This window comes from Mesoplodon mirus (genome assembly GCF_964341445.2).
Source record: "Mesoplodon mirus genome assembly, chromosome: 5".
Taxonomy (NCBI): Eukaryota; Metazoa; Chordata; class Mammalia; order Artiodactyla; family Ziphiidae; genus Mesoplodon; species Mesoplodon mirus.
Window position 1 is genome coordinate 1,046,304 of NC_138980.1, and position 55,593 is coordinate 1,101,896.

Consider the following 55,593-nt stretch of genomic DNA (forward strand, 5'->3'; position numbering starts at 1 on the left):
GGTTCTCTTTGTCTTAGGCCCAAGTGACAAAATTGAGTTACCACAATCGACTAACCCTTTTCCAGCCACCCTTTCCAATGTTAACACGCACTGGCTTGCCCTGCACAATCAGCCAAAACTGTATCTCCAAATGCTGTTTCTCTACATTTTCCCCGCAAACCCTGGATGGGTTTTTACAAAAGGCCAGAAGCCCTGCTAAATGTGGACCGTGGACTCAACCATTCCGGCCAGAGGCGCGTGGCCCCGGCACCTGGCCGCTCCTCCTAGATGAGGCTGCATCGCAGGGGGCTGCAGCGAGAAGGGCGAAAGGGAAGCGGACACGGCCGGACTAAGCCGGCCTGTGGCCCGACGACTGGGCGGGTGGGCGGGGCCGGGTGGGGAGAGCGAAGGGCCCGGTTGTCCCGGCGGCCGCCAGGGGGCGCCGCCCGCTCGCCTCGCCCCGCCCCGCCCCGGCCGCTCGGCTCCGCACGGTGACTACGGCGGCGCTTCCGCCTGGCCGGCCACGGCCCGGTGTGAACGGCGCCACGATGTGGCTGGGCCCGGAGGAGGTGCTGGTGGCCAACGCGCTGTGGGTGACGGAGCGGGCCAACCCCTTCTTCGTGCTGCAGCGGCGCCGGGGCCACGGCAAGGGCGGCGGCCTCACGGGTGAGAGGCGCGCGGCGACCGGGCCTGTGGGCGCCGCCGCGGGGCGGGCGAGGAGGGGGCGCCGGGCGGCGGGGCCCAGGACTAGCGGCCCAGGACAGGCCCAGCCTCGGCGCGTCACTGCGGACGCGCACGTCAGCGCGTGCGGCGGGGGCCTGGGGGCGCGAGGCCGGCACTGAGTGGGGGGTGGGAGGTAGGAACGCGAACCGCGGGTGGGAGGCAGGGACGGGGTGGGGTGGTGCGAGGTGAGGACGGGGCCAGGGACTCGAGGAAGACAGATGCGCTCGCGTTAGGAGGCGGGTGGGGAGACTTCGGTCAACCAGGGCAGCCAAGAGAAGGGTGGAGGCGGCCTCTGCCCGGACTCGCTGCCCGGGAGCTTCCCGGTGCTTAGCGGAGGCGTGTGCAGCTTCCTGGAAGGGGATTTCACAGCTGAAAGTCCGCGAGATCTTCCCGTCCTCTGCTTCTGCTTCAGTTTCTGCAAGTGCCTCCGAGGAGGGGTCAAGTGACACAAGCATTCGTTTTCTTTTGCCTCCTTCATTCCCAACTCACCAAAGAATTGCCTTTTCAGCAAGATCAGAGTTCTCCCAGCTGCTGCTGGCCTCAGCCCCCATCCCTCCAGCTTCTCCTCACCCACCTTTCCTGCTTCTTGGTGCGTTGGAGCTGCAGACCGCGGCTTAGCCGAATCACCAGTATATGTGTTCCGGCGAACCAGCCAAGGTGCCTCATTGCCCGTCTGGGTACTACACGGGACTAGACCAGACAGACACCTCCTGGAGTGTGTGGCATTTGGGATCTAGGGGATGCCTACTGGGCATTCCCTCTACCGGTGTTGTCCAAGGTCCCTCATGCTCCAGGACCTACCCCAGGCACTCCCAAGCAGACCTGGGTCAGTCTTAGGGCCAGACCAGTGCCTGCGCTCCTCGGGTGGCCCATTGTTGCCATTTAGGACCTCAGGCCCAATGTTGACCGGTCTTCCAGTTATCAAGAGAATTTTCTGTGGAATGTCCTAATTTTAAACATTAGCAGCTAATGCAGTCCTACCAGATGCAGATAGAAGCTTCCCATAGGAGACCTCTTCCGTCAGTCTTCCCTGGGCCACACCTCCGGATGTGGAAGAGACTGTACCATTCCCAAGAAACCTGTTCCCTTCGGTGCCTTGAGCTCCTTCCCAGAGGCCTCTAGAATCACAGGAGCCAGTGCTGGACCTGCCTCCTGGACTAGGCTGTTCAGTGGAGGTTAGACAGCAGCCCCTCTGGAGAGACTGACCAGTGGTCAACCTTGAAGCCCATGTAGAAAAGCAGTGCTTGGGCGACCAGTATCTTTGGTTGTAGCATACCATCGTGTCAGATTTCAGTGCTTGTTCTGTGCTGTTTCTCCACAGATCATCTCAGCAGGTGGGTGGGTCCCTCTGTGCTCTGCTTTCATGTACAGAGAAGGCCCTTTCTACCACACTCATCTCTCCATGTCCCCCAAGGCAGAGCTCCCCAGGTCCCCCCTGGTGACCACACCTTGAACTCTCTGCTCCAGCTAGGTTTGGTGAGTCCTGGCATGGCCTCTGGCATGGCCTTCCCTGTGCCATCGTGGACATCATGGCTTCCTGACCGCTGTCTCCCTGGGGGAGAAACAGTTAGTGATGTGGTTTTATTCAAGCTGTCTTTTAAAAACAGATACCAACCTAGATTCTTCATTGAAGAGTGTGATGAGATGGCCTGCCCATTAAAAAGTTTTCAAGTCTTGCAATATGAATATGCCAACAGTGTAGGAATTAAAATAAAATTTCTGAGACCAGAAGAGAAACCTCAACACAAACAGTAAAAAGCAGTTTATTCCAAACACTGATAAGACTTGAATATACCGCTTTAACTGCAATTTAGAGAGGCATTTTAGAACATTTCAGTATAACAAGTGAGAGATTACAGACTCCTGACTTGGATGTATGTGAAGAGTACCTTCTTTTATAACTGATTATTTTATTTATTAGAGACTGGAGGGGGGAAAAATCGAGCAATAAAATCAATAGAAATTATTCTGATATCAACAGGAAAATGGTAACAAAATATTTTCAGATCATACCAAAAGTAGCTCTTCATGAAAAGGAAAAAATAAGTTTCAAATAGCAACAATGGACAGGCTTTTATGTAGCTGGATAATTCAATTAATGAAGAAGAATGAATCGAACAGTGGTAAAAGTTAGACATTTCCTCTAATTTATTGGGGAAATAGTGACATTGACAAATGTCGATGACATTTTGATGAGAAGGAAAACTTGAAATGCCCTAAAATGTTTCAGTTCAGAGATGGAAAAAAAAACCAAAACTGGATCGGTGTTTTCCTAAGTTGGACAATTCTAAAAATTTGCATGTTCTTTTTTTTTTTTGCCTGTCACTGCTGTGGCCTCTCCCGTTGCGGAGCACAGGCTCAGGACGCGCAGGCTCAGCGGCCACGGCTCACGGGCCCAGCCGCTCCGCGGCATGTGGGATCTTCCCGGGCCGGGGCACGAACCCGTGTCCCCTGCATCGGCAGGCGGACTCTCAACCACTGCGCCACCAGGGAAGCCCTGCATGTTCTTTTTGTTCATGACTTTTGAGGCTGCATTATCTTCCTGTTGTTGATGTGGAAAATGATGTTACAAAATCATTGTCTTATGAAGAAGGCATCAGAGTACACAGCCAAAAAGGTCGCACATGTCAGAGAAACATGTCTTAAGAGATGTGTCTGGCAGTTAATACGACATACTGTATTATTTTTCTGGATTTTGTGATATTTGTAGTATTGTTTTGTTTTTAATTGTCATTGTTGTACTTTCTCATTCTGAAGAAATACTTGTTTTCAAACCTGATATTGTATTTTTCTTGAAGAGGGCCTCTCAGATCATCTGAGCTTTGGGCCCCATAAAACCTGAATCTGCCCCTGCCTGCAAGTGTTTCTGAATCAGGAGGACAAGCAGAAGCTTCCAGGAAGAAGTGGGAGGGGATTTTTTGATAGGGATCAGACACCGGCTGAAGGCCTTTGAGGAAAAAGAAGTAATTTAACGGACCAGGGTAATGTAAGGTGTTTCACCCTCTGGGCTGGGGCTTTGGGGGCAGTGCTACCCTCATGGCTGCCTCCAGCCAGGCCCAGCTCTCAGCCCAGCCCTCCCTCACCCTCCCCTCTCTCTGCCCTGTTGCCAGGTCTTCTCGTGGGCACCCTGGATGTGGTGCTGGACTCCAGCGCCCGGGTGGCCCCTTACCGCATCCTGCACCAGACCCAGGACTCGCAGGTCTACTGGACAGTGGCGTGCGGTAGGTGCCCTGAATCACAAGGGGTGCTGGGCAGGGCCTGCCCCAGAGAGGGAGGGGACGCAGCCTGCATTCCTGCATTGGACACGGCCCACTGAGAACCTGATGCTGCCCCTTGTTCAGACAGCACAGCCCAGGCCAGCATCCAGCTTAGGAAAGCAGCTCACCTGTACACCGATGCAGGGCAAGCGGACATGGGCCCCATGAAGCCCTGGGTGCCTCTCTGAGGGCTTGGCCTTGGGCAGTGTCCCTGTTCTCCTGCTAACCTTTTCTCAAGGTGGAGACAGCTGATCATTATTCATGGACTACGTATTTTTTTAATTCACCTACTCACTAAAAGTTATCTGTAAACCCCAAAATCAATACTTGTGGTACTTCTGGGGTCATTTGTGGACATCTGTGGAAATGTGTGTCTGCAGAGCAATGAAAAATTGGAGTCACCAGACACACAGGTTCCCAGCTGAGGTGGAACAAGGCATCCTTATGCCTTGTTGTTTCAGCTCTCATACCATAAACATGTCTCCTTTTAGAAGTCTAAGCACCACGCTTTTCTCATTTTGTGTTATCTGTTGGTGATTTTGCTGTTTAAAATGGCCCCAGGTATAATGCTGAAGTGCTGTGTGGTGGTTTTAAGCGCGGGAAGCTGTGATGTGCCTTATGGAGAAAATACAAGTTAGATGAGCTTCCTTCAGGCATGAGTTGCAGTGCTTCTGGCTTTGAGTTCAATGCTGGGGTATTAAAAATATATGTTAAATGAGGTGTCTTTAAGTAGAAAGACATATAAGACAAAGTAGTGTATTGATCGGTTGGTGAAAACGTTGTGACCAGAGGCTCACATGAACTTAGCCCTGTAGCTCCCCTGGGAGCAGTACTGGCAAACTCAGTGTCCCAGGAGACCTTGTGGAACGTAACCACTGTGAATGCCGAGAATGGCCGGCAGTTGTCCTCCTCGGGGGACACACCCACCCTCCCAAGAGTCCAGGAGGAAGTCCCCTTTCAGCTGGACCAGCCTGGCTGAGGTCCCTGGGATAAAACAGCAGTCATAGCTGGCACTCAGACAGCACTTCCTGCTTGCCAGACATGTGACCCTCCCAGCAACTCCAGAAGGTGGAACTTTGATGTTCCCCATTTTGAAGATGAGGAAACTGTGGCCCAGAGGGGTCACACAGAACCACAGATCAGACCCAGAGCACCGGTTCGTGTCCACTGTGCTGAATATCTCTCTCTGCTAGAAGACACAGTGTCACTGTCCCCCAGGATAATGGTTTTCCTTGGAGACCTGAGAAGAGGTGATGGGACTGTTTACAGCTGGACTCCAGCTTGGGGGGTTGGGGAGAGAGGTCAAGGGGTGAAGGCACCAGGGTGCCCAGAGTGGGGCACTTGCAGGAGAGAGGCTTCCTGTGTGGTAGGGCCCAGGGCAGTTGGTATGTGCCTGGGCTAAGATGAGACGCTTCACCCTAAAGTGAGCCCTTGAGATGTTCACCTTTGTCTCAAGGTGTTCCTTCTCAGGAAGCAGGTGGAGAGGGGCAGTGGTAGTGAGAGCAGCCTCTCTGTGGGGAGAGAGGAGTGTGGCTACTCTGGGGGGCCTTGTGGGAACCCCACTGGTAGCATCAGGGCCTGCTGCTGGGGAGGGACCCAGCTGCGCTGTGGAGCCCCTGCCCTGGTCAGGCCCCTGTACGCATCTGCTCATGCCCCCCTGTTTCTACCCACCACCTCTCTTCAGCTCTCCAAAAGCAGACACCTACTGACCCCTGCCACTGGATCTCCACTCCTGAGACTGCCATTCAAGGACTTTCCAGGGTCTGCCTGCCTCCATGTCTGTCTTCCTCCCCCCACCAGCTCACACCTGGCCTTCGGCCAGACAAGACACTTGCAGGACCTGAAGTTCCTAACCGTACCTGTCCTGGCTGGTGTACCTACAGATCGCCCCACGTCCACTTTACCTCCTCCTGCTCTGTTGAGTACCTACGCAGATGTCACATCCTATGGAAAACCTTCCCAGATTCCCCAGACTCATGTACCTACCCTTCTCCCTCCTCTAGACTTGCCACGTCTCCACCGGCACTTTTGCACTGAAGGCTCACTGGCTATCCCACTAGGCCAGCAATTCCTTGAGGGTGTGGGCAGGTTCTGCAGCTGGGCAGCCTGGATTAGCGTTATGGTGTGGTCACTTCCCAGCTAGGTGACCTTGGGCAACATACTCAACCTCTCTGTGCCTCAGCTTCATCCTATAAAATGAAAATAACTGTACCTGTCTCCAAGGTGCTCTAAGAATCAAATAAGATAATCCATAAAAAGTTCTGGAAAACAGAAATAGCACTTAATAATTTAATTAGCTGTTATATTTTTTATTCCCAGTACCTAGCATAGAGATGGCATAGTTTCAGTGTTTACTTAGTGCTAAATGAAGATTGAGTTGCTTTTAACTAATAATTCTTTTAAGTGAATATATGTAAGTATTTATAATTAAAGTGCAGACAAGATCCACACAGGCATTGTGGACAAAATTCCTCTGTTTTAGGCTGCAAGGAACATGTGTGTAAGAGGGTTGCATCACATGCAAATTCAACTTCCAGATTCAAATGTGGGTTCCTAGCAAAAAGAGCAAGAAAGAAGGAACTCCCTTCACCTAACAACTAGACCTTGGCCTCTGTGCACTAGGGAAAGGAGGCCATAATAGATATACAAAGAAAAATGAAAAAAAAATTTATGGATGATTTAGCCACTTCCAGAGGTAATTTCTATTTATGGTTATCTATTGTTATGATTATCACTGTGAGTTGTATGAGTCTGAGTTTAATCATTTTCACATGGGCATCCTCCCACAGACCATGGGAGAGGGTCTTTCTGTGGAATTGCTTGTTAGGGTGGTGAGCCTCTTGGGTAAATGTAAAGAAACAAATCAACCCTAACCAAGTCAGGCTGGACTGTGACATGTGACAGCAATGAGCAGATGCCTGGGCCAGAGGAGATGGCAGGGACCAACTCAGCCTGGCCAGGGCGGGGTCAGAGCTGAGTCTTCAGCTGATGGAAAAGTTGTAGCCAGGTAGTGAAGGATCGGGTGACCAGGGATCGGGCACCCAGCAAGAAAGGTCTGTGGTCCCCAGTCACATTGGACTCATGTCTTTGCTAACGCTCCCTCCATGCCAAGTGTGTGGGCCTTCCGTGGTCACAGAAGCAACTGGGCCTTCTGGGTGCTTACAGTCCACAGACCGTCCCACCCTAGGATGCTGAAAAGGAAGCAGAGCCTTCACTCCTTTTCTTATTCTTGTGTTAATTCATTCAGAGAAGAGTTCTTAAGTGCAAAAACCCCATGCCAGACACATGAAAAGCCCCAAAAAGTGGGGTGCCAGAGGCGCAGGGGAAGCCAGGCCTGGCAGGGACTTCCCTCATCCCTTCAGTTCTCCTCCTGGGGTCCCTTTTCCCAATTCCCTGATGGAGGCAGAGAAAACAGCTGCCTCACTCTTTGGGAGTGGCAATGGGCTGCCTCTCTGAGTTCTCCCATTTCCACTGGGCCTACAGTACCCACAAGGACCCCTCCCTGAGGAGGACAGGGACCCCCTCCTAGGTGGGGCAGACCCTGGGGGCCAGCCAGACACTGAAAGGGTCAGACAAGTGTTCCTGAAAGAGATGGGATCCAGGTTGGGATGTGAACTGGGATGAGGAGGAGGAGGCAAAGACCTGGGTGGGGCATCTGGCTTCAGAGAGAGGGATGGGCACCTATGGCCCAGCAGGAGACCAGCCAGCCAGAGGCCTGGAGTCCTACAGGAAGCTCCAGCTGCCATCTGTGGATGCCTAAATTCTCAGGAGAGCCACAGTCACCTATACCAAGTCTGACTGTGTCTGGCTAATCACCTGTACATGGAAGACCACATTAAGTCCTTTTATCTCGAAGAAAAGTAAGTAAGCAAACCTGCAAATGTATACACTATTTCTGGTAGGACACAGAGGAAACTAGCAGTCACTCTTACTCTGGACATTAGAGGGAAATTGAGGCTTTATTTTCCTCATGACTCTGTAATTCTATTGGAATTTTTTTATTTTGTGTTTTTATCGGGACCATTTATGACTTTTGTCATATACATGAAGAAGGAAAGAGTCAGCAGCTCAGAGACTGTGGTCACTCTGGTATATAGCAAACTAGGTCAGCCACTTTAATCTCTCTTGATTTTATGTTTAAGGCCTGGTGATTTTATGCTTTTCCTTTTCTTTATGCCACCAAACCTCTCCTAGGTTCTTCCCGCAAAGAGATCACAAAACACTGGGAATGGCTGGAAAATAACTTACTCCAGACGCTGTCCATCTTTGACAATGAGGAAGATATCACCACCTTCGTCAAGGGCAAGATACACGTAAGATTCACTTTCCACTACTGGTTCTCACTCCCTTCTCTGGGCTACCAGTGTTCACCTTTGTCATCTTCTATAACTTTCAGACAACACCGTGTAGTTCTTTCCCCCATTAAACAGAGATGGAAACGAAGGCTCTGATCTTCTTCTTTTAGTGTTGAAAGGGGCAGTTGAACTCATTGTATGCAGGCCCCATCTACTGGCCAGCCACGGAGTTTAAGCTTAGCTGGGAGTTTCCATTCTCTGCAAAGGGCCTCAGAGCAAATATGCAGATACACAACTCTGATAGCCAGTTCCGTGGCCAAAAGAGGAAGAAGTTGGAAATGACAGGATAATTTTAAGTGTATTTCTATTATAAAACTAACATTACTTCAGAATGCACAGACACTTTGACCCAGCAATTCCATTCCTTGGAATTTACCCTACAGTGTATTCATATGTCCAGCATGACGTATATAGCAGGATGTTCCCTGCAACACTGTTAGCAAAAAGGCTGGAAACAGTGCTTCCCAGTCCCATGGTAAGAGAGGAAGCAGCTGTTCTTCCCTCTGCAAATCGAGAGGGCTCATGCTTGCTAACATAGCATTTATTGAGTATTTGCTTTATGAGTACTGCGCTGAGCACTTTATATTCAGAGGAATTGGTCAGTCATGTGGTATTCTTAGTGGAATATTTTACAGCTAGCAAAATAATTATGAAGATTGTAGCAATGTGTGAAAACTTATCACAGTGATGTTTAGATTGTTTCCTCTTTAGGGAATAATTGCATAATGAGCATTTATCTGAGTGAGTGTGTGTGTGTGTGTGTGTCTTTTTCTTTCTGATGAATTATCACCTTGGGTTAGATTCCTCAGAGATCTGTTACCAGGTCAAAGTTTCATGATGCAAACTTACTCTGGGCGAGCCCTTGTGACTTCATTATGCCAGAACCTACTAGACCTGGGCAGATGGCACCCAGAGTTCTCAGCAGTTCTCTGTGTACCTTGGGGTTCAGGGTGGGACCTGTGTTGCCTTTCTAGTTCCAGGAAAATAGACAAAGAGAGCAGAGGCAAGTCTTCACTCTCCTAATGAGCCAGCTGGGCAGTAATAATAATAACAGCAACATTATGGAATGTTTCCCTCATGCCAGGCCCAAACAAACTAACCAACAAAACAGAATAAAGTTCTAGATGAGTCAAAGGGAAAAACGGAAATTAGAAAATATTGAGGGAATCCCCAGGCCATCCAGTGGTTAGGACTTGGCACTTCCACTGCTAGGGCCCAGGTTCAATCCCTGGTCGGGGAACTAAGATCCTGTAAGATGGGAGGCCACAAAAAAAAAAAAAAAAACTGAGAACTGGACAATTATGGAAATACTACTGTTTATCAGAATTTGTGAGATGTAACAAAAGCAGCACATAGGAGGAAATTTAAAGCCTTACATTTTATGTTTTATAATGTGAGGAAGAGAAGAAAGGGTGGACATTAATGAGCCAGGTGTCCAATTCAGTAATTTAGAATGCCAGAGAAACCAGGAAATTAGAAAGAAAGAAATATAGTTATCACAAAAAAATTACTATTCGCTGAAGGCTCAGGTTATAGTTAGCATTTTTTTAGCAATAAAATATTTTTTAATTAAGATAGGCACCTTGTTGTTTTAGACATAATGCTATTGCGTATTTAATATACTACAGTATAGTGTAGACTTCTATATGCACTGGGAAACCAAAAAATTTGTGTGACTTGCTTTAATGCGACATTTGCTTTATTGCTATGGTTCAGAACCAAACCTGCAATATCTTCAGGGTATGCCTGTAACAAAGGGAAGAAGTTAATTCCTTAGAAAATAAAGGAATGATACAGAAGAGCAACAGGTCCAAAAACAGATGTAAAATATAAACAAACCTGTGGCAAAAGTGATCCAGGACAAAACAGAGAAACCTCAAATAAGTAATGTTGGGAATGAAATATGAGAGCATCTATTTAAAAAGCAAGGTTAGGGGCTTCCCTGGTGGCACAGTGGTTAAGAATCCGCCTGTCAGTGCAGGGGACATGGGTTCAAGCCCTGGTCCAGAATGATCCCACGTGCTGCGGAGCAGCTAAGCCCGTGTGCCACAACTACTGAGCCTGTGCTCTAGAGCATGTGAGCCACAACTACTGAGCCCGCGTGCCACGATACTGAAGCCCGTGCACCTAGAGCCTGCACTCTGCAACAAGAGAAGCCACTGCAATGAGAAGCCTATGCACCGCAACAAAGAGAGTAGCCCCCGCTCGCCACGACTAGAGAAAGCCATGCAGCAACGAAGACCCAATGCAGCCAAAAATAAATAAAATAAATAAAGTTTTAAAATAAAAATAAAAATAAATAAAAGCAGGGTTAAGAAAAAAGAGAGTAAGGGGACTTCCCTAGTGGTCCAGTGGTTAAGACCTCCCCTTCCAATGAAGGAGGTGTGGGTTCAATCCCTGGTCCAGGAGCTAAGATCCCACATGCCTCGTGGCCACAAAACCAAAACATAGAACAGAAGCAATATTGTAACAAATTCAATAAAGACTTTAAAAATGGTCCACAATCAAAAAAATCTTAAAAAAGAAACATAATGCCATAAACAGCTTTAAGCCCATAAATTGTAAGAAGTGAGACAAGATGGACACTCTTAAAATAGTATGTTTTAGTTTCCAGTTGCTATTGTAACAAGTTATCATAAACTTAGTGGTTTAAAACAACACAAGTTCCTTTTCTTACAGTTCTGGAGGTCAGAAGTCTGAAATGAATCTCACAGGCTAAAATCAAGGAATTGGCAGGGCTGACTCCTGGAGGCTCTAAGGGGAGAATCTGTTTCCTTGCCTTTTCCAGCTTTCAGGAGCTTCATATTCCATGATTCTTGGCCCTTACCTTTCTCTTGAATGCCAGCAGCATGGCCTCTTCAGTCAACCAGTCAGTCTCTCAACGCTTCTGGGGATTGGGATGTAAACATCTTCGGGGGGGGCTATTATTTGGTCTACCACATAATATAACTTAAACTGAGACTCACAAAGAAATAGGAAACTTGAATATGCCTAAACTATTAAAGAAATTGAATCAGTAATTTAAAATCTGCCCAGTGATTTTTACAGTCCAGTTGTATCAGCCAACAAACAGAATCCCAGTCCTGTGAGCCAGGCCGTTCATTCCCATTGGTGAGGACCGTTACTCCTGAGTAGAGGCCAGCAGACAATGCAGAGAAAAATGCAAAGCAGAGTGTCAGCCCCTCTGTTCCCTGCTTGGGGGTCTCCCAGGTGGGGAGAGGGGACTGCCAACTGAGACCCAGGAAGGTGGCCTGAGGGACAGGGTGCCGTGATGGCCCACAGGCTGTCTGGGGCCCACCTTTCCACTGGTGGGGCCCCTTCCCCAACCTCCCAGTAGGTGCATTTGAGAGCAGCAGAAGACAAGGACAGGGCCTTAGTAACAAGAAGGGTGCTTTGCCAGAGCCTCCTTCCCAGACACAGAGCTAGTTCCTGCAGTAGTGTTCTGGGGAAGCACCAGAGGCAGCTTGAGAGAGAGCAGAGGTCGGAGTTGCAGCTTCAGTGGTACTGGCTGTAGTGAGATGGAGGTACACCTTACCTTTGGATCCTCACCCTACCTCCTGGCTGTTCTCCCTGCTCACGGATACAGGAATTCAAGGCTGCCAGGAGGCTCAGCAGAAGCAGCAATCTGGGCCACAACACTTGCCTTGAATTACGTTAGCTTAGCAAGTCATCACGCCCCTGGGAAATCTGCATGTGCATTTGGAGCCAAATGCGCTAAGAACCTGTTTTACCCCAGGAGGTTTGGGGTTGGCTTTGTGGCCCAGGGTGATGTCTCTGGGCACCCTGAGCCCAGTGAAGATGCTGGCGGGATACAGCATAGATATGCCCTGAGTTGGTTGGCCCTGTGGCTGGTCTCTGGACCCTGAGCTGGGTAGGTCCTGAGCTGGGTGGGGCCTATAGCTGGTCTGTGGGCCTTGAGCAGGGGCAAGAGGCAGGAGCCCCCTGGAATGTGGGGGCGGGGGAGTATCAAGTGCAGAACATCCTCCAAGACATGGTCACAAGAAATGCACGTCACAGAACAGTGCCACAGCAAGATCCCATTTGGGCAAAGAAAGGGGGGAAAGAGCAGATTGCATGTATTTGCTTAAAGGTGCATCAGTGCCAGCCTGTCCGGGAGGAAACCACCAGAGTGGCTACAGCAGCAGAGGAGACGGAGACTCCCTTCTCACTGAACACGCTTTTCTACTACTTGCATTTTTTTACCATGTTTATGTATTATATTTTTCAGACATTTACATTAAAATAACTAAAATGTAAATTTAAAAATTCCCTTCTCTGATCCGGTAGAGAGAATAGCTCAGGGAGTTAGGGGAACTTGCCCAGCATCTGTCTGTCCAGAGCAGACGACAGGCCTACGTGCTTGTGGCCCTTGGGCCAGCGTCCAAGAGTCCTGGGTCCCACCACTTGAGTTCCCTGTGGGAACCAGTCCTCTTGTCCTCCTACAGGGCATCATCGCAGAAGAGAACAAGAACCTGCAGCCCCAGGGAGATGAGGACCCTGGGAAATTCAAGGAGGCTGAGCTGAAAATGCGGAAGCAGTTTGGGATGCCCGAGGGAGAGAAGCTGGTCAACTACTACTCCTGCAGCTACTGGAAGGGCCGCGTGCCCCGGCAGGGCTGGCTCTACCTGACCGTCAACCACCTGTGCTTCTACTCTTTCCTGCTGGGCAAGGAGGGTGAGTGCAGGCAGCAGGAGTGCCCCCTGTGTCCCCCCTAGCCCCAGTCCCCCAGCTGGCCCCGTCATCCTCAGGGCATCCTCCTCTGCCCTCACCCTCGACCTCGCCTCTAGAAAGTGTACCGCCTCCCCAGACTGTCGAAGTTGCTGAGGGCTGTCCCTCCTCGGCCCCCGGATATTCTGTCCCCACACACCCACCAGAGGGTCTCCCCAGAACCTAGTGGCCCACGACCAGAACTCCAGACTTGAACCAGGCATCACCGGGCTCTTGGGGGCTCCTGTCATGTATACATCAACTAGCACAGTTCTTCACATAGTGACCTGCACAGGGCCTCCCCTCTTTCAAGTAGACTGCCAGGGCACCCATCCCTGAGCGGCTCCAGGTTATATGGTGCCTCGGACGTGTGCCCCTGCAGCCACCTGCTGCAGGTCCCTGCCCACAGGAAGCCCTGGCCTCAGGACAAAAGGCCGGCTCCCAGCCAGTGCACTCTGCTGCCATGTCGCCCCTAGAAAGAGCCCCCAGGGCTTTAGCTGCTCTCAGTGTGGCCTTTCCTGGGCCCAGCAAGGCCGGCTCCCAGCCATGCACACACACCTGTCACAACCCCCCCTGCCTTTCTCCCACCTTTGCGTCTCCTCCTCAGGCAGGAGCCGGTGTCCTCTCTGTGTTGGTCACACCATGTGACTTGTTCCCACATCAGTGCCCTCCCACTAGGTGGGGCTTCTCAAGTCCAGGGTCTCAGCTAGCTCACCTCTGTTTGTTCATTCATCTCATCCTTTAGCCATTTGGTGGGCAAACCCAGGAGATTCTCGGGGCTGGGCACTGGGTTGGCCCAGGACGGCCCAGTCCCTCCTCGTGGAGCTGGTGTCCCAGCATAGCTAGGCTCAGGCATGGGTCTGAGGGGTGGGGAACGGGCAGGCAGTAAATGCTGCCCGCTCCCCCACATGGGTTCCAGGCCCAGGCAGGAGTCAGGAGCCTGCCTGCCCAGCCGTCCAGCTGGTTTGGCCTGATGGTGTGCCTGTCCCCTCTGGTGTCCAGTGAGCCTGGTGGTGCAGTGGGTGGACGTCACACGGCTGGAGAAGAACGCCACGCTGCTCTTCCCTGAGAGCATCCGCGTGGACACCCGGGACCAGGAGCTGTTCTTCTCCATGTTCCTCAACATCAGCGAGACCTTCAAGCTCATGGAGCAGCTGGCCAACCTTGCCATGCGGCAGCTACTGGACAGCGAGGGCTTCCTGGAAGACAAAGCACTGCCCAGACCCCCCCGGCCACACAGGAACATCTCGGCTCTGAAGCGGTGCGTTGTGCCTCCCCCACCCCCAGCAGGGACCTGCCCTCCTCACCCTTCACAGGCTCCCTGCGTGGAAAGGGGGCCAGGTGAAGGGGTGGTTTTCGATAGTGGGGAGGGCACCAGGAGGTTCCCGGAGGCGGCGTCCTGAAAATCCTACCGCTGACGCTGACGTGCAGGGAGTTCTTCACGTATGACTTCTCGAAGCCCCGGGGCGGGGAGGCTCTCGCAGGCTCCTTGGTCTCAGACAGGAAGCTGAGGCACAGGGCGGTAGAGCAGCGTGCCCCGGGCCCCAGGGCCTTGGCTCTAGGTGAGCAGTGGAGCCCAGGACAGGCGCCCCACCACGTCAGCCAGGGCGTCCCCAGAGGCCTCTTCAGAAAGGCTGCAGAACCCCAGCTCAGGGTGCACCGCTTCCATCCCGCCATGATTGACAGCTCTTCTCAGGACCCCTGGGCCCTGACCCCAGGCCCCAGGAGACAGCCCTGCACAGGTCTGAGGTCTCTGCCACCCTGTCTGTGGGAATTGGTAGACAGAGGAAAGATTCACTGGGGCTGGCCCCTCCGGAGCACTCTGTTCTCGCTCTTCCGTTGCAGCTTAGGGGAAACCTGTAGGCCAGCCAGGAGCTCAGGGATTCCCTGAGCCCCTGGGTCCCACAGCCAGATTCACACCTGTGTGCGCAGAGACTGTGGCCTAGGCCCAGACTCTTGGGCGCACCTTCAGGACCAGAACGCTGTCCAAGGGCATTACTTTCCTGATGCGAGTGACACGGTGGCTTTCAGAACCTTCCAGAAAGAAAATGAGCAGGGCCAGACTTGATAGTCTCTGGCATTGTCCATCGAGGTGTGCCTGCCAGGCCGAGCTCACGCTGGTAGCGGCCCCCCTGGGGCTGGGAAGAGAGAGATGTTTACGAGAACAGGGCCACCGTAGGGGCGAGGAACAGGCTACCGGGCCCCTGCCTCACACAGCCATCGGACTGGCGAGTGTGCATTTCCATTAAGCAACAGCACCCTGTGTTTTTTTCTTTTGGCTTCAGCACGGGGCATGTGGAATCTTCGTTCCCCTACCAGGGATCGAACCCATGCCCCCTGCAGTGGAAGCATGAGTCTTAACCAATGGACCGCTGGGGAAATCCCAGCACCCTGTGTTTTAGTCTTGACTCCACACCTGCCTGTCGGGAGGCCTCGTCTGAGTTTCTAGGTGGGGCTGGTCTTCCTAATGAGAAGCGGCAGGGCGGGTGCAAGCACCCTCTAGGCACCACCCACCCTCAGTACCGAGCATGCTGTTTGTTGACCACTCTGCTGGTCATACGAATGTCCACGTTTTACTACTTGACCATTCAGTGTGCATGTGTTATTGAACTCTGAGATCCCTGGGCACAACTTGCTCACAGGAAGACCCCCACGAGCCTGAGTCCAATGTGAAAACCGAGGGCATGAGGCCGCCTTGTGAGTGTGCCAGCCCCAACTCTTGTCCGCTTTTCTATCTCCCCCATCTTGGTTTCACCAGAGACCTGGACGCTCGAGCCAAGAACGAGTGCTACTGTGCCACGTTCCGGCTGCCTGGGGACGAGCGCCTGGACGGCCACACAGGCTGCACCCTGTGGACCCCATTCAACAAGCTGCACATCCTTGGCCAGATGTTTATCTCCAGCAACTACATCTGCTTTGCCAGCAAGGAAGAGGATGCTTGCCACCTCATCATACCCCTGCGGGAGGTGAGCCCTAGGCCCTTGCCAGCTCTGCCCTCTCTTACCAGGGCATGTGGCCAGGTCCCCAGCCCAGGAAGCCCCTCAGGATTTAGTGATGTGAGTACAGAGGGCACATGGTGGTTCATGTGCTCCCCGAGCACCTGTCCTGTACCAGGCCCTGGTGGGAGTGGGTGCACTGGATGCCCCCTCAGGGATCAACCTCACCTGGTGGGGAGATACAGTGGGCTTTGGCCTGCCAGCAGAGCTCACAGTGGGACATAAGAAAACCTCAACAAGGACCCACACCTCCCTGGTCAGAGCCCAGTGGCCTCCTGCAGGTGAGTGTCCCCTAGTCCTGCCTCCTTGGGCCTTGCAGCTAGACTTTGGCAAAGCCGTGCTTTGGCTGCGCTTGGAGGACTCTGATCCCACCCCAGCCCCGTGTTACTCTCAGGGGCCACCTCACTGTTCCTCTCCTGACACCTGCCTTGGCTGTGGCTCAGGCTCTAGCAGAGTCGTCGGAAGTCAGCTGTTACCTTTCAGGAGTGGGGTCAGCTATCACCTGTCAAGGGTGGGGTTAGCTCTCACCTGTCAGAGTTATTTTTTCTCCAGTTTCTTGGGCTTCCACAGTGACTCTGGTAGAAACAAGGCCATTTGTCCTGTGCTGCCGTGAAGGTGTAGACAGTGAGGGAGAGCCGCCCACCCCTCCAAGGCCTCCTTTTCCTCATGGCCCAACAGGGCTTACTGGCTGTTTAATTGAGGTTTAAGTGAGGTTCTTAAGCTATAAGTTAAAACACAGTATTTCGATTCTATTTAAACTCTAGAGCAGTGGGACCTCCCTGGCCTTTGTACAAAGCCCTGGAGTTGCAGGTATAGTTGTGAACAGGTGTGAGGTAGTGTGCTGCCTCCGTTTCCCCAAGGGCAGTCAGAGGCAAAGGACTTAAAGGAGCCACAGCTCCAGGCTCAGGGGCTCAGAGGTGGCCCCTGACCCCACGCTCTCCTTTGGCACTAGGTCTGTGGATTTGTCCTGGGTGCTGTACTGATCTGACCCTGAGCCCTGGGGGCTGGCTACAGGGTCATCTTAGGCCCAGCTCCATTTCTCCTGATGGGTCCTGACATTCCTGATGGCAGAGAGCTCTGGCTGAGCCAGGAAGCTCTCGGGATGGGGCTCTGCAGCTGGTCCTGATGGAGGCCCCTGCCCAGCACTGACCTCAGTATCCTAGCCAGGGGGCTTCACAGGGGCTCCTCACTCATGTGTCCACTGGGCTCTTGAATTTGCACTCCCCAATCTCAGCCTCGCCTCTGGAAGTGACACCCCTTCCATCCGTTTGCTGAGGTGGAAAGCGGGAGCCACCCTTGATTCTGACCTGGCCTCATTCCCACGTCCTGACCATGGCATGTCCTGTCAGCTTGCTCCCCGGAGCATGTCCCTTTCTCTCTACAGCCACCATCTAAGACAAGCTGTCTGCTTGGCTCACCTCAGCAGTACCTTGTCTGCACCTAAGGCTTGAGGACCTATCCTTTAGATCCCATCCTTCCACAGCAGCCAACATAATTTAAAAATCTGCTCACCCTGGGTAGAATCCTCCGGCATCTTCTGTGATTAGAAGAATCTCCAGTTGCCTGCTGTGACCTGTAAGACCTTCAGTGAGCCACCCATCCCTAGTCAGACCTTGGCCCACACACAGACATGCAGGCGCGCGCGCACACACACACACACACACACGCAGCCCACCCTTTCTCACGCTGCCCCAGCTTCTCCGGTCTTTATTTGTCCATCACGCCAGTCTGGCCCCCTCCTCGGGGTGGTTGCTGGCCTCTCTCCTAGCTCTTCGTCTGGCTGCACTGGGTCTCAGCTCAGTTACTACCTCCCCAGAGGTGCCTTCAACAGGAAGCAGCCCAGCGGCCTCCCAGCTTGCCCTGTGGCCCCCACCAGCCCTGGTGACTGTGTTCATTAGCCTGCATGTTCATTGTTTGTACCCACCCCAAGCTGCGGGCCCTGCAGAGGTGCCCCCTAAAAGCCCATCCTGTGCCCTGCACACTTGTACTGCTCTGTTCACACACCTCGCAATCAGAACTGGGCCCAGGACGCACATCAGGAAGTGCTGAGGGAATGAGTGCTCAGGAGGGCTTGCAGGCAGGGCTGTTCACTGTGCTTTAGGGCAGGGACATGACTGTCTATCTTGGTGAAGCTGATCAGGGCCAGCAGCTGGGCTCATGCTTTACATTCTGTGTCACCATCCTGATGACAGTCCTGCAAGGCTCATATGCTCACACCCATCAACAGCTGAAAAAACGAGTCTCAGACATGCACGTAACTCACACAGCAGCAAGCGGCAGAGTCAGAATATGAATCGGCCAGGCCTGGAGGGCCCCTCGTCCACTCCCTGCCCCATGCCTGAGAGAAGACGACCTAAGCCCACCATGCTCTCAGCTTCACAAAACCATCTGGCTTTACATCCCAAGATACAGACCCCCAAATGGTGTTTTTGTCTTCTCAGGTGACCATTGTCGAAAAAGCTGATAGCTCCAGTGTCCTGCCCAGCCCTCTGTCCATTAGCACCAAGAGCAAAATGACCTTCCTGTTTGCCAACCTGAAAGACCGTGATTTCTTGGTTCAGAGGATCTCTGACTTCCTCCAGAAAATGCCATCCAAGCCACCAGGCAACAGCAGAGCGGGGAGGAAAGCCAGCATTGTGGACTCAGCCCCAGAGGTGAGAGGGCCCTTCAGAGCAGTGGGGCGGGGATCAGGGCCAGGAGAAGAGCCCAGGAAGCCCTGTGGTGCCTGCCTTGGGCCTTGGGTGGGGAGGGTCCTCGCTTGGTGCAGGGTAGAAAACCTAACCCAGCCCCAGTCTCAGGTGTCCTGGCCACACACGTGATGCCTAGGGTCACAGCCCTCTCTGTACCCCGAGACGTGCCCCAGTCCTCCAGAGCATCACTGCTGCCTGCCTCAAGTCCTATTCCACATAAGAAGCCTTCTCTGCCTGGACCAGCCACCCTCATCTCTGTCCCTTATGAAATTCTGCTGCACTGAGAGCCACTCTGTTTAGGCCTGTCCAGCTTGTGTTTATTTACCTGTTGGGAGATTGATTTCTCCCATCAATCTTTCTTACAGGGTTACCTTTTACTGCAATCTTTTTACTATACCAACAATATTAACAATAATTCTTTAACATCAAAAACTTGTATTTACATTTCCCTAGATGCACATGTTCTTTTTACAGTTTAATCATTTGGATTGAGGTACACATAGGTCATACACATGTTACAGTGGGTTGGTATAATCCCTTTTTTTTTTTTTTTTTTTTTTTTTTTTTACACAATTTTTTTTTTATTAGTTTCTGCTTTATAACAAAGTGAATCAGTCATACACATACATCTGTTCCCACATCCCTTCCCTCATGCATCTCCCTCCCTCCCACTCTCCCCATCCCACCCCTCCAGGCGGTCACAAAGCACCGAGCTGATCTCCCTGTGCCATGCGGCCGCTTCCCACCATCTATCTACCCCACGTTTGGTAGTGTATATATGTCCATGCCTCTCTTTCGCTTTGTCACAGCTTACCCTTCCCCCTCCCCATATCCTCAAGTCCATTCTCAAGTAGGTCTGTGTCTTTATTCCCGTTTTACCCCTAGGTTCTTCATGCCATTTTTTTTTTTTTAATTCCGTATATGTGTGTTAGCATACGGTATTTGTCTTTCTCTTTCTGACTTACTTCACTCTGTATGACAGACTCTAGGTCTATCCACCTCATTACAAATAGCTCAGTTTCGTTTCTTTTTATGGCTGAGTAATATTCCATTGTATATATGTGCCACATCTTCTTTATCCATTCATCCGATGATGGACACTTAGGTTGTTTCCAGCTCCGGGCTATTGTGAATAGAGCTGCAATGAACATTTTGGTACATGTCTCTTTTTGAATTATGGTTTCCTCAGGGTATATGCCTAGTAGTGGGATTGCTGGGTCATATGGTAGTTCTATTTTTAGTTTTTTTTTTTTTTTTTTTTTTTTGCTGTACGTGGGCCTCTCACTGCTGTGGCCTCTCCCGTTGCGGAGCACAGGCTCCGGACACACAGGCTCCGCGGCCATGGCTCGCGGGCCCAGCCGCTCCGCGGCATGTGGGATCTTCCGGGATCGGGGCACGAACCCGTGTCCCCTGCATCGGCAGGCGGACTCTCAACCACTGCGCCACCAGGGAAGCCCTATTTTTAGTTTTTTAAGGAACCTCCATACTGTTCTCCATAGTGGCTGTACCAATTCACATTCCCACCAGCAGTGCAAGAGTGTTCCCTTTTCTCCACACCCTCTCCAGCATTTATTGTTTCTAGATTTCTTGATGATGGCCATTCTGACTGGTGTGAGATGATATCTCATTGTAGTTTTGATTTGCATTTCTCTGATGATTAATGATGTTGAGCATTCTTTCATGTGTTTGTTGGCAGTCTGTATATCTTCTTTGGAGAAATGCCTATTTAAGTCTTCTGCCCATTTTTGGATTGGCTTGTTTGTTTTTTTGCTATTGAGCTGCATGAGCTGTTTATAAATTTTGGAGATTAATCCTTTGTCAGTTGCTTCATTTGCAAATATTTTCTCCCATTCTGAGGGTTGTCTTTTGGTCTTGTTTATGGTTTCCTTTGCTGTGCAAAAGCTTTGAAGTTTCATTAGGTCCCATTTGTTTATCTTTGTTTTTATTTCCATTTCTCTAGGAGGTGGGTCCAAAAGGATCTTGCTGTGATTTATGTCATAGAGTGTTCTACCTATGTTTTCCTCTAAGAGTTTGATAGTTTCTGGCCTTACATTTAAGTCTTTAATCCATTTTGAGCTTATTTTTGTGTATGGTGTTAGGGAATGATCTAATCTCAAACTTTTACATGTCCTTGTCCAGTTTTCCCAGCACCACTTATTGAAGAGGCTGTCCTTTCTCCACTGTACATTCCTGCCTCCTTTATCAAAGATAAGTTGGCCATATGTGCATGGATTTATCTCTGGGCTTTCTATCCTGATCCACTGATCTATCTTTCTGTTTTTATGCCAGTACCACACTGTCTTAATTACTGTAGCTTTGTAGTATAGTCTGAAGTCAGGGAGCCTGATTCCTCTAGCTCCGTTTTTCGTTCTCAAGATTGCTTTGGCTATTCGGGGTCTTTTGTTTTTCCAAACAAATTTTGAAATTTTTTGTTCTAGTTCTGTGAAAAATGCCAGTGGTAGTTTGATAGGGATTGCATTGAATCTGTAGATTGTTTTGGGTAGTACAGTCATTTTCACAATATTGATTCTTCCAATCCAGGAGCATGGTATATCTCTCCATCTATTTGTATCTTCTTTAATTTCTTTCATCAGTGTCTTATAATTTTCTGCATACAGGTCTTTTGTCTCCTTAGGTAGGTTTATTCCTAGATATTTTATTCTTTTTGTTGCAATGGTAAATGGGAGTGTTTTCTTGATTTCATTTTCAGATTTTTCATCATTAGTGTACAGGAATGCCAGAGATTTCTGTACATTAATTTTGTATCCTGCTACTTTACCAAATTCATTGATTAGCTCTAGTAGTTTTTCGGTAGCATCTTTAGGATTCTCTATGTACAGTATCATGTCATCTGCAAACAGTGACAGCTTTACTTCTTCTTTTCCGATTTGGATTCCTTTTATTTCCTTTTCTTCTCTGATTGCTGTGGCTAAAACTTCCAAAACTATGTTGAATAAGAGTGGTGAGAGTGGGCAACCTTGTCTTGTTCCTGATCTTAGTGGAAATGGTTTCAGTTTTTCACCATTCAGGACAATGTTGGCTGTGGGTTTGTCATATATGGCCTTTATTATGTTGAGGAAAGATCCCTCTATGCCTACTTTCTGCAGGGTTTTTATCATAAATGGGTGTTGAATTTTGTCGAAAGCTTTCTCTGCATCTATTGAGATGATCATATGGTTTTTCTCCTTCAACTTGTTAATATGGTGTATCACATTGATTGATTTGCGTATATTGAAGAATCCTTGCATTCCTGGAATAAACCCCACTTGATCATGGTGTATGATCCTTTTAATATGCTGTTGGATTCTGTTTGCTAGTATTTTATTGAGGATTTTTGCATCTATGTTCATCAGTGATATTGGCCTGTAGTTTTCTTTCTTTGTGACATCCTTGCCTGGTTTTGGTATCAAGGTGATGGTGGCCTCGTAGAATGAGTTTGGGAGTGTTCCTTCCTCTGATATTGTTTGGAAGAGTTTGAGAAGGATAGGTGTTAGCTCTTCTCTAAATGTTTGATAGAATTCGCCTGTGAAGCCATCTGGTCCTGGGCTTTTGTTTGATGGAAGATTTTTAATCACAGTTTCAATTTCAGTGCTTGTGATTGGTCTATTCATATTTTCTATTTCTTCCTGAGTCAGTCTTGGCAGGTTGTGCATTTCTAAGAATTTGTCCATTTCTTCCAGGTTGTCCATTTTATTGGCATAGAGTTGCTTATAGTAATCTCTCATGATCTTTTGTATTTCTGCAGTGTCAGTTGTTACTTCTCCTTTTTCATTTCTAATTCTATTGATTTGAGTCTTCTCCCTTCTTTTCTTGATGAGTCTGGCTAATGGTTTGTCAATTTTGTTTATCTTCTCAAAGAACCAGCTTTTAGTTTGGTTGATCTTTGCTATCGTTTCCTTCATTTCTTTTTCATTTATTTCTGATCTGATCTTTATGATTTCTTTCCTTCTGCTAGCTTTGGGGGTTTTTTGTTCTTCTTTCTCTAATTGCTTTAGGTGCAGGGTCAGGTTGTTTACTCGAAATGTTTCCTGTTTCTTAAGGTGGGATTGTATTGCTATAAACTTCCCCCTTAGAACTGCTTTTGCTGCGTCCCATAGGTTTTGGGTCGTCGTGTCTCCATTGTCATTTGTTTCTAGGTATTTTTTAATTTCCTCTTTGATTTCTTCAGTGATCACTTTGTTATTGAGTAGTGTATTGTTTAGCCTCCATGTGTTTGTATTTTTTACAGATCTTTTCCTGTAATTGATGTCTAGTCTCATAGCATTGTGGTCGGAAAAGATACTTGATACAATTTCAATTTTCTTAAATTTACCAAGGCTTGATTTGTGACCCAAGATATGATCTATCCTGGAGAATGTTCCATGAGCACTTGAGAAAAATGTGTATTCTGTTGTTTTTGGATGGAATGTCCTATAAATATCAACTAAGTCCATCTTGTTTAATGTATCATTTAAAGCTTGTGTTTCCTTATTTATTTTCATTTTGGATGATCTGTCCATTGGTGAAAGTGGGGTGTTAAAGTCCCCTACTATGATTGTGTTACTGTCGATTTCCCCTTTTATGGCTGTTAGTATTTGCCGTATGTATTGAGGTGCTCCTATGTTGGGTGCATAAATATTTACAATTGTTATATCTTCTTCTTGGATCGATCCCTTTATCGTTATGTAGTGTCCTTCTTTGTCTCTTCTAATAGTCTTTATTTTAAAGTCTATTTTGTCTGATATGAGAATTGCTACTCCAGCTTTCTTTTGATTTCCATTTGCATGGAATATCTTTTTCCATCCCCTTACTTTCAATCTGTATGTGTCTCTAGGTCTGAAGTGGGTCTCTTGTAGACAGCATATATATGGGTCTTGTTTTTGTATCCATTCAGCCACTCTGTGTCTTTTGGTGGGAGCATTTAGTCCATTTACATTTAAGGTAATTATTGATATGTATGTTCCTATTCCCATTTCCTTAATTGCTTTGGGTTGTTATTGTAGGTATATTCCTTCTGTTGTGCTTCTTGCCTAGAGAAGTTCCTTTAGCATTTGTTGTAGAGCTGGTTTGGTGGTGCTGAACTCTCTCAGCTTTTGCTTGTCTGTAAACGTTTTAATTTCTCCATCAAATCTGAATGAGATCCTTGCTGGGTAGAGTAATCTTGGTTGCAGGTTTCTCTCCTTCATCACTTTAATTATGTCCTGCCACTCCCTTCTGGCTTGTAGAGTTTCTGCTGAGAGATCAGCTGTTAACCTGATGGGGATTCCCTTGTGTGTTATTTGTTGTTTTTGCCTTGCTGCTTTTAATATGATTTCTTTGTGTTTAACTTTTGACAGTTTGATTAATATGTGTCTTGGTGTATTTCTCCTTGGATTTATTCTGTATGGGACTCTCTGTGCCTCCTGGACTTGATTAACTATTTCCTTTCCCATATTGGGGAAGTTTTCAACTATAATCTCTTCAAATATTTTCTCAGTCCCTTTCTTTTTCTCTTCTTCTTCTGGAACCCCTATAATTCGAATGTTGGTGCGTTTAATGTTGTCCCAGAGGTCTCTGAGACTGTCCTCTGTTCTTTTCATTCTTTTTTCTTTATTTTGCTCTGCATCAGTTATTTCCACTATTTTATCTTCCACCTCACTTATCCGTTCTTCTGCCTCAGTTATTCTGCTATTGATCCCATCTAGAGTATTTTTCATTTCATTTATTGTGTTTTTAATCGATGCTTGATTCATCTTTAGTTCTTCTAGGTCCTTGTTAACTGTTTCTTGCATTTTGTCTATTCTATTTCCAAGATTATGGATCTTGGAAATAGAATCTTGGATCAGCTTTACTATCATTATTCTGAATTCTTTTTCAGGTAGACTGCCTATTACCTCTTCATTTGTTAGGTCTGGTAGGCTTTTATCTTGCTCCTTCACCTGCTGTGTGTTTTTCTGTCTTCTCATTTTGCTTATGTTACTGTGTTTGGGGTCTCCTTTTTGCAGGCTGTAGATTCGTAGTTCCCGTTGTTTTTGGTGTCTGACCCCAGTGGCTAAGGTTGTTTCAGTAGGTTGTGTAGGCTTCCTGGTGGGGGGGACTAATGCCTGTGTTCTGGTGGTTGAGGCTCGATCTTGTCTTTCTGGGGGACAGGTCCACGTCTGGTGGTGTGTTTTGGGGTGCCTACTGCCTTATTATGTTTTTAGGTAGCCTCTCTGCTAATGGGCGGGGTTGTGTTCCTGCCTTGCTAGTTGCTTTGCATAGGGTGACCAGCACTGTAGCTTGCTGGTCGTTGACTGAAGCTGGGTGCTGGTGTTGGGATGGAGATCTCTGGGAGATTTTCGCTGCTTGATATTATGTGGAGCTGGGAGGTCTCTTGTGGACCCGTGTCCTGAAGTTGGCTCTCCCACTTCAGAGGCACAGCACTGGCTCCTGGCTGCAGCACCAAGAGCCTTTCATCCACCCGGATCAGAATAACAGGGAGAAAAGGTAGAGAGAAAGAATTAGTAGAAGAAAGAAAGAGAGAGGGAAAGAAAGGAAAAAGGGAAGAAAGGAAGGAAGGAAGAAAGAAAGGAGGGAGGGAGGAAGGATGGAAAGAAAGAAGGAAAGAAAGGAGGAAGGGAGGGAGGAATGAAAGCAAAAGGAAGAGTGAATGGAAGAAGGGAGGGAGGGAGGGAGGAAGGAAAGAAAGAAAGACAGGAGGGAGGGAGGGAGGAAGGAAAGAAAAAGAAAGTGGAAAGAAGAAGGGTGGGAGGGAGGGAGGGAGGAAAGAAGAAAGAAGGAAAGGAGGAGCGGAGGGAGGGAGGAAGGGAAGGTAGGAAAAAAAGAAAGAGCAGGTAAAGTAAATTAGAATAAAGTATGAAATATAGTAGCGTTATTAAAATTAGAAAGTAATTATTGAAAAAAAAAAAAAACGGACCGATAGAACCCTGGGACATATGGTGGAAGCAAAGCTATACAGAGAGAATCTTACACAGAAGATTACACATACACATTCACAAAAAGAGAGCAGGGGGAAAAATCAAAAATCTTGCTCTCCAAGTCCACCTCCTCAATTTGGAATAATTCGTTGTAAAAAGAGGAAAAGGGGGGAAAGTCTTAAATCTTGTCCTCGAAGTCCACTTCCTCAATTTGGGATGATTCGCTGTCCATTCATGCACTCCACAGACGCAGGGCACATCAAATGGACCGTGGAGCTTTAATCCGCTGCCTCCGAGGCTGCACAGAGAGATTTCCCTGTCTCTGCTCTCACAGCTCCCGGGTCTCAGCCTTGGACCCGGCCCCGCCTCTGTGCGTAGGTCGCCGGAGGGCGTCCGTTCTTCGCTCAGACAGGACGGGTTTAAAGGAGCCGCTGATTCGGGGGCTCTGGCTCACTCAGGCAGAGGGGAGGGAGGGGCGGGCAGTGTGGGGCGGGCCTGCGGCGGCAGAGGCCGGCGTGACGTTGCAGCAGCCCGTGGCGCTCCGTGCGCTTTACCGGGAAAGCCGCCCCCGGGTCTCGGGACCCCGGCAGTGGCGGGGTGCACAGGCCCCCCGGAAGGCGGGGCGGCCAGCGACCCGCGCCCGCACACAGGCCCCGCGGCGGCGGGCGGCGGCGGCGGCGGCGGGCGGCGGCGGCGGCGGCAGGCGGCGGCGTCGGCGGCGGGCCGCAGCGGCGGCGGCGGCGGGCCGCGTCGGCAGCGGCGTCGGCGGCGGGCGTCGGCGGCGGGCCGCGTCGGCGGCGGCGGCGGCGGCGGGCCGCAGCGGCGTCGGCGGCGGGCCGCGTCGGCGTCGGCGGGCCGCGTCGGCGGCGGCGTCGGCGGCGGGCCGCGGCGACGGCGGCGGCGGGCCGCGGGCGGCGTCGGCGGCGGCGTCGGCCGCCCACACCCGTCTCCGAGGTCCGCGCCTTACCCGCGGCTCGCGCCTGTCTCCAGCGCTTCCCTAAGCAGCCCTCTTAATGCCCTCTCCTCGCGCACCAGGAAACAAAAGGGAAAAAAGTCTCTTGCCTCTTCGGCAGCTCCAGACCCTTTCCCCGGACTCCCTCCAGGCTAGCCGTGGTGCACTAACCCCTTCAGGCTCTCTTCCTGCCGCCAGCCCCAGTCCTCTCCCTGCGCTCTGACTGAAAGCCGATACCCGAGCCTCAGCTCCCAGCCCCCCCGCCACGGCGGCCGAGCAGACAAGCCTCTCGGGCTGGTGAGTGCCTGAGGGCACCGATCCTCTGTGCCGGAATCTCTCCGCTTTGCCCTCCACACCCCTGTTGCTGTGCTCTCCTCCGCTACTCCGAAGCTTTCCCCCTCCGCCACCTGCAGTCTCCGCCCGCGAAGGGGCTTGTAGTGTGTAGAAACCTTCCCTCCTTCAAGGCTCCCTCCCACTGGTGCAGGTCCCGTCCCTATCCTATTGTCTCTGTTTATTCTTTTTTTCTTTTGCCCTACCCAGGTATGTGGGGAGTTTCTTGCCTTTTGAGGGGTCTGAGGTCTTCTGTCAGCGTTCAATAGGTGTTCTGTAGGAGTTGTTCCACGTGTAGATGAATTTCTGATGTATCTGTGGGGAGGAAGGTGATCTCCGCGTCTTACTCTTCCGCCATCTTCCTCCGGGGTCCGGTATAATCCCTTTTTATCTATAGGTTTCTACTCCTCTCTCTCTCTCTCTCTCTCTCTCTCTCTCTCTCTCTCTCTCTTTCTTTTCTTGCAGTATTTTGTTGAAGGAATTGGGTCATTTGTGCTATAGAGTTTCTCGCAGTCTGGTGTTTGCTGATTGCATCTCTTGGAAACACTTAACGGATTCTTTTGTGCCCTGTTTCTTGTAAGTTGGTGGTTGAGTAATGAGATCCAACTCAGATTTGGTTTTTGGTTTTTGGTTTTTGGTTTTTTTGTGGTACGCGGGCCTCTCACTGTTGTGGCCTCTCCCGTTGCGGAGCACAGGCTCCGGACGCGCAGGCTCGGCGGCCATGGCCCACGGGCCCAGCTGCTCCACAGCACGTGGGATCTTCCTGGACCGGGGCACGAACCCGTTTCCCCTGCATCGGCAGGCGGACTCTCAACCACTGCGCCACCAGGGAAGCCCCCAACTCAGATTTGGATTCAATTGTTCATGTTGGGGAGTGGGGGGCAGGTCCACTTGTAGGCAGGATTGAGGTGCTGTGTACTTCCACCAACAGGTATGCAATACCTGGTTATGTGCTGTTACCGGTCATTGACAAGCATTGCCTAGATAGTTCATTAGGTAACTCATAAGGATTGCAAATGGGAGGACTCTAATTCTATCATTCCTTCTGTTCATTAGCTGGAATATTTCCATATAGAGAAATTTACCCTCAACAACTATTTGGTTACCGTGAGGCACAGTTCATATAGAAAAGGCAGAATAAATCTTTTTTTTTTATTCACCAGTTGTTAAAATGATGAATTGGTTTTCAGATATCCTCAAAATATGACCAATTCAGTTCTTTATGTTTACTTTTTAGTATAATTATGAACTTACAGATTTAAGCAACTTGATGTGTTTCAGTCCATGACAGTTATTATCCTCATTCCATCTGTGACCAGAGGAAGCTTATTCAGGTGACATCTGAGTCCTTTTGACATTACCCTGGCCATGTTTGATCACTTCCTTGCTTCTTGGTATCTTGGACAAGATATGTGTGCTATTATCAATCTGGATTTGTGAAAACACTTCATGATTAGAAGAGTCCGTATAAAAATCCACGTATCTGGCTGCTCTGGAAAAATCAGGGGCCCTGACATTACAGGGCCCACATTCCCCCTGAGTGGCATTGGAGCTGAGTGGTGGCACGTACACTTCGGCTCCCCAGAACCCCACCTGGTCTGGCCCATGAAAGCCTTTAAATTTTTCACCCCTGTAATCGATGCTCAGTCAACTATTAAATAGATAAGGAATGGAAGGGAAGGAAGTGGGCAGAGTCAGTGTGCAGTGGAGACATTAAGAAAGGTTTCTTAGAGGAGGTTGGGCTTGATCTGGGATTTCAAGAAACAGTGAGGTTGGATTGGGTGAAAAGGGATGTGAGCAGGAATGTCGAGCTGCCTTCTGAAGGCACAGTGCAGCAAGTGACAGGGCCTGACCAGCCAGTGTAAGCTTGGCCCAGTGGCCCCTTCCAAGCACCTGCCCTATATTCACCCATCACATTTTGTTGCATTCCCAATAGGTGCCAGGCACTCTTCTAGGCGCTAGGAATAGAGCAGATTAGACAAAATTCATGCCCTCTTAGAGCTTATATTCTAGTGACAGAGACCGTCTGTAAGCAAATAAACATACAGTATGTCAGGTGGCAATAAGGGCCAAGGATAAAAATAAAACAGAGTGAAAGGATCAGGATTGCTAGGGGAAGCGGGAGGCTCTGATCAAGTGGTCCTTGAAGGAAGTAAGGGAACAGCCCTAAGGTATCTGGGGAAAGGGTATTCAAGGCAGAGGGAATGGCAGGTGCTAAGGCCTGGAAGCAGGATTGAGCTTGGCACAGGCTGCTGAGACGAGTGGAGACAGGACGCAGGTAGTGAAATTAGAGAGGGAGTGGGAAGCCAGGTCATGTAGTGCCCGTAGGCCCTTGGGAGTACTTAGCTTTGACTCTGAGTGAGATGGGAGCCAGTGGAGAGTTTGACCCGAGGAGGGACACGATCTGTTTATGTTTTCGTAGGATTGCTCTGGCTGTCATATTGAGAATGGAATAGAGGTGCAGCTGCCCAGTACAGTAGCCACACATGACTGTTGAGCACTTGAAAGGCAACCACACTGAAATGTGCTGTAAGCATAAACTACACACCAGAGGTGGAAGATTCAGTGTGAAAAAGAGAATGTAAAATATCTTGATTTTTTTATATTGATTCCATTTTGAAATGATAATATTTTAGACTATATTAAATAAAATATATTATTAAAGTTAACCTCACAATTCCTTTTATGTTTTGTAATGTGGCTACTAGAAATTTTTAAATTACATGTGTGGCTCTCATTATATTTCTCTAGAACAGAGCTGGACTAGAGAGTGACGAGAATAGAAGCAGAGATGAGTTGGAAGGCTCTGACCGTTCTCAGGACACAAGATGATAGAGCCTTGGTCGAGGGTGGTAGCAGTGGAGTTGGTGAGAAGTGGTCACATTCAGGATACATATATATATTTGTGTGTTTGTGTGTGTGTGTGTGTGTGTGTGTGGTAAAATACATATCACATAAAATTTACCATCTTAACCATTTGTAAGTATACAGTTCAGTAGTATCAAGTGTATTCACACTGGTATGCAGCCATTACCACCGTCCATCTCCAAAGCTTTTTTCATCTTGGAAACTGAAACTCTGTGCTCATTAAGTACTAACTCCTCATTTCCCACCCTCAAGCCCCCACCCCCAGGCGCCAGCAATCACCATTCTACTTTCTGTCTCTATGAATTTGACTACTCCAGGTACCTCATATAAGGGGAGTCATACAGTATTTGTCCTTTTGTGATCAGCTTATTTCACTTAGCATAATGTCCTCAAGGATCATCTTCATTATAGAATATGTCAGAATTTCCTTCCTTTTTAAGGCTGGATACATACGTGTGTGTGTGTGTGTGTGTGTGTGTGTGTATACACATATGCCACATTTTGTTTATCCATTCATCTTTTGACGGATGTTTCGGTTACTGTCGCCTTTTGGCTGTTGTGAATAATGCTGCTATGCACATGGGTGTTCAAATATCTCTTCAGACCCTACTATCAGTTATTTGGGGTATATACCCAGAAGTGGAATGGCTGCGTCATATGGTAAATCGGTGTTTAATATTTTGAGGAATTGCCATAACATCTTCCACAGTGGCTAGACCATTGTACAGTCCTACCAGCAATGCATAAGGGTTCCAGTTTTTCCCCATCCATTCCAACACGTGTTATTTTCTGTTATTTTTTACAATAACCATTCTAATGGATATGAAGTGGTATCTCATTGTGGTTTTGAGTTGCATTTCCCCAATGATTAGTGACGTTGGGCATCTTTTCACGTCTTATTGGCCATTTGTATATCTTCTTTGGAGAAATGTCTATTCAAGTCCTTTGCCTATTTCTTTTAATCGGGTTGTTTGTTTTTGTGTCACATTGTAGAACTTCTGGATATTAACCTCTTATCAGATACATGATTTGTAAATATTTTCTCCCATTCCATGGATTGCCTTCTCATTCTGACTGAGGATGATTGTGTCCTTTGATGCACATAAGTTTTAAATTTTTAGGTAGTCCAATTTATTTTTCTTTTATTGTGCTTTTAATGTCATATCAAAGAAATAGTTGCCATACGCTTCTCTTCTATGTTTCGTTCTAAGAATTTTGTAGTTTTAGCTCTTACATTTAGGTCTTTGATCCATTTTGAGTTAATTTTGTAAATGGTATGAGATAGGTGTCCAACCTTACCATTTTACATGTGTATATCCAGTTTTCCGATACCATTTGTTGTAAAAAAAAAAAAAACTATCTGTTCCCCATTGAATGGTCTTGGCACCCTTGTCAAAAATCAGTTGAACATATGTATTGCAAGATTCATTTCTGGGCTCTCAATTCTATTCCGTTGGTCTGTATCCTTACGCCAGTACTATACTGTTTTAACTACTGTAGCTTTATAGTAAATTTTTAAATCAGGAAATTAGAGACCTCCAACTTTGTTCTTTTTCCAAGCTTGTTTTAGCTATTTGGGGTCCCTTGAAATTCCATATGAATTTTAGGATAGATTTTTTTATTTCTGCAAAAATGTCATTGGGATTTTAATAGCAATTTCCCTGAATCTATCGATCACTTTGGGTAATGTTAACATCTTAACAATATGAAGTTTTCCAATCCATGGACACAAAGTGTCTTTCCATTTGTTTGCATCTTTAATTTCTTTCATCAGCGTTTTCTAGTTTGCAGCATACAGCATTCGGTCTTTCACCTACTTGGCTAAGTTTATCCCTAAGTATTTTATTCTTTTCGATGCTATTGTAAATAAAATCATTTTCGTAATTTCCTTTTCGGATTGTTCAGTGTTAGTGTACAGGATATAATTCGAAGGTAGATCTGAGAGAACTGACAAATTAGATGGAGGGTATGGGAGAAAGAGAAGGGTTTACAAAAAGATGACCCTATAGTTTTTGGCCTGAGCAGCTTAGAGAATAGAATCACCATTTAATGGCATGAGGAAGAGCAGTTTTGGAAGGAGCAGTCAAGAGTTCAGTTTGGATTTGAGGTCAAGTATCATAAGAACTAAGAACTGACTACTGGAGATGGCAAGCAGAGGTCACAGTGGCCTTTTCAGGACTTATTCAGCGGGAGAACAGGAAGAAAAGCCTGGTGGAGTGGCCTTCAACTGGGATAAGCTCTTGGTTATTGGGGTAGCTTTTTAAACCTTACCAAATTTTCCATTAAAATGCACAAAACAACTTTAAGAGTAAAAATAAAAGCCCACAGACAACAGCTTTAACAAAGCCAGTTAAAAGGGTATCTTACAAACCCCAGACTACAAGTAGGTGAGGCCAAACCACCGACTACAGCATTATTCTACAGATACAGAATCAGCAGCTGTGCTGTGGTAGTGGAGGGAAGAGAAAAAGGGTTCGACAGTCCCAAGAGCCAAGGAATCCAGAAATCACCAAAAATACTTCCCCCCACACACACCCTCCTCAAAAGAGACTACCCACTGAACAGAAACCTCAGCAAGTGACTAAGAGAAACCACCCGTGAAACTGCAGACATATTTCTCAGGCTCCAGCTCACAGATGAGTTAAGCAACAACACAAAACATGAGAATCCACTAACGAGCTGAGGGAAGATCAGAGAATGCTGGGACAAATCTGAAACACCCAACAAAAACTCCCTTCCAAAAGGAAAGAGCCCTCCCTGAGGAAAAAAGAGCTGGAACTGAGCAGGGCAGGAATACTGAGGAGTAAAGAGAGAGAAACTTCTGACACTAGAGGAGACAGATCAGGAAGTCCTGGAGGGGGGCTCCATAGAGAGACTGCAGCAGAAGACAGACCGCCACCTGTGCAGTGCAAACAGCTACCCCATACATACAACATCCTCCTGTAAGTACAGAAAAAGTCATGTTATTCAAATGTGAGCAACAGAAGAAGGTTATGAGCACACCCTATACAAAGAAGAAAACGATCCCAAAAACCTTCCACAGACAAAGAAAGCACACCAGAACAGCATCCCCCCAAAGCAGATGAAACCTGTACCCTAATATTTCAAAATGACCTAAAAAAGAATTAGAAAAGGGTTAGAAACTACTAAAGAATGGTATAAATAAAAAAATTTTAGAAAGCTCGGAAACTAAGTGACTAGTCAACAGAAAAATGTGAAAAGAGAGTTGACAGGAGTCAGGAAAGAATTAGAAAAAAATACAGAAATATTTCAGAAATAAATATCATACAACCAAGAACACAAGAATGAATAGACCCCACAGAAAGTCCATTAAGGGAAATAAGGACAAGACTCGGCGGGGAAAGGCTATAAGAGGAGAGTCCAATAAAGAGAGAAAAACTAGTCAAGAGAAGTGATAAAGAAGTCAAGCAAAGAAAATCCAACTTATGTATAACATAGCTCCCTAAAAAGGAAAAACAAAGCTGTGGAATAACAACTGATAGAAACCACGATTCAAGAAAAGTTTTCTGAACCTAAAAGAATTAAACCTGCCTGGTGGAAGAGCATGTGTACAACTGGAAAATCAATACAGAATAGTATGCACTATATACACACTGAGATATAATCTAGTAAAACTATCAGATTTTAAAGATTAAAAAAATTATTTTGGGGGCTTCCTTGGTGGCGCAGTGGTTGAGAGTCCGCCTGCCGATGCAGGGGACGCAGGTTCGTGCCCCGGTCCGGGAAGATCCCACATGCCGCGGAGCGGCTGGGCCCGTGAGCCATGGCCGCTGGGGCTGCGCGTCCAGAGCCTGTGCTCCACAAAGGGAGAGACCACAACAGTGAGAGGCCCACGTACCGCAAAAAAAAAAAAAAAAAAAAAAAAAAATTATTTTGGGCAACCAGTCAAGAAAGACCAAGTCATTTATGAAGGAATGAAAATCAGAGAGGCATCAGACATTTTGATAGCGAAATTTTATACACATAGAGTAACATTTTGTAAGATATACAGTAAAAAAGCTGTGACCCCAGGATTTTCTATCTGGCAAACTGACGTTCAGGTATCAAGACCACAGACCGTCAGGAACACGCAGGAATTCACAGAAGCTATCAGCTTTTGAGGCATCTAACAGTGAACAACCTCAGATAACCAAGAAATGACGGAAGAGGCTTTGGCAGAAGGTCTGGTGGGAGCCTTGAATGTGTCTAGCTGTAGAAATAGGACTAGATAACAAGGATAAGGGTGACAAGTCGTGTGTAGTTTTATTTGCTCTGAATACATCGAGTACATTGAAAACATGAGAAGGTATGGAAAGTAGAATAAGCTCACTGACTGCCTTATTAAGTAAGAACAAGGTATATCATCACTTTAAATTATACGTCGGCAGGGAAAGGAGTGGAGTGGGAAGGTCAGGGCTACTCGCTAATTTTAGTATTGCCCCTAGGAGGGAGTCCAGTGTATAAAAAGAGGGGACCCAGGGTACTATATAAAGACATCAGTATAAAGGTAACTGTTAGAACATAAACATACATTTTCTGACACTTTCTCAAGAACAAACTGGAAATAGAGGGAAAGCATACAGTGAGTTTAGGCAACTCTTTCCAGAAACTTTGTAGAAAGACCAGCTGAGAATCACAGGGGTCCCTTCAGGGTGTGACTTTGTAATTGGAGTGTGACATATATACTCTAAAGTGCATGGATCCTAAGTGCATAACTTGATGCACTTTCACAAAAGTGGACATAACATGTGAGCACCACCCAGTTGAAGAACGGGGAGGGCTTGTAGGGGCCACAGCATGATTCTATGCTGATGGTAATTAATCCAGTGGAGAGGGGGCAGTTGCCAGAAGAACGTCCTAGAGGCGAGAGTGGTAGGATCTTGGGCTCGAGTCGGGGGAGAGTTGGGCCTGGCATGCGTGGCCACAGTTGTGGGAAGGTGGGCCGGTGGGGGTGACCGTGGATGGCTGTCAGATTGCTCCTGCTTCTGCTTGCTCAGTTCAATAGCTGGCAGTAGGAAGTGAGGAAGATGGATGGTTTGGGAGGTCTGCACTGGAAAAATGTGTGAGACAGTTACCAAGAGGAAGGAGAGAGAGACTGGATTCCCAGGCAGCATGGGTCTGTGAGCTCACCCATCACCCCAGGAACCTGTCTGTCACGAGGGATGGTTATTGCTGAGGGCACATCCTCGAGTCAGTCTCCTTTCCGGCACTGAGATTTTTGATAATCTGCAGTGCTCTATGGCCTGCAAGTCCATCTGTGTCCTTGTTCCTGCAGGGAACCTCGAGCCAGAAGCAGACTCTCTGCATCAGGATGCTTGGGGTCTGGACTGGGGTCATGTCCCTGGATTCGGGCAGTTTGTCATGAAAATGTATTTTAGTTGCTCTAAAATCCATTTTGAAAACACCAGCCAGGGGCAGAGGGGCAGGCTGTGGATATGAACCTAGCAGAGTTCTCTCTTTTTTTTTTCCTTTTTATTAAAAACAGTTCTACTGAGGTAAATTTGATATACAATATGCTGTACATATTGAAATAGCACAGTTTGATGAGTTTAGCATGTCCCTGTGAAGCCATCACAGCTGTGGTGTGGGTTCTCATGTAAGGAACACAGAGAGGGTGAAAGTCTCGGGGGAGGCATCCAGCACTCCTGCTGGACCACAGCCAGTGGGATCGGAGCTGACAGGCACAAGGGCAGAAACTCAGCTCAGACTGGAGCACACAGAAGGGGAGCTCACTGGCCCATGAAGCCAAGAAGTCCACCCAGTTGGCCGCCTGTCATCAGAGCTGGGCTCTCTCCACTGGCTGAGCGTCGCCCCCGGGGCGTGTGTGGCAGCAGCATGGCGGTGCAGCCCTTGCACCCTCCTTGGCTCACCCTGACATTCCCCGCAGAGTGGCCGACGCAGTCCCCGAAGCCCCCACAGGCATGGGAAATGCTAGTTAGCTTTGGCCACCACTGCAGACCTCAGTGGATTCTACAAAGTGTGGGTCCAAGAGTGGAGAAAGATGTGCTGTGCCCCCCCAAAATTGGAAGCCACTGCTGGCAGAAGGAGAAGTGGATTCAAGGGAGCCAGTGACCAGTGTCCACCCAAGAGCGGTGTTGTTCCTGCTGGTGGGCACTTGGGGAGGGAGCTGAGAGGAGGACAGACAGACTGGGCACTGACTGTGCCCCACCTGACCCCCGGGCTAGGGAACAAGCTCCCTGCCCAGGCCGTTGCCCACGGCAGTGAACTCACCTTGAAGTCAGGTGCCTGCGGGTAGAACACAATCCACAAGCAGGGGCAGTTGCCTGGTGTCACCCACACTGTACCTGACGGGTACTAAGAACTTCCCCGCTAGCCCTGCTGGGTGAGGGCCGGGGGTGGGGGTTCCAGAAAGCCAGGGGAAGAACCTGAATGTTAGGGCTCCTTCTAGACCTTTGTCCTTGATGCCCCCCTTTTCTTCTCCCAGCCCCATATTGCCCCCCAGTATGTTCCCAGAACCACCCAGGATCCATTTCTCTTGCTGTTTGGCCATCCGTGCAACGGGAAAGCAGATTCCCAGGTTTCTACACTGGGGAAGGGCCTACAGCCCTCCCAGCGCCGTTTCTGGTTAGAGATGGCCCACAGGTGGGGACCCCCTCCCCACACACCTAGTTGTAGACCTGTGTCTTTATTTTCGCCTCCCAAAGCCCCACAGCCTTGTTGCAAGTGTGGCGGACTGCTAAGGAGAACCCGGTTTTGAGCTGCACAAGTGTCCGGAAAGAGGGTGTGGCCCAAGAGACGTGTGGCCACTGTAGACCACACCACACACCAGGCGATTGGCCGAGAGAGAGGGAGCCTTGCAGACAACCAGCAGCCCTCAGAGGGCCTCGGAGCCCCTTCTTTGAGGGGCCCTTGAGAGTGCAGTGGACAGGTAGCCTGAGGGAGGGAGGAGAGGAAAGGGACTCCTTCCCTCAGCTGTCACTGAGGGCACCCGCAGGAGGCATGCCCTCAATTAGGACTCTTGTCAGTCTGAAAAGGGTGAGGCCGGCTGTCAGCCGCAGGACGTACTGGGTGAGCAGGCCTGACGTCACCCTGCCTCTGCTCCGCTTTCCCCTCCACGCTTGGGCCCCAGCGCTCTTTCCCAGCACTCCCCACTTGAGCCAGTCACTGTGGCCAGGGGCCCCATGGGGCGGCGCTACAATGGTGGGACCCGAGAACAGTCCGGGCAGATGCCACCAGCAGCTGTCCCTACAGGGCTCGGCAGGGTCTGCACCCCAGAGGCTGGAGCAAGAAAGGCATCTCAGGGAGCACCCACGAGTGCTGCCAGTCAAGCCCTTGTAGGGGACACAGAGTTCAGGAAGGGGCACGTGGAGCTGTCTCCTTGCGGTTTCTTCTCTCCTGGCCCTGACCTCACGGAGAGAGGGCCTGACAGGATGAGCAGCGGAACCCGTCCCTGGAGAAGGAGGACAATACAGGTGTGTGTCTGGCCAGAGGGGATGTAGGGCTGAGCCACAGCATGGCCTCCTGCGCTTTCCCGCACGGCCACCCCGCAGGCAGCGGGGCAGCTCTCTCGCTCAGTGCTTTCCTTCCCATGTTGTATTTCCCAGTCTTCCCCAGCTCCTCAGGAGGTGTCAGAACAGCCTGCCAGCCCGACCTCACCCCTCGGTGGCCTCCAGGGGTCCCATGCACAGGAGGCTCCAACCGCTTCCCAGGGCCTGCTCAAACTCTTCCAGAGAAACACGCCCATGGAGGACCTGGGAGCCAAGGGGGTAAGCCCAGACTCGGGGCTCCACCACCATGCAGGCCAGATAGGGGGGAAGGGCAGGGCCAGTCTGCGGCCCTTGGGTGACGATGTGAAATGCCCAGGGACACCCTGAGTGACCTGTTCAGCAGTGCTGGTCATGGGCGTCAGGCCTCTGCAGGGGGTCCCGTGTCCCTGACGCCCGAGGGTGATGCTGTGCGCAGCCCAGCCTGGGCTCATGGCATTTTCGCCACAAGCCCTTGGAGGAGAGGTGGAGGGCCTGACACCTGCCTCAGCACTCGGGTCGCATCCACAGACCCCCCCTGTCTGCTGTTCCCCCAGGCCAAGGAGAAGATGAAAGAGGAGTCGTGGGACATCCACTTTTTTGAGTATGGGCGCGGCATGTGCATGTACCGCACCGCCAGGACGCGGGAGCTGGTGCTGAAAGGCATCCCCGAGAGCCTCCGCGGGGAGCTGTGGCTCCTCTTCTCTGGTAAGCTGCCCTTGCCTCACGGCCCCACAGCCTCAGCCTCCATGACCCCCAGCGGGCCTCCTGAGTCGGCCAGGCAGGAACCACCATCCTTTAGAGGGCGGGAACAGGACTCTCAGCCGCTGTAATGAAGCTCATGTGTGCCAGGAGGGGCGTTCTGGGGAGCAGACACCAGTGAGGCGGTGCCTTCCCACCGGCAGTGGAAGGCAAATAGGCCTCCTGAGGCCTCCTTTCCTTGGGGCAGGCTCTGACAACGTTCACACCCTTGGCCACTTGGATGGTTTCAGGAGGGCAGTTCAGCCATTTGAACTTGGATGGGGTGACTCCTCTCAGAAGCAATCATGAGGGAGACTCTGCCTGGCACCTCTTAGTTGGCCCCAAAGTGCCACTTCTCTTCTGCAGTGCATTGACGTCTCCACCCTGCCCTGTTGCCCTCGAAGTCCTGGGAGGGGAGGAGGAGGGAGACAGCTACCAGCTGTGTCTCCACAGGGGCCTGGAATGAGATGGTGACTCACCCTGGCTACTATGCTGAGCTGGTGGAGAAGTCCACAGGGAAGTACAGCCTGGCCACAGAGGAGATCGAGCGAGACCTCCACCGCTCCATGCCTGAGCACCCTGCCTTCCAGAATGAGCTTGGGATCGCTGCACTCCGCCGGGTGCTGACTGCCTACGCTTTCCGAAACCCCACCATTGGCTACTGCCAGGTACAGGGGCTTAGCAGGGTCCAGAGACAGCATCTCCCACCAGAAGCTCACAGGAGCAGCTCTGCATGGCCCTGGGCCTAAGTGATGGCCCCACACACCTGTGACTGTGCCCTGTCCCCCCCCCCCAGGAAGATCCTAATCACAGAAAAAGATGAAATTAGAAGCAGTGTTCATCGCTCACCTCATCCCCATGCCATGTATGTGCTTCTGGTCGGGGTCCTGAGGCGTTTGATTGTTTTGTGTGTGTGGTAAAATACACATAACACAAAACTTACCATCTTAATCATTTTAAGTGTACAGTTCAGTGGCATTAGGTATATCATTGTACAGCCATCACCACTATCCATCTCCAGAACTGTTTTTCATCTTGCAAAATGGAAACTGTACCCATTAAACAACTCTCCTGCTTACCCCTGGCAACCACCATTATCTTTTCTGTCTCTATGATTTTGACTAAGTACCTCATATAAGCATCATACAGTATTGTCTTTTTGTGACTAGCTTATTTCATTTGCATAATGTTCTCAAGTTTCATCTACGTCGTAGCATGTGTCAAACTTTCCTTCCTTTTTAAGGCTGAAGACTATTCCGTCGTATGTATACGCCGTGTTTTGTTTCTCCGTTCATCATCCAGGGCCACTTGGGTGGCTTCCACATTTCGGCTGTTGTGAATAGCGCTGCTATGAGCATACGTGTACAGTATCCAGACCCAGTCCTTTGAGGCATTATACCCAGAAGTGGAATTGCTGGATCATATATTTAATTTTTTGAGGAGCTGTGATAGCATTTTCCACACGAGCTCCACCATTCTTCATTCCTACCCACAATACACAAGGGCTGTAGTTTCTCACCACCCTCACCAACACTGGCTATTTTCTGTTTTTTGATAGTAGCCACCCTAATGGTATGAGGTGGCATCTCACTGCAGTTTTGATTTGCATTTCCAGGGGCATTTGATTTTAACTCTAGTGGGCATTTTCACGGCCAGGTCAGATGGCTTTCTGTTTCCCTGTGACTGCCTCTGGATTTCAGAGGAATCACTTTTCTGTAGGGCCAGTGTTCTGCAGGACATATTGCCAGTGCATGGAAAACCAGTGTGCTGGCTCTAAATCATTTTTAAGATAATTTGCCACCATTGAAGCTTTTTCTTACAAGACTTGGTATCAGCTCAGGCTGTGCATGGTCGCTACTTTGCCATGGCCTCCCTGCAGCCATGTGGCCTTTGCATGCAGCTCATTCACACATCCTTCTGGCCCCGTGCTGCACCTGTGACACCAGACACCACGCCGAAGAAGGTCCTCGCCTTCTCGGGTGTCCGAATGCCTGCAGGCCCAATTTGAGGAACTTGGTTGACCGTTTTGGTCAAATTGATTTCCTGCAAATTGCCTTTTGGCAAATTGCCCAGAGTTGGGTGGAAGAGTTTGTTGTTGCCAGGCTTTCTGGTAGAGGAGAATGCATAGGCCACTTGGGGGGGGACAGCTCCATGACACCCCCTACCTGTCTCTGTGCCCATAGGCCATGAACATCGTCACCTCAGTGCTCCTGCTCTATGGCAGCGAGGAGGAGGCATTCTGGCTGCTGGTGGCCCTCTGTGAACGCATGCTGCCCGACTACTACAACACCAGGGTGGTGGGTGAGTGCCTGAGACTGGCAGCTCCCTGTGGGGGTGGCAGGCCTCCCTGGGCCAGGTCTACATTCAGCACATCCCCCAAGTGAGCTCTTGGAGGCCTCGCAGCCTTGCCCCAGGCAGAAGACAGTCACGGCTTCCGCTCCATAGATTAGGAAGCTGCTAAATCTTCACTCAGCTAAAAAGTGGAGAGCCAAACACAGACCCCAACCGTCTCTCCCAGACTTTATGCGATCCCCTAGGAGTTGCTGGCAGTGAGAGAAGAAATTAGCTTGGGGCCTAACTTCACACCCATCTAATTCTTCTTGAACATTTTTATTGTGGAAAATTCCCAGTATCACAACTAGAGTATATGGTATACCCCCACGTCAACTGTTAGGAACTCATAGCCAGTAGAACCTGTGTTATTAAATGGAAGTGCACTTGCACATATATTTAATTACATATATCATTAAGTCTGTTATTCTAAAATGTCCTTCCCTTACTGTGTGCTTTCGGGGGTTTCCACTCTTGGGGTCCTTTAGAAGTGCATCTGTTCACAAGCTTCAGGTCAAGACACACACAATCTACTGAGATCACTGTTTACTTCTTTTTTTGTTTTGGCTTTTTTGTTTGCTTTTCTTTTTTTTTATTTTTCTGATTATTTTATATATATATATATTTTTAACATCTTTATTGGAGTATAATCGCTTTACAATGGTGTGTTAGTTTCTGCTTTATAACAAAGTGAATCTGTTATACATATACATATGTTCCCATATCTCTTCCCTCTTGCGTCTCCCTCCCTCCCACCCTCCCTATCCCACCCCTCTAGGTGGTCAGAAAGCACCGAGCTGATCTCCCTGTGCTATGCAGCTGCTCTCTGTTGACTTCTGACGCCCTAGAGAGAAATTAGTATTTCCCAAAAAGAAAATCCAAGTATAGTGGAAGAAATCGTTCTTCTCACACAGTGGTTTGGAAGTAGTAGAAAGGAAACTTACAGGATTTTTTCCGTTCTTGTTTTCTCCACCCCACCTGCCCCCCTCCAGCCCTCAGTTGTAAGCAGAGCTGGCTGGGGACCAGGTGGGCTTCTTGCAGGTGGGACCCTGGGGTCCCACATGAGGGCCTGCCTGAGTCAGGGGTGTGAGCTCACCATTCAGACCCCTTTGTTCTCTCCCTAGGTGCCCTGGTGGACCAAGGCATCTTCGAAGAGCTCACGAGAGACTTCCTGCCCCAGCTCTCCGAGAAGATGCAGGACCTGGGGGTGATTCCCAGCATCTCGCTCTCCTGGTTCCTGACCCTCTTCCTCAGCGTCATGCCCTTTGAGAGCGCTGCGGTCATTGTTGACTGCTTCTTCTATGAGGGCATCAAGGTGATCCTGCAGGTGGCCTTGGCCATCCTGGATGCCAACATGGAGCAGCTACTGGGCTGCAGCGACGAGGGCGAAGCCATGACCGTCCTGGGCAGGTGACTGAGCCGGCCCCCTCCTCCTGCTGGGGAGCTGGCCAGCAGTGACTGCAGCACCCCCCCCAGCCCTATGTGCTCCTTGGTCAGCATCCTGGGACTGTACCTACCAAGTGCCCAGACAGGGCTAGACCCGGGGAGGCTCCAGGGGGGCGGAGAGAGCCTCCTTTCTGGAAGGAGACAGAACAGTATTGGAGTAGTAATAAGTGCTGGGAGAAGGTAAAGCAGGTAGTGGGCCAGAGCACACTGGACTGAGGGCTTGGAACAGCAGGGCCTCCCACCTCTAGCGAAGGCTGGGTGTCTCTTCTTCCCGCAAGCACTCCTGGTCGTGCCTTTCCCCGCTCAGCAGCATCACTCTCGCCCCATCACCTAGACAAGGGCCCATGCTGGGCCTGCTGTAGCTGCTGAATGAGCTGATACCCACCAGGCGCCTAAGGCCCGGGTCAGCCTGGCTGCCTCGTCCTCCCTCAGTCCCCGCGTCCCATCCTCATGGACCCTCTCTGGGGTCCAGCCCCTCCCCTCAACCCCTACAGCCTCAGGGCAGACCCATGACACCCCTTGCCAAGGGCGCTGTGTCTGCATCGTCACAGTTCTCCCTGCTCCAGTCTCATCCACCAGCATCCCACAGGGCTCTTCCTGATCAGAATCTGACCCTGTTCCTCCTCCCTTGGGGTATGGGGGCTCCCTGTGCCACTGGTGGTTTTCTGGACAAAGGATTTAAGTCCCCCAGCCTGGCCTTCAAGGCCTTTATAACCAGGTGCCTTCCTGGGGGGTCCTCACTGTGGCCCAGGCCCTGAGCTCTGTACAGCCTTGCCAGCCCACGTGCATGTATTTGCCCAGCCTGGAATGCTCCCGGCCACCCGGGACAGCCAGGGACGCTGCCACCTGCCTGCCGAGCCAGCCCAGGTGCTGACTGGGAACGTGCAAGGGTCCCAGGCTGGCAGGGTTGTCGCTTCTCTGCTCTCGCCACGCCAGCTCTTTGTCCTCAGTGATGGCAAGATACTCAGCCCGTGGCCAGAGCCGGCAAGTGGTTTCCATGCCCATCTCCCACACCAGGCAGATGGGGCCCCTCCTCAGCAGCAGGGCCTGACCAGAAACGGTGCCGGAGCCAGTGGGTGTCTCCCACCTGAGTGTCAGGCCCAGCCAGAGAGCCTGGGAGAGTGTGAGGTCCTGGCTGGGCTAGTCCAGCCAAAGTCAGGCCCTGTCCCGAGGCCGTGTTCCTCGGACACCCGCACAGCAGGGCTCCTCCCTCGCCTTCCTCCTGGGACACTCCTTTGGTCCCTGGTTCTTCCTGGCCAGGCAGGGAGTCCTCACACCTGGCCCAGTGACCTGCCAGATGGAGGAAGCGTGTCATCCCTCCAGCTGGGACAAACCTCTCTCCTGGTTTGGTAGGGTCTGGACTTGTAAAGGTCCCCCCACCGTGGGACCCCAGTGGACAACCTAGCTTTCTCAGAGTTAGTGCTCAAGCCTCTCCACTGCCTCCAGGGGGCATCCCTGATTTGCCAGGGTACCCATCCCTGATTTGCCTCTCCCCCTCCTCCCTGCAGTGGCTCATCTTTCTCTCTCCTGGAGGATGCCTGGCCCTCAGTACACTCGCTCATTGATTGGGAGTCTGGGCAAATTAGGTCTCTCCACATCACTTAGCCATGGGTAAGACACCCCTGTCACCTGTGGGTGATCTAGATTTCTGTCCTTTAATCCTTACAGATACCTGGATAATGTGGTCAATAAGCAGAGTGTCTCTCCTCCTATCCCACACCTCCATGCCCTGCTGACCAGTGGAGATGACCCTCCTGAAGAGGTGGACATCTTCGACCTCCTGAAGGTGTCATATGAGGTCAGCACTCACTGGGGGCTTCTTGGCCAGACCACTCCCTTGGGCCGTGTGGGTGCAGTTGGCCATGGCGGGTGGCTGTCTTCTGCTCTGTGGTTCCACCTTATCTCACTGAATCACCTCTGACTGGTAGAAATTCAGCAGCCTGAGGGCCGAGGACATTGAACAGATGCGGTTTAAACAGAGGCTGAAAGTGATCCAGTCCTTGGAGGATACGGCCAAGAGGAGTGTGGTACGGATGGGCCCGGGCTCCCATGGCCCCAGGGTGCAGGCTGGAGCTGGGGTGGGGATGGTGACCAAGTGGGCTGCTCCTGCCAGGCCATCTCCAGACTTCCCTGAGGAGCAGGGTGCGGAGTCCCCTAGCACTGTCTTGTGTGGGACTGGAATCCAGGAGTGAAGGTGCAAATTTAGGGAAGTGGGGAGAGGGCTGGTCACAATTTTCTGCTTGTGGATTGGTCACAGGGAAGCTTCTCTGATGCCTCAGTGCCTAAAGGCTAAGCATGATCCCACTCTGGATTGAGCCCTCAGGCCTGGCTTTAACCCCTGCCCCTGGGTAGCAACACTCAGCCACCCAGCCCTCCATCCACTCAGCCCGCTGACCTCTGCTGCAAGCCTTTATCCTCCTGTCTCTGGAGGGAGAAGTTACTGGGAAGTTCTAGGTCATCTTCCAAAGTGCCAGTGCCAGGGCCTTTCGATGGATCCAGATAGCAGTCGGTTGATCACCGCCCCTCACCCTGTGTCCCTGACTGGGTGTTCAGAACAGAAAGGCACCCCCAGTGCCCACCAGGAAGGAGCTCAGGGAGTGTGAATTGAGTGACAGGATGGGTGATGAGGGGTAAGAGTGTGGACCACACCTTCTTTCCTGATGGACTACCCTCATGTGCTCGGCCAGCTGGCAACACCAAGAGGGCAGTTCATGTCTTCGCCCCCATCCACATGGGGATTCTCTCAAAGAGCAGGAACTTGAGAATTCATTAATACATCCTGTTTCTCTTTCCTTCTAGGTCCGAGCTATACCTGGGGACATTGGTTTCTCAATTGAAGAGCTGGAGGACCTTTACATGGTGTTTAAGGTGACAGCCAAGAGCAAGGGAGGACCACTATCCCATCCTAGTCCCCTAAATTCATCCTCAGCGTAGCAGCCTCCTGCCAGGAGAGAAATAGATTTAAAAGCATCCTCAAAAGCAGTTACTACAAAGTTCACATGGTAGAATTTAATCCTTCTTGGAGTTTAGGCAGGACACTCTTTTAAGTGGAAGAAAATCCACTCAAGTCAGCTTATATAAAAGGGAATGCATTGGCTCATGAAACTGAAAAGTCTAGGAATGTACAGCTTCAGGCATGACTGGATCTAGGTGTTCCAACATCCTGTCAAGCTCCCCTACCTCAGATATCACCTGGACTGCTCTTCCTACAGAGTGGCAGGACTGTTGCCAGCATCTCCAAGGTCATCCTGTCCTCTCAGTAACCCCAGTGAAAAGAAAATTTTTCTTTCCAAGTGGTTTTAGCAAAAAGCCTGGGGTTGATTGTTGGAATGACTCAAGTTAGGTGCTGTGGCTACAGGAGGGTGTTTGCTGCTGACCCAAAACTGGGCCACGTGCCCACCCCATGGCCTGAGGGTGGGACAAGAGGGGCTCTCCAAGAAAAGTTCAGGTGCTGTTAACAGAAGAAGGGGAAAGGGTGTGAAGAGCAGGCAGAAACAGCCATGTCTACAATGCCTTTCTGATCTCATTGTCGGGTCCCATCTGCCCCTCCAGCTGCCTCTGATTCAACCCCCAAGATAACCATCCTGCTATGGCCTTAAGGTCAGAGCAGTCCAGCCAGTGCTGCCTCTCACCCACTGTGGCTGGCGGTCCTAGGGCCCTGTTTTGACTCCCACAGCTATAAACTAGGGGCTGATGTTACCAATGCAGGAGGTTCTGTGAGATGCTGTGTGTAGCCCAGTGCTCACTATCCAGCACTCTGCAGACTTGGATGGAGTTGGAGGGTGAACACACCAACCAGCCTGGTAATCCTAAGAATCCAGGGGCCAGGAGGCCAGGCCATCTCACCAGGCTATGCCCCCTGCAGGCCAAGCAGCTGGCGAGTCAGTACTGGGGGAGCAGCCGCCCTACAGCTGTGCGTCGGGACCCCAGCCTGCCCTACCTGGAGCAGTACCGCATCGACACAAACCAGTTCCGGGAACTCTTTGCCAGCCTGACACCCTGGGCCTGTGGCTCCCACACACCCGTGCTGGCGGGGCGCATGTTTCGGCTCCTGGATGAAAATAAGGACTCGCTGATCAACTTCAAGGAGTTCGTGACAGGGATGAGTGAGTGGCTCCAGGGCCTGCAGGGGCCTTTCTGTGCCCACGCCCTTTCTGAGGAAGCCTCCAGATGCCAGCCCTGGCCAGTCTTCCCACTGCAGCAAGCTGAGGGCAGCCTGGAGCCCTTGACCCTTGATAAAGGAAGTGCAGTTTTCCCACTGGAGATACCTGGAGGTCCAGTGGGAGCCCTCCCGCCCCTCCCCTCCCTCAGTCCACTGCTGGAGGCCGGGTGTGCAGGTCCCAGAGAAGGGGAAAGCCAGAGGCCTGGTTCTCACCCCCAGGGTCCTCTCCAGGAGAGAGTCAGGTGGTGAGGAGGGTCCCACCAGAACCCACTGGAAGGGGAGGTATTCGAATGTGGACTGGCCGTGGGACTCTTGTGCCCTTTTGCCAGCGTGCCTCCTTGCTGGCCTTCCTCCACAGGTGGGATGTACCATGGGGACCTGACAGAGAAGCTCAAGGTGCTCTACAAGCTGCACTTGCCTCCAGGTGAGAGCCTTCCTCCCACTCCCCAGCAAGGGCTTCTCACGTGTCCAGAGCTGGAGCTGCAGCATTCCACAGCACAGGCCTCTGGAATGCTGGGCCTTGCGGCAGCTCGGGTCCCAGCATAGTGGAGGCTCGCCCGTCCTGACAGAGAGTATGGAGGAGCCAGAGCATGGGGGCTGAGGCCCAGGCCAGTCTCGGTCTGAGAGCAGGGCCGTGACCTGAGTGACCTGGGAGGGGATGTGCGGGAGTCTCGGCGAGGACTCTGCCCACAGGCAGAGGCCCAGGTGGAGCGCTGTGCCGCTCAACTAGAACTCCCCCGCATGAGGGGGACTCACAGGAGTGGATACTCAGGTTTGAATCTCTTGTGTTCATTAGCTTATCCTTAAGTCTCTCAAGGGTTCCTGTTTCTCACCAGAGGAGTGGCCTGGGGGCGCCAAGGCCGGGGAGCCCTGTTGTATGGCTGCTCTCCTCTGGCTTCTCTACCAGTGCCGGGCCTGCTGGGACACTGACAGTGGATCGTCCGCAGTAGCTGGTCCCAAAGCAGGGAGCCTAGCTCACCTGGCTCAGCAGGGGTGGCCACTCAGAGTTGTCCAAGTGCAGCGGGGGAGGGCTTCCCCATTTTCACAGGAGGGAATTGAGACAGGCTGGTGAAAATTCGGCCCCAGGGTTTCTGCTCTGGGATGGAGCTGTCCTGGGTTCCTGCTGTTGTTCATGACCTGCCCCTGGGAGTCAGCGGCTGCCTCAGAGTTAGCCTGAGTGATTTTTCATCCCAGAGGCTCTCACTTGATTGGCCTGGGGCGGGGCCCAGACTGTAGTTTTAAAGCTTCCCCCAGGGTTGTTCTCTGCATCCAAAGTTGGAGGGACAACTGCTCCTGACACAGACATTCTCACCTGTGGCTGGCTTTTCCCTGTAACACAACAAGGAACACTTGATGGAAAGACTGGTATAGGCCACCTCTCATTCTGCTGAGAGAGAGGCCTGGGCTGGGCAGACCCCACTGTGCCGAGAGCCTGTCCGTGAGGGCTCGTGTGGCCAGCCCTGCCACTTCCAAGCCGCCTCTGCGCACCTTGCTTCATCTAGGGCTCTAGTGGCGGCCCACACCTGCCACCTCCCCTTGTGCCACGCACTGTTAAAACTTGCTCACTTCCTCCCGCTCCGTACGATGGGGAGAATAAGCCCCCTGCACAGAACCAAGTGGATCCGACACCCCAGAGACTACTTCATTGCAAACTGAGGCGGGCCAGTATGTGCTGGTGTGGAGCAATGCCCAAGTGTATAAAGTGAGAGCAAGTCACTTGTGCCTGGCCGCTCCCTGCATATGTACCTGCAGGAGCATGAAACATCCCGAAAGAATCCCTGGGCCGCATCATCGTGGGGCGGGAGAAAGGATGGCCGCTCAACCAACTCCCAGCTGCACTGACTGGGTTTTTATCTGGCATATGTATATATTACATTTTCAAACACAATGCACGAGTCAACCAGAATCGGTCGTCAGCTGTTACCACTATGGCCACCATATTGGTGGGGCTGGGAGCTGTGGAGCACGCAGTGGCAGGTGGGGGGAGGGCCTTTGTCCAGGACTCAGGGAGGTTTCGTTCGGTGAGAATCAAGTTGTTCCCTCCTGCCCTCACTCTTCTTTCGCTCCGAGTATAGCCCTGAGCCCAGAGGAGGCTGAGTCAGCCCTGGAAGCGACCCATTATTTCACCGAGGACAGCTCCTCAGAAGGTGAGCACTGTATCCCACTGGCCTCGGGCCCTGTGCCGAGCAACACTGCTGTGGGGCGCATGCAGGTGGCCTGCGGCCCTCCACGGGCTCGGGGAGTGTGCTGCGTGGGGAGGTGCAGAGCGAGAGCCAGGGGAAGCTGCCTCTCCCTCGAGGGCCAGGCCCCCCGGGGGTGTTCTCACTCCTGTTTCTCTTGTCTCTGCCTTCCCGGACCCGGGCTTCTCCCTCCCTCTGCCTCTGCTCCTCCTCTGCTGTCCCTTCCAGCATCTCCTCTGGCCTCCGACCTGGATCTTTTCCTGCCCTGGGAGGCTCAAGGTCAGTGCCTGGGGGGCAGGGGCGCCCCCTTTGCACTTGGCTTCCCCAGGGCCTTGGGTTTCATCTCCTGAACTCTCCCGTGCATGGTCAGGAGGCCTGGAAGCTCTTAGTTCCAGAGACGCCTCCTGTGTGGCTAAGTTCCGAGGAGGACCCAGAGCCAGCCGTGGACTGGGGCGGGGAGGGGCCGCTGCTGTGCTTGCGTGCGGCCAGTAAGCGAGGACACGCAGTGTAGTGGGTGTGGCACGGGCACGAGGGTGTCGCCTCCCCAGCCACGTGCACAGAGTATTCTGTCATCGTGGTCACAGGAAAAACACAAAATGCTATCATTGCAAAGCTGTCACTGTGAAACAGACAAAGCACAGGTGAGCACAGGTGGAGGAGAGTGGTAGAGCTTTCTTTGGACGCAGTTTCATGCTCCACACGACTTTTTGTGGGGGAAAAATACGTCTGTTGCGTGCCTACTAGAAGTCATCCCTGTGCTACACTGAAAACCTGTTGGGAGCACTGGGTCCAGAGTGATGGGGCATTCTGGGCCTGGGATTTGGCAATCGAGCTGGTGGTATGTAATACACCTAGAAAACCAACCAAAACACCCCCCTATAATTCTCATGGGGGATAGGTAATAACACACCAAGGATAATACACACTCAAAAGGGAAAGTAAAAGGTACTGTCAAGATATTATCAAGATACCCAAAGCAATCCTGTTGACAGTGCCAGAGGCTTACTTAACTTGACTGTGAAGCTCGAGGACCTTGATTTCAAGTATACAAACTAAAGAAACAGATGTATCTCCTGTTATACTCGAGCAAATCAAGGATGCTTTAGGCTTGTCCCAGACACTTCCAGGAGAGGCCAGGGACTCGGGGTACAGATCCCTGTCCTCAGACCTCACGTAGCCTGCAGGCAGCGGTCCGTTCCCTGGTGAGAAGCCTGAGCCCGGAGCGCTGCACCCTTCCCTGCCACCACATAGCTGCCAAGGGCCATTCAGAGCTGGGACACTGCTGTCCCACCTGAGGTCCCCCCACTGGCCACATTCCCTCAGGGAACAGGTCTGCAAAAGCTGGGCAGCCTGCTCGCCCCAAGTTTATGGTCACCATAAGGAGCACGGTGTATGCAGACTCCAGCAAATACGTCACTTTAAGAACTACAGTGCTGAGCGCAGGATTCACGTACATAAAATTCCTCATCAGCTAGCGTGGCAGTTGCAGGTTGAATTGGTCATTAGGACTCCCCTGAGTTTGACCTCTGTCAGCAGAAACTATAGAAATCATTGGTCTCAGACTTTTTGCCCATGACGTGCGCCATCGTTCACTTAAGAACTGTGTGGTATGACTTGTATTGTTTTGAAAGAGAGGATGTAAGGGTTCAGTGGCTCTGTGGTTCGGGTGGAGTGAGACAGCCCTGCTCAGAGAAGGCAGAGAAGAAGCAGCATTCAGGGCCCAGGGCCAGGTCCGCCTCCGCAGGAGAGCACAGACTAGACCGACCACTCAAGGACCTTAGTGGTTTGGAGTCATAACAGAAGAATGTTCTTGTTCTTTTTATTCATCCCGTTGTCCAGAAGCACTACAGCAGGAAGAGCAAGAGGGAGCTGGAAATGACATCCAAGAAAAAAGAAGAGGTATATATATAGGCCAACATCTGATGCTGGTAGAGGTCCCAGGGTGGGTGGGGTCTGGTTGCCCTGTCACTGCAGAAGAGCCCCGTACCCTGGGGAGATGGCAGATGCATGCCTGAAACCACAGCTCTCCTTGAGGTGAATGCCCAGCCCATCAGCTGTCCAGCTGTCATCAGCCCCAGGCCTGAATCTCCTGTAGCTATGAACACCCCCAGCCATCACCACCTCCCTCTGGGGGTGCCTGCTTCCTGCCAGGACTCCTCTAGGTGCCCAGCCGGCCTCTCCTTCTCATGCCACTCTCTCTCCAGCCTCCACATGGTTCTGTCACCATCTTGGGGAAGACAGATTGGGACCATCCTCATCAGCTTAGCTCAGACCTACTTCAGCATTACTCAGGGGAGACCCATGAGTGTTCTAGGGTGTTTTTTCCTATCACCACCTCCCCAAATGCCAGGGTGTTTTGTAATAGGGCCCAGGTAACTCCATGCCAGACAATACCTAAACCCACTTACCCCCTGCTACCAGCCCCCAGCCCTCTTCCTCTCATTTGGCAGATGGAGATTAATTTTTTTCTCCCAACTCGCAGAGGAGAAGGGAACCAGCCCTCCCGACTATCGGCACTACCTTCAAATGTGGGCCAAGGAGAAAGAGGTTCAGAAGGAGACAATTAAGGATCTTCCCAAGATGAACCAGGTAGGCCCAATCAGAACACGCAACAGATGTTTCTGGAAACTTCTGACCAAGGCTGAGCCCTCGCACCCGGCACCTCACCACCGTCCCAGCACCCCCTGGAATGTAGGGATTCTCCTGCCTACCTTTAGAACCTCTAGTCAGGCAGCAGTCAGGGACTATTCTAGGTGGACAAGGGGTCAGTTGCTTCAGGGCCTTGTCCAGAACACTCCGCTGGTGATGACTTGCTGTGGTTTAATTGGTATCCGTGAACCAGAGGAGCATTGGGGAAGGTTAGCCTCAAAAGGCAGAGACTCACACCACCATTTATGAGACAACATCACAGCGCTTCTGCTTCCTCCCAGGCCCCGCTCGGAGCTGTGCACACAGGCCCGCTCGACCCACCACCCAATGTTTGTTTGCTGGTCTCTGCGTCAGGACCGTGGCATCTTGCCAAGGGTCTTACAGCCAGGACCACAGACATCTAACCAAAGGCAGTTGTTGAGCTGCAGCCTGACCACGGTCGGCTGTGCCCGAAGGGGGACCTTGCAATCTGGGTGCTCTCTCATCCACAGGCCTGAAGAATTGGGTGCCCGTGGAGGGAGGTTTCATCCCGTTCTCAGGCCAGGAAGCCTAAATATGGTTTCAGGACCTGGAACGTGACCTCTTCACCCCTCTCAACCAACCCAAGCTGCCTTATCTTGTCATCACTCTCTAAAGAGCTTCATAAAGGAGAGTTGAAGGCGCTTCCGATTAAACATATAAAAAACTCAATGTGATTCTAAAACACAGTGAAGAAGTACTTGTAGTCACTGGGTTGGGAAAGGTATGATAGAAATAGGTCTGTCTCTGCTAACAGAATGGACATAGACACAGGGAGAGACTCTAAGTGTTCCTACATGTGCTGAAAGAATGGCAGCTGGCAAAGAAAGCCCTTTCCCTCTCTGCACCTCAGTGTCCTAATCTGTGAAATGGACATGTCAAGACACAGGTGTACAGAGACAACTAACGGGACAACACCCTCACACCAATCAGAATGGCCAGCACTGTGAGTCTGGATGATCTGAGGGCAATCTGACCCATTCTTTACCATCTCCCTGCCCTTTTTCTGTTTTTCCCCTTAAAAGGAGCAGTTCATAGAGCTGTGCAAGACGCTTTACAACATGTTCAGCGAAGACCCCATGGAGCAGGACTTGTACCACGCTATCGCCACGGTGGCCAGCCTGCTGCTCCGCATCGGGGAGGTGGGGAGGAGGTTCTCCGCATGGTCGGGCAGAGAGCCCAGGGACACTGCCCCTGAGGAGGGCGAGCCGCCAGCCCCACACCCACCTCAAGACACGGCCCAGGAGCTTCAGCTGCCAGCTGCAGGGGACCCCCAGGCCAAAGTGGGTGGAGACACCCACCTTGGGAAAGCACCGCAGGAGAGCCAGGTGGTGGGTGAAGGGGGCGGCGGCGAGGGGCAGGGCTCCCCCTCCCAGCCTCTGTCTGACGATGAAACCAAAGACGACATGTCCATGTCCTCGTACTCGGTGGTCAGCACGGGCTCCCTGCAGTGTGAGGACCTGGCTGACGACACAGTGCTGGTGGGCGGGGAGGCCCACAGCCCCGTGGCCACCACTCACAGTGGGGGTGCCGTTGATACAGACTGGTGCATCTCCTTCGAGCAGATCCTGGCCTCCATCCTGACGGAGTCCGTGCTGGTGAACTTCTTTGAGAAGAGGGTAGACATTGGACTCAAGATCAAGGACCAGAGGAAGGTGGAGAGACAGTTTAGCACCTCCAGTGACCATGAGCCGTCTGTGGTTTTGGGCTGAGAGCTCCAAGGCCTGGGGGCTGGCCTCTGACTCCTCCCTCCCTCCCTCCCCTATGTTTTCTCTTGAAGGACACACTCCTCCGGTTCTCCCCAGAAGCAGTGAGTTGTAAATGGAAAGAAGGCTGAACAGTCGCAGTTGGGACCTAGGCAGGGGCTCCCCACCCCCTCGTTCTGCCTTGGACCTCCTGGCCCCTGCGTAGTGTCAGGGGCTCTCCGATCTGCCCTTGCTTGCCCTGCGCTGTGGCCAGGCCACATCCTGTCCTCCACCTCTTCTTCTGCAGCTGCGTGCTCTGGGGGCTTTCCTGCCACTTGGCACCAGGTAGGGGGGTTGAGTGCCTATCGGGCACCAAAGTGGTGAGAACTTCGAGATGCTCTCCAGAAGCCCCTGAGCCTGAGCTTCTGGCTCGGGGACACGGGCAGAAAGCATCTGCTGCACCAGGGTGGGTGCCGCCTGCACAGGCGTTACTCTCAATTCTCTTTCAGCTCGTCACCCTCACCATTAACCTTAAAAGCATATCCCTCAGGTCCTGATATATTTCCTTGTATTCATTTCAGTTGGCTAAAAATCACACTATGCTCAAAGCCTTAATAAATCCCTGAAAGAACTAAAAACTACACTGTGTATAGAGAATTAATGTGACCCTCAACCACTGCTTCGGCCTCCTGGCTTCTCCCCAGGCAGGTATGAGGCCCAGGCCATATTCCAGAGGTTCCCAACACTTAGTCTCTCACAGGAGGTGGGGGTTCAAGACCCCTAGGGAGGATGGGGACATGGAAGCTGCTGATGCAGGCTGGGCAGGGCCTGTGAAGACCTGCACCAGCAGAGGAAACCTGCTCTGCAGGTATAAACAGCCTGGGTCCAGGTGCAGGACATGTGTGCTCAGGCCTGGGCTGCGGCAAGCCTTTGGGTTCAGAAAGAAGACTGTGGGGACACGGGCAACAGGCTAAGCCATGAGGACCCCTTAGCTTTGCAGCAGGAGCGATCATCATGTCCAGCGTTTACCCCCAACACAGGATCACTCTTATTTGTACTAAAAGATAACATCTCTGTGGCTGTTGTTTGGTGTTAAACTTAATAGCTTTATTGAGGCAAAACTTACATACCATAAAATTCACTTGTTTTAAGTTATAATTCAATGATTTTTTAGTAAACTTAAGAGTTGTGCAAACATCACCACAATTCAACTTTAGAATATTTCCATCACCCCAGAAAGATCCCTCCTGCCCATGTGCTGCCAATCCGTGTACCCGCCCCCAGCTCCAGGGAACCACCAATCTATTTTCTATCTCTTTAGATTTTATGGATGGTTTTAAAATAACAATCTCCATGATTTTACCTTGTTTACAACTGCCGAGTCACTTCGCGATAAATATGCAGCAAAACAACGTCAAAGAAACTGAACAGCTGTTTTATTAATGACAACAACAACAAAAAGTAATTTCCTTTCTAGTATTTACACAAACTGACTACATGCTTTGTCATAAATTAATTTCAAAGAATTTATTGCTAGAAAGCCTACATTGTTGGGACTTCCCTAGTGGTCCAGTGGTAAAGAATCCGCCTTACAATGCAGGAAATGTGGGTTCAATCCCCGGTCAGGGAACTAAGATCCCACATGCCGCGGGGCAACTAAGCCTGCCCACCACAACTGCTGAGCTTGCGTGCCTCAACTAGAGAGCCTGTGTGCTGCAAACTACAGAGCCCACGTGCCCTGGAGCCCGTGCGTCCTGGAGCCTGCGGGCCACAACAAGAGAAGAGAAAACCCGCAGGCCACACTAGAGAGACGCCGACGCGCCGCAACGAAAGATCCCGCATACCTCAACGAAGATCCTGTGCGCCACAACTAAGACCTGATGCAGCCAGAAAAAAAAAAAAGACTATGTTCTTGGTCATAATAAAATTAAGTAAAGATATACATAAGAATTACACAAAATTGGCAGAGTCAAATTGATTGTCATCAATTAGAAAGATTTAAATAACTTGGAATTTTAAAATATTTATTTGGCTGCATCGGGTCTTAGTTGCGGCACGTGGGATCTTCTTTGTGACATGCGGGATCTTTCGTTACAGAGCGCGGGCTCTTCGTTGCGGCGCACGGGCTCAGTAATTGCAACACGCAGGCTTAGTTGCCCCGTGGCATGTGCAATCTTAGTTCCCCGACCAGGGATCAAACCCTTGTCCCCTGCATTGGAAGGCAGATTCTTAACCACTGGACCACTACCAGGGAAGTCCTGGAATTTAAATAAATGTTTTATATGCCATGTAGAAGTATAAATTTGAGAATATACCAAAGAAAGTAAACAACATAAAAGAGGACACTATCCTTTTTACGTGATAAAAGAAGGTACAAAAATGTACAATAAAATAGTACTTTCATCCATTAATTATTTAACCTCGCATGAGAAAATGTTTAACAAGAACAGTAACACTAAATAATAAATGGATAATAAAAATAAAGTTTTAAATATATTTGTGTTCTGTAAGTAAACATAATTGTATATTTTAAAACTCCTTACCAAGTGATATGTTGTACCAAACCATTCAAGTCATTCTTATAGTTTCCACGAAAAAAAAATATGTATATGAATTTTTAAAGGATTACATGTTTATTGCAGAAAGGAGGCAAAAACAGAAAAGTAGGAAAACAATTTTTCCTTGTATTTAAGACTACTAATTATTTTGGTGTTTTTTCCCTATATCTGTCTTTTTCAAAGTTGAACTCACACCACGTGTGAAATTTTTATTCTTCTCTTTTCATTAACCACAAAACATTCTTTGTAGTTGCCAGAAGCTCAGCCACAATGAGACATGTAGAGATAAACAAAAACCACCCAGATGAGAACAGGGACCATTTATCCAGAGCTTGCTATAGAAAAGAAGTCAGCCACCATTACTTGCGTTTGGCAGAGACTAAAATGTAGTCAGAAGAGTGGGAAGGCCTTACGGTGAAAGCAAGGGAAGGCTTCAGGTGTGCTCTGATTAGAGGCTGCTAGTGGGGAAACAGGCTGGCTAACCAGAAGCAGGATGTTTTATGTAATTGGTTTGGGGAGCATAACTGGAGTTCTCTTGGTTGGTCCTGAGATGAAGTGGGGAGGTGCAAAAAGGAGGGCAACTGGCAGCCATGGACCAAGTCCTGAC

The 55,593-nt window shown here is 50.4% G+C and overlaps 1 protein-coding gene across 4 annotated transcripts; it reads left to right on the plus strand.

Moving 5' to 3' along the window:
• Window positions 1-450: 450 nt before the first annotated feature.
• Window positions 451-53,066, plus strand: TBC1D9B (TBC1 domain family member 9B). 4 transcript variants are annotated; one of them, XM_082623406.1, is made up of 22 exons: window positions 451-645; window positions 3,813-3,923; window positions 8,154-8,272; window positions 12,760-12,988; window positions 14,024-14,282; window positions 15,780-15,987; window positions 18,459-18,671; window positions 37,298-37,459; window positions 37,774-37,924; window positions 38,411-38,625; window positions 40,141-40,258; window positions 41,413-41,698; window positions 43,403-43,532; window positions 43,663-43,761; window positions 44,534-44,602; window positions 45,600-45,840; window positions 46,255-46,320; window positions 47,972-48,043; window positions 48,305-48,355; window positions 49,916-49,975; window positions 50,559-50,665; window positions 51,769-53,066. In XM_082623406.1, exons 1-22 carry the CDS (start codon window positions 528-530, stop codon window positions 52,453-52,455), a joined length of 3,771 nt encoding a protein of 1,256 aa, XP_082479532.1. In that variant the 5' UTR covers window positions 451-527; the 3' UTR covers window positions 52,456-53,066. The 4 variants fall into 4 exon arrangements, with proteins under 4 accessions (XP_082479532.1, XP_082479531.1, XP_082479529.1 ...); XM_082623405.1 differs by lacking the exon at window positions 48,305-48,355 and having other exon boundaries at window positions 51,769-51,885; window positions 52,309-53,066; XM_082623403.1 differs by lacking the exon at window positions 48,305-48,355.
• Window positions 53,067-55,593: the final 2,527 nt, after the last annotated feature.

Bases quoted from the DNA above. Each gene is read 5' to 3' on its own strand.
- TBC1D9B (XM_082623406.1), top strand. From the start codon at position 528: ATGTGGCTGGGCCCGGAGGAGGTGCTGGTGGCCAACGCGCTGTGGGTG. The intron at 45,841-46,254 runs GTGAGTGGCTCC...CTTCCTCCACAG, and splicing joins GGAGTTCGTGACAGGGATGA to GTGGGATGTACCATGGGGAC. The intron at 48,356-49,915 runs GTCAGTGCCTGG...CCCGTTGTCCAG, and splicing joins CCTGCCCTGGGAGGCTCAAG to AAGCACTACAGCAGGAAGAG.